The sequence below is a fragment of the Lycium barbarum genome, chromosome 8 (assembly GCF_019175385.1).
Source record: "Lycium barbarum isolate Lr01 chromosome 8, ASM1917538v2, whole genome shotgun sequence".
Classification (NCBI taxonomy): domain Eukaryota; kingdom Viridiplantae; phylum Streptophyta; class Magnoliopsida; order Solanales; family Solanaceae; genus Lycium; species Lycium barbarum.
This window is the reverse complement of record NC_083344.1, coordinates 89,845,889-89,917,977: the sequence shown is the minus strand read 5'-3', so window position 1 is coordinate 89,917,977 and position 72,089 is coordinate 89,845,889. Positions and strand designations below refer to the sequence as shown.

The 72,089-nt window shown below is 36.2% G+C and overlaps 1 protein-coding gene, 1 long non-coding RNA gene and 1 other non-coding gene across 3 annotated transcripts; 2 read left to right on the top strand and 1 right to left on the bottom strand.

The window, feature by feature from the left end:
- The first annotated feature begins 16,081 nt into the window (after positions 1-16,081).
- LOC132605130 (uncharacterized) lies at positions 16,082-37,365 on the top strand. Its single transcript, XR_009569051.1, has 3 exons — positions 16,082-16,772; positions 35,477-35,546; positions 36,857-37,365. It is a non-coding gene; the product is annotated as an uncharacterized LOC132605130 (long non-coding RNA).
- LOC132608453 (small nucleolar RNA R71) lies at positions 23,865-23,970 on the top strand. The gene has a single exon (XR_009570372.1). It is a non-coding gene; the product is annotated as a small nucleolar RNA R71 (small nucleolar RNA).
- A 4,690-nt stretch (positions 37,366-42,055) lies between the features above and the next one.
- Positions 42,056-51,196, bottom strand: LOC132606283 (uncharacterized). Its single transcript, XM_060319719.1, has 7 exons — positions 51,136-51,196; positions 48,155-48,224; positions 47,074-47,177; positions 46,553-46,881; positions 45,601-45,680; positions 45,426-45,484; positions 42,056-42,725 (listed from the first exon to the last, which is right to left on the bottom strand). The coding sequence occupies exons 4-7, from the start codon at positions 46,862-46,864 to the stop codon at positions 42,421-42,423; spliced, it is 756 nt and encodes a 251-aa protein (XP_060175702.1). The 5' UTR covers positions 46,865-46,881; positions 47,074-47,177; positions 48,155-48,224; positions 51,136-51,196; the 3' UTR covers positions 42,056-42,420.
- Positions 51,197-72,089: the final 20,893 nt, after the last annotated feature.

Sequence of the window (72,089 nt, the reverse complement as noted above, 5' to 3'; positions counted from 1 at the left end):
TTACTATGTTTTCTGTACTAATCTCCCTATTATGTAAATTATTTTATTATGCTTAAGTAATTACTTCCTTATCATCATGAATTTGTTATTCTTAGTATATGATTATTCTCTTAACTTCTTAATAACCTTGATGGATTAACCTGTAAATTCCTAGGTTTTAAAGAGGCCGTTTTAATGTCCAAATGATAAAGGACGATGTTGGCCGTGGTTACCGGGGTGTGGTTAAAGAAGACTGTTATTAAGAACAAAGGTTAAGAGAAAGAGATGAACAGTATAACAAGATTCGTGATTGGACAAAGTCCAGATTAAGATTAAAAAATAATAATAATAATAAAAAATAAAAAATTACTGTTCATTTTACTTTTCATTTTTTACTGTTCATTAAAAAAAACACGAAAATTTTGACGAAAATTTTGGGAGATAGACAGAAAATTAATTATAACTACATGATAAGAAGAAATATAGGAGTGAGGAAGTACCGAGTAGGATTGCCCAAAATGAACAGTAAAAAATGAACAGCAAAATAAACAGTAATTTTTATTTTATTTTATTTTATTTATTTATTTATTATTATTATTATTGTTATTATTATTGTTTTTTTTTTTTTTTAATCTTAATCTAGACTTTGTCCAGCCACGAATCTCGTTATACTGTTCATCTGTTTCTCTTAACATTTGTTCTTAATAACAATCTTCTTTAACCACACCCCGGTAACCACGACCAACATCGTTCTTTATCATTTGTACATTAAAACGGCCTCTTTAAAACCTAGGAATTTACAGGTTAATCTATAGAGGTTATTAAGAAGTTAAGAGAATAACCATATACTAAGATTAACAAATTCATGATGATAAGGAAGTAATTACTTAAACAAAATAAAATAATTTACATAATAGGGAGATTAGTACAGAAAACATAGTAAATAAACTTACATGGTTTGAAGAAGGAGAGAGGTTTCTCTTTCGGGGAACCCCAAAAAACTACTTCACACTAGGGGGTAGTTATTAAAAACTTAATACTAATTTGCAATAAGAGTTTATATTACACAGGTTTTTGACTGGGCAAGGGATTGGAGCATTTGATGAAAGAAAAGGGGAATATGGAAGTTTTCTAAAGAGAGGTGCTCTTGTTGGTGATGTCTTTGCTTCTCCACAAATGCTGCTATTTATAGGCGTCTGGCGGACTTTAACTTCGGATTTCAAAATGTTGAAGAATCTTTTGAGTTCAGCCGGGTGCTCTTTGGGCCCCATCGTCGCGTGAACGTTTTCAAAAGAAAACTTTATTTACTTGTCTGTTAGCTGATTTGTCCATTTACTGTGGCTGCTTTATTAAAGCTACTTTCAATAAAGCTCTCTTTTTCTGCAAATGTCATCTAGTCGTTGCTTTTGTTCAACGAATCTTTCAGTCTTTTGTCTTATCATAACTATTTCCTCCACTACTTCTGTCTGATTACTTTGATTTTCACACACACACACACACACACATAGTTTTTTTATGTGTCTAAATTATGTAGTGCAATAGAATCAAAACTCATTCCCGAATCGTCGTCGTTTGGGTCTTGTGAATCTTGAAATGCACTATTCTGAAAATTTACCATATCTCCTTTTTCTGAACTATGGACTGGTGACATTCTTGGACTTGGAGATAATTCTGGACTAGGGTTCTTGATTATATGCTTGTCTTGTTTTGCTTTTGTTTGGAAAAATCTTTCCAAAGTCTCTTTGACTATACTTTCTATGTTGTCATTTTTTTTTCTTTTTTGCAAGTATGCTTTTCTTGGTAGAGGTAGCTCCTTGCGTCAGTGTCTTGGGTAGTCTTCATCTTGTCTGGAGAGATGAACATCCCTCATGTTCACTTTTTGGCAAAGTGACAACCATCATTTGATGAATCTTTACCGGCTACCGTTTGAACCGGACTAGCTGTATCTTTATCCGATACAGTGGATCTATTTGCATTCATTGGGGAATGCACACCCGTCTCATCCATTTTTGCCTGAGATGGAGAACTCTGGGATTGTATTAATTCGAACTTAACTGCTTGTAGTCTTTGTTCTAACAGTCTTGCTTGTTCCAAGAGTTTCATTTTTTCTTGGATGAGTGTCTCTTTCTGCTGGTTAAGTCTTCTGACGGTCTCAGTCATAGTAGAGCAGTGATCGCAAAAAATCATCTTGTCTGTGTCTTTTTGTATATTGTACTGAGGGGTTCTATCTGGATTTTGTCTGTAAAATACTAACACAGTGCATTTAGAGTGGCTACAAAATGACTAGCGTCTTTTTTGTTATGCGATATCCATAAATTGTCTACTAAACATGTCTGTTGTTTGTCTATTACATATTCTGGTAATACCTTAAAAGTTAAATTAGATGGTGGGAAAAATACTAAATTATTGATTCCAAAATGTATTCTTTCTATGGCGTTTTTGTCTAATGCAGATGTAGGTCTAAAATGAAGATTACCTAGTACCTTTTGTCTGTAAGTGATGCCTTTTCCCTTGTCTGCTGTCTGAGAACTTGATGGTCTCATGCTGTTCAAATAGAAAATCAGTTAGATGTGATTTTTAATCTACTTAATTGGTCTGCTAGATTATTATCTTTTCCTTTTATATGTTCGAATGTTAAATTATAAATTGAAATAGTATCCATAAAGTTTAACCATTTTCGTCTACTCCTACTTTTATCATTAATTTTTTGATAGAATATGACTATAGCTTCACAGTCTGTTCTTACCAATATTTCTGGTTTATTTAGTATATATAGTCTAAAACTATTTAAGCCATATATTACAGCTAAAATTTCGGTGTCTATACTACTCATATTTCCTTTTTCTCGATACTTACCGCTTTGATAAGCACATATCTTTTCTTCACTTTCATTACTGTATTTATTGAGTTTTGCTTTTAGTACTTCTCCCCATCCTTCAAAACTACCGTCTGTTTCTATAATTAAATAGTCTGTTTCTAGAGGCATGTTTAAATCGGTAATGTTTTTTATTTTTTCTTTAATTTTTTGTACTAATCTAATGTCTTCAGTATTAAAGTGTTTTTGACCATTAGATCCAGTCTTTGAATACAATGGTCCTGCTATTTTTCCTAAATCTTTTATAAAATTTCTAGCATAATTGACTATTCCTAAAAAAATTTGTAATTCCTTAACATTGTCTAACTTATCTGGCATTTCTAAAGCTTTTTTGGCTATATGAGGTTGTAACTTTATTTTACCCTTTCCTAGTATTACTCCTAAAAAATTTATATAATTTTTACATAATCCCATTTTTTTCTTACTAATTATTATTCCATTTTCCACAAATAGTCTAAATACCGTTTGTAAGTGTCCTAATTGTTCTTTAATATATCTACTAAATACTAGTATATCATCTACATATACTAATACAAACCTTTTGTATTCTCCAAATATACTATCCATTTTTCTTTGGAAAAATTGATGGAGCTATCTTTAATCCAAATGGCATTACTAACCATTCAAAATGTCCTTCAGGACAGGTGAATGCAATCCATTCTATGCTTTCTTCATGCATTCATACCTGCCAATATCCTGATTTACAATCAAATTTACTAAATATTTTCTTTCCTTGTATTCTATTTATTAACTCTGTTTTGTCTAGTAACTTATATCCATCTGTCCTAGTATTATCATTAAGTGTTTTATAGTTTATTACCATTCTCGCTTTTCCTCTTACTATTTCGCTATGATTTCTTACCATAAATGCTGCAGATCTATGTTTAGAAGTAGATCTCCTTATTACTCCTAAATCCAATAGTTCTTTTATTTGTACCTTAAAATCTTCTACATCTTGATTTGTTGCTTCAATAGAAGCCGTTTTAATTATATAGTCTGGATTTATTATATCTAATTTACATACAATCCTATTATTTTTCCAATGTTTTAATGGGTTTTCTATTATAATTTCTATTTCATCTAGTATTTTTATTATATTATCTAGGTCTTTTTGATTCTTTATTAGTCCTATTCTTTCTATTCCTGTTTTAATATTATGTAACTCTGTTTCTATGTCTATTAAAGTATAATTTTTTTCTAACGAATCCTCTTCTCTTAGAATTTCTGCTTCTTCTAGAGTTAAATTTTTTATTTCTGGCTTATCTTTACAACATGTATTATTTTCTTGACACTCTTTACAACAACTATCTTTTTTCTTTTGCAGGTTGATTCGGTCTGTGGTAAGGATCTTCTTATGACGGATCCTAGTTTCAGTCTTAAGAACTTGTACTGGTGTATGAGTAATGTTTTAAAAGAAAATTACTCCATCTCTTGTAATCATACAACTGCCATTATTATGTAACATAAAGTCTAATCCTATGACAAAATCTACATTTATGTTAAGGTCTCTTACCCATATCTTGTCCATTTTATAGCTTGGTTTGTAAAATTCTGAACATGTATTTATAAAGCTGATATAGGCCTTATGAACATAATGTCTATATATGTTATGTGTTCCATCCATTTGCATGACTGCAACTGGTTTTTCTAGAATCTTTATTAAATTAGGTGGAACTATTCTCTTGTTTATTATGCACTTTGTGCACCCTGAATCTACTAATGCTAATGTTTCTATCTCATAGTCATCTATTTTAATTCTTGCAAGTATTTTTATTGTTCCTAATTTTTTATCTTCATTACATACTAATGCTTCGTGGTCTTCTATATTCATTAATTCTGCTTGAGAATTTTCTGGTATTGTTCTTAATGGTCTCATTATTGGTTGTACATTTGATAATCTTATTTCTTCATCTTCACTATCTACTTCTTTTTTTTTTTTTTTTTCTAGTTTACATAATCTAGTTTCTAATTCATTTATTCTTGTTTCTAATGTTATCATTCTTAGATTAATAGTAGGGTCTTCAATTTTCTTATGAGTGTCCTCTTTATTTATTTTTGTTTTAAATTCTTTTTCTATACACATTGTACATCCTTCTATATAACAATTTTTACATTTAGCTCTTTTATCTATACTAGGATACCATTTACAAAAGAAACATGCATTACTATCCAATCTCTTATTTCGTTCGAACTCTTGGTTACAGTCTTCCGCTATATTTGCTAAATTATCCATTGCTTCTAAGTCTAGATTTTCTAATCCTATTTCATTGATTAATTCTTCTGCTTCTGAGTCTGACGAGTCTGTTTTAATTTTTTCTTCAGTGGCTATACTTACTATAGAATATATACTTTCTGTATCTGACATATATTCGTCTACATTTATTAATGTTTCTTGAAAATCTTCAATTAGCTGAGAATTTCTTGTCTTATTATTTATTCTCTTTGGACATGTATTTGCTAAGTATTCTATACTTCCACAAGTAAAGAATTCTAGTTTATTTTTATAATTCCTTTCTGTTTGGTATTTTCTTACATGCCTATTTCTGTCTAAATAAGGTTTTCTAGCTGCTGATTTTCTAAGATAATATTTCTTTCTATTATATTGAGGATAATTTCCAGTATAATGTGTTCTATATTTTTTATGCCTTGTCTTTTTATAATTGTCTTTATCAAAGCTTTGTGTGGTGTAAACCACGCTTTTGCAAAAGTTCATTTCATTTTGTTTTAGCTGTTTTTGTATCTATATATGGGTACATTTTTCTTGTAGTATATCCATTATATGTTGTATTCTATGTCCTATGGATCATCTTAGATTAGGATTCTGCACAACCCCGTCTCTCTTATTCCATCTATCTTCTATTTCTCTTCCTAAAGCTCCTGGTAGTTTATTAAATAATTTTTTACCTAATTCTTGATAAAACGCATTTCCACTAATAGTACAGTAGTAAAAATAATCGTTTAAGAATTTCTTTATATGAAACCAACTACTTATGCTTAGTTGTTCTAACTTTATTATCGCATTTCTTTGTAGTACTAATAATCCACTATTTGGGTCTTCCCCTGTAATTAAAGTATGTATCTTATTAGTGAAATTATATGGGTTTGCTCCCATGGATACTAAGTGTTGAAATTCCATTGGAAAATTTTCCTTATAAGCTTCCCATAAAGCTTTGGCTGATTCTCCTAAAAAAGTTTCTAAATATTTATACATTGTTTCTGCGTCTGTATCATTATATGTTTTTATATAGTCTGCTACTACTATTCCTTTCCAAAGATCTATTACTGAATTCCATCTTTACGGATCATGTGCTGCTATATTTAATATTTTACCTTTATTGCCTCCTTCTTGAAGAATAATAGGTTCTTCTATAGGCATTCTTTTCCCTGATGGTTTAACATTGTCTAAGGGTTCTCATGCTGTTCTAAAAACTCTTCTTCTTGGTACATTTCCTGTACTAGTATCTACAGTGTATTGTTCTCCCACCGTTGTTCTTTGAAATGGACTAGAACTAGACGCACTAGATTCCATTAATTCTTTTTGACTTATTATCGAGTCTATCTCTATTTCTTCATCACTATATTGCATATCTTCTAATATTTTATCGAATTCGTCTGATTTCTTTTGGTATATATGTTCTACTCTATATCCCTAATTATTAGTTCGGGCTTCACATAATTTAAAATGACTTATGGTTTCTTCTATTGTTAGTTCTCCTAACTTACACCCTTTACATTTAAAAAGAATATTTTTGTTTTCTTTTTGGAGTCTTTTTGCTTCTTCTATAGCTATGTCTACCGCAAATTCATCTTGTATTAGTTCTATATTCATAAAATTTGATTCTGTAATTTCATTTTCGTCTAAAGTGCTTTCTTCTTCTATGTCTTTTTGTGGTGTATAATTATAATTAGTAAAACGTATAGATGTATCTTCCTTAGAATTAGCGTACATTAGGTGAGATTCTGGCTGTAGAGTCTTTTTTCTATTAAAATCTTCTAGATTCCATTCCATCCTTGCATATTCTTCAGGATTTATTTTTATGGGTTTTATTAATCTTATTCCTCTATTTCCCATTACTTCTACTACATCTTCTATCTTAATTTTAAATTTTGTATTACCATTATTAGTCATTTTTCCTAGAAATCCTACGCATATTAATAAATTATTACCGTCACACATCTCTTCATATCCCTTGGTCTGTATTCCTATTTTTATGTGCTTTCCAAATTCTACTAAATTCATTATAAAGTCTCGGCTAATATAAAAGATTCCTCCATTATTTGTCATCTCTACTTCCGTTAGTCTTATTATTGATTTTTTCATGTCTGACCATCTATCATCATAAATCACTATTAGAACTTTAGTCCCTAAGTTCTTTCTAGTTAATCCTTTTAATCCTACTACTATTAATCCCATATGCATTAAACTTCTTCTAGGATTTTTTATTTGTCTTACAGCCGCTGGGTCTATTAAACTTATTGTAGTACCTTTAGTTCCTATGGCTGATAATTGTTCTTCTCTATAATGTCTATATAATTGTGCTGTACTTGAGAACTGTCCTTTATTGTATAAACTTTTAGGATTTAATAGTTTTAATTGGTTTTGTTGAAAAATTTGTATATCTCTATCTACGTCTATTACCTCAGTTAGTTGTTGATTGTCTTCTTCTGGTCTTCTCCTATTTAGAATTCTTGATAAAATATTATTACCTATTCTATTGTCTGAAAAACTTACTCTGGGTCTCTCTTGTCCTTGCTTTTCTGGTCCTCCTTCGTTTCTTGGTCTAGCTGAAAGAAAGTCCATTTTTGTGGTTTTCTAATTATTTTAACTTTTTCTTTCTGAGGTGTTATTTCAAGCTTCTTCAATTGTTCTATTAATTCTTCAACTTCTTTATTTTTAGGTGTCTCTTTATTTTTCTCTTTTTGTTGTTCACTCAACAACCGAACGCGCTCACTTATTAATTCTAACCTTGGTACTATTATTTCTATTTTCTTTATTATTTCTAATATTAATGAAATTATAGTAATATTTTGTTGCAGTGCTATTTGATCCGATTTGGCGTTAGGTATATAATCTTTATAGTCTGCTGGTAAAGGTATAGACTTTTCTATTAATTTTGAGGCTTCTTCTTGAACTAATGTTGGTCTACTTATGAAAGAGTGATTTCTTTTAGTTCTGCTACTGTCTTTTTTAATTCTTTAATGTCACTAGTTAAAACTTCTACCTGTTGCGTTATTTTAGAGACTATTTGGGTTGTTTTTAGTTCTATCTCTTTTGGTTTTTCTGTAATAACTTTAACTAACTTTTCTATTTCTGTCTTTGTAGGTAATTTTTCTAGATTAAATTTGTTAACTAGAGTCTGAACTTTCTTTTCTAATTCTAATTCTTGTGTTTTTAAGTAATCAAGATTTTGTTCTAATTTTTCGAAAGTTTTCTTTTGCTTAGTCTGGGATGCTTCTACCACCTCTAATATTCTAGTGATATCTTTATTATTATCTTGTATTTTTTCACTAAAATTTATGACTAAATCTACTAATGTATTCAACTGTTTGTCTTCACTATGTAGTATATGTTCTCCGTTACTGAAATTGCACTTTATAATACTCTGGTCTTTTAATGCTCTATATTTCTTTTCTGGGTATATTCTTAAGTCTAAGTGATAGCATCCATGGTGGCATACCTCCATCAAAGGTTGACGAGCTTCAATGAAAAATCAAGAAGTTGTTTATCGTAGAAGAAGAGCCCAAGAATAATGACAAAGAATGTACTAAGTGCTACACATATTTCATGATCCAAGTCCAAACCCAAAATGAGGAAAATTAGGCCCACATGGAACCCCAAAGGAGGCCCAATGAGCTTAAAATTTATCCCAAAGTGGGCTGCTTCTCACGCCCAAATAATGGGCTGAAAAGTGATTCCTTGGTCATCGCATTCTGGCCGTGGGATTTGGTGCCAGGATTTGGCACTTCTTTCCTTACTTTGGTTAGGAAATTCTTGGAAAGGTTTTACTTATTGTCCTAGTTTAATCCTAGTTAGATTTTATTATTTATTATTTCCATAAGAATTCGAATCCCATTCTATTTGGGATAGGTTTCCCTTTATATAGGGTTGGATTTTGTTATTTTCATTAGACAAATATTATTATTATTGAGAGTTTCTCTATTTTACACCTTTGTGTGGCTACTTTGGATTTATCTTGCAACCTTATAAGAATGATTTTTTTTAAGAGGTAAGATTAATTCGTACTTGATATCTTTGGTTCTTATTCGTAAATTAAAGAAGGTAATTAGTCTTATACTAATTATTGTCTCTAATTTCTTCGAAATAGGGGTCTAGATCACCTTTTGATATAAGTTCTTGAATTGACTCTATTAGTATTTTTAATTAGTATTAATCCGCTAATTTTGAATACTAAGACCAATTAGGGTTCTTATCACTTAATCTTGAAATTTGGGGATTTTATTCTTGAATTTCGCCTATCTTTATATTCTTGTCTTTAATCTTCATATTTTCGCTTCCGCATTATAATCTTGTTTTGTTCAAGTAACCCGATTCTTATCAAGTGGTATCAGAGCGGTTCAATCAAGGTTCCGTTCTTGATAATCTGGGGAGTTTCGTTAAAAAAAAAATCTTGTTTTTATTATAGTATCTTAAAAGGTAAGCTCCATAGCAAAAAAAAAAAAAAAAAAAAGGGAGAAAATTCGTGTTTGCAAATTAAGCTACTTTCAGAAACTCCGTGTTTTATTATGTTCTTGGTTTCCAACATCAAGAAGGAAAATCAAGAAGAGGGGAAATTTGGAGGTCTTCTTTTTACACAAATTGGTCTTTTTTCTTGTCTCATCAATCCCAATTGGTCTGGGAGTTGGTAAATTCTTTTTCTTTCTACATCTTATTTCTAAAAGATTGCTACTAGTAGGGTTTATATATAAATCCAAAAGGATCCAGCCAAAGGTAGTAATTTGAGTGGAAAAAGGCAAGAGAGTGTGAGATCAGTAGAGAGAAAAAAAGAGCCAAATTGATAGATACTGTTTTCTTTGATATTTTCTTGAGATGTCTCAAACAGGTAAGGAATTTGAAGCTGGAACTCAAAACGACACCAACTTAGCTGAAGTACTTCGTATGATGACCACACCATTGGAGGGTATGAATGTCACTATAGCTGATTTAACGAGGAAAAATACTTTTCATACAAGGTGTGGGATAAAGGGTAGAATTTGCTCTATGATTATTGATAGTGCAAGTGGTGCTAACGTGGTGAGTTCATACGTGGTGGAGAAGTTGAAACTTACATGCATCAAACACACTACTCCTTATAAGCGACAATGGTTGAATGATTTTGGTGAGCTTAAAGTGACAAAGCAATGTATGGTTTCTTTCGTCATTGGAAATTATTCCGATAATGTTCTTTGTGATGTAATTCCAATGCAAGATTCTCGTATCAAGCTTGGATGTCCATGGCTATTTAATAGGAATGCAATTCATGATAGGAGAAAGAATAGAGTTTCTCTTGAGCTAAATAGAAGAAAATATATTCTTGTACCTTTAACTCCATCCCAAGTTTATGAAGATCAGAAACGTGTGAGCGAAGCAATGAATTTTTTTGAGAGAGAAAAGAATGAGAGAAATAAGGGAGTGCATGTTGACATCTCCAGAGAGGAAAAAGGAGAGGTTGTGTTATGTGAAGAGAGTGGGATGTCAAGTGAGAAAAAAAGTGCGCTTGAGAGAAAAGAAAAGAGAGATGAAAATGAAATAGAAAAGGAGAGGGATAGTCGTGAGGTTGAGAGAGAAAAACAAGAGAGTTTGAGTGAGGTTATTTCTTATTCTAACTCTAACATTCCTACTTCTTCTCCTAGTTTTGACTCTCTTGTAGGTACTCATGGGAAAGACTGCATTGTAGAACCATCATTGGATGAAATTAATTCTAAAGTGATAGAAACTACACATCTCATAGGGCGAGTGCATGTTGATGAGAAGGATAAAGTTGTGAATCTAACACCAATGAACAAGGAAAAACGAGGTGATATTAATCCTTTGCTACATAGGACCAAGTACGGTATGTATAATTGGTTTATTCACATTCTTGGAATTCCTAGAACACCTAAGCTATTTTTGGAGGTAATGAACTACACTCTTAATTCTTATTTTGGTGACTTTATTAATTTTGAGGATGATGCTATTTTTCTATATAATGAGTCATTTGCTATAACCTCTAAGTTCAAGCGTAAGAGTAATTTGTTCCATTTTTAAATTGAGCATGACATTGTTGATTGTGGATTCCCACTTGTTGAAAAGAGGCATGATGTTTGTGGGAGGAGACTTGTGAATGAGTTTTCATGTGATAACTTGTTGGAATATGATTCTTTCCGTGTGATGAGACATAATTTTTCAAGTATTGATGATTGTGTGCTTAAAAAGGTGTTTGCTACCACCGACGAGGAGATACATGATTGTTATGATACTAGTATTCAAATACTTTTTGTTGAACGTATCCATGATTCCTTGTTTGAGAATTTGAGCAATTACATAGAATTCAATCAGATCGAAAATATTATTTGTGATGATCCCCATAATGAGCTCAAATTTAATGGAGGTTTTGTTTTGAATTTTAATGGTTCTTCTAACTTTCTTGAAAACTCTAGTGCTTGTGTGAATAGCTTTTATGTGGGAAAATTTGTGGGAAGCGTAATTAAGGATGCTTGGATATATCATAAAAGTGTTCAATTTGGAGAATGTTTTAGAGATTTTATGTCGTCTTTATCATGCCCACTGAAATACTTTATTGATAGAAATACACTGGAGAGACACATATCATTCTTTATGGCATCAAGGCGAGAATATTGTTGTGCTTATATATGTAGGAAAAGTTTCTATTGGGATGATGATGTCTACATGATTTACAAGGGTGTATTTATACATGCTAGGCTTAATTGGGTTAAGTGGACACATGATCACTATCTTGTTTTGTTCCTACCATTGTTGCTGTCGATTAATAGATGTTGTTTACTACTACGTATCTTCTTGATTTTGCGAGATTCAAATTCGAGGACGAATTGCTTTCAAGAAGAGGGGAATGATAGCATCCACGGTGGCATACCTCCATCAAAGATTGACGAGCTTCAATGAAAAATCAGGAAGTTGTTTATCGTAGAAGAAGAGCCCAAGAATAATGACAAAGAATGTACTAAGTGCTACACATATTTCATGATCCAAGTCCAAACCCAAAAGGAGGAAAATTAAGCTCACATGGAACCCCAAAGGAGGCCCAATGAGCTTAAAATTTTGCCCAAAGTGGGCTGCTTCTCACGCCCAAATAATGGGCTGAAAAGTGATTCCTTGGTCATCGCATTCTGGCCGTGGGATTTGGTGCCAAGATTTGGCACTTCTTTCCTTACTTTGGTTAGGAAATTCTTGGAAAGGTTTTACTTATTGTCCTAGTTTAATCCTAGTTAGGTTTTATTATTTATTATTTCCATAAGAGTATAATTCGAATCCCATTCTATTTGGGATAGGTTTCCCTTTATATAGGGTTGGATTTTGTTATTTTCATTAGACAAATATTATTATTATTGAGAGTTTCTCTATTTTACACCTTTGTGTGGCTACTTTGGATTTATCTTGCAACCTTATAAGAACGATTCTTTTTAAGAGGTAAGATTAATTCGTACTTGATATCTTTGGTTCTTATTCGTAAATTAAAGAAGGTAATTAGTCTTATACTAATTATTGTCTCTAATTTCTTCGAAATAGGGGTCTAGATCACCTTTTGATATAAGTTCTTGAATTGACTCTATTAGTATATTAATTAGTCTTAATCCGCTAATTTTGAATACTAAGACCAATTAGGGTTCTTATCATTTAATCTTGAAGTTTGGGGATTTTATTCTTGAATTTCGCCTATCTTTATATTCTTGTCTTTAATCTTCATATTTTCGCTTCCGCATTATAATCTTGTTTTGTTCAAGTAACCCGATTCTTATCACTAAGTATTCTAGATTTTTTAATGTATCTATTTTTCTAGGCTTATTTATTACCCTATCGGAATTTTTATTCTACAAACTTTTTTCTGGTGCTCTATACTAGTTGTAAGTCTTTCTATATCTTCTCTTATACTGTGTAATTCCCACGTTATAGCAGAAATTGTTTCTTCGTTAATCTGACTTTGTAAGAGTCTATTGTTTATTAGTGATGATAATGTTTCTGAATTTATTATCTCTAAATACGCATTTAAAGCTTTTTCTACTTGTCTATATTCTCGTCTTTTCTCTATATCTCTAGATAAATACCAATGATTAATAGATATTTGTCTAACAAAGGGTAGTGTTCTCATACAATTAATATGGTCTAAATCGCTTTTGGTTCTTTGAGGTCTTTCTAGATTTTATATATCCTAGTAACTTATATTCTAATCCTGATATTATATCTATTAATTCTTGTAGTCTTAACTGGTTTTCTTTAGTATTACTTAGTTTGATATATTCCTGATATAGTTGTTCTAGCTCTTGTTTTACCTTTAAATAATTATCTTGCATTACCCTAAGGGGATAAATTTTACTTTTTACTTTAGATGTCTAATACGATCTTCAGCTCTAACTATCTCGTCGTTGATGAAAAATAATTACCAATTAAGATTATTTCTTAAACTTAGTATTGTTATATTATTATGTAAGTCTCGGCGATGAACTATGTCTATGTATCTACTGTATTCAGTTAAAAACTTTCTTGTTTGTCTAAGATTTGCAAGTCTTCTTTGGGTGAAATATATCATACGATAATTATAACTTATATATTGAGTAAAACTATGTTGTCTCATATAATCTTGTCTTTAAACAGGTATAATAGTTAGTCTTTTTAGTCTAGCAGAAAATGGTTTATAAAATGTTGTCTAAAATATAGGTTTAGGTCCAAAAATCTTCTTGCTCTGATACCAATATTAAAGGGGTAGTAAATTTTTCAATAAGTTCTTTCAATAAGAAAAGTTCAAAGGACAATATATATATATACATTTTTTTTTGTAAAATTTTCTCAAATTTAATCCGCTATCACATCTAGTTCTCGACTATGCAACTCACACACCACCAGCTTTAGGCTCTTGGCCTTTACTTTACACATATACCACCCCCAGCTTAGGCGATTTGCCTCTTTTCTCTAGTAGTGTCAAGGAGGGAACGGGTGCAAAGATGGAATGAATTCACGAAGTGGGGAAAAGGTTTGTTACAGCTAATCAAGAGAAAAAGTCAAAGGCTCAACGTGGGAACTAGTGATATTCATATAGAACGGGTTTTGGGATTTTTAAGGTTCACGTGACTATTTAGAAGGAAAGCCTATGATCACTTCACAACCAACTATCCTAAGCAATATAGCACGACCTACCAGGCAAGTTCTGGATCCACATATGCTAACAATGAACACAAGAAGTTCTCACACTCACAATGGCATAAGGATTTGAACACTCAATTCATACACACTCTAATATCTATGATGTCCCAAAAAGAACTATACATGTCAATTCATTATAACCTGAGATACTCAATAAACTTTCGGAGGGGTCAATTTCAAATCAATCCATTTTCAAGTTCACAAATATCCTTTTTCATTCAAAATTCATGCCATAAGTTCAAAATGCAACAACCATGAAAGTCACAATTACTTTAAATAAGATTTAACAAATATATATACTACAAGGTACATCAGGTTACCCCACCCCCAACAAAAAGAGGATGCATTGTCCCCAATGCATCAAAAATCATACCATCACCCCATGATGGAGGGGCCGACCTGAAATGCTCTAATCCTGCTGTTGCTGCTGAGGTGTCTCATCCACAGCAGTGCGAATAGGAGCCCTCTCTACTGCTGGCTCAGTGGACTGAAGAGGTGGAGCTGACTGGCTCTGTGGCTGGATCGCTAGAATCAGCGGATGTGGAGAATGAAGTCCTCTCTGCAGACTGAGAGGAGAGTAAGGTGGGTGATTTTGCTTGGGGAGTGGTGGTCGTTGTGACTACCGCTTGACGTTCAGAGTCAGAGGGTTCATCCCTAAGAGTAAGGGTTGTTTGACCCCGACCTCAGCCTTTTCTGGGACCACCACCCTGCTTGACTGGATTCTTTGGAGGCATACCTGAGAAAAGAACACCCTTCTTTGTTAAGACAACCATAGAAATATAGCAGAATCAGACAAAAGTGCAAGACATGCGATAATGTTAAAGCTGCCAGCGGTCCGTCGGTTTGCTACAAGAGTCGTCGAACAGATCGACGGAGCGTCGAAGTGGTCGTCGAATTGATCGACGAGCCGTCGATCTCTTGTTAGCCACTAGAAATTTCGACTGAAAGACAGTTGGAAAGACGCCCCGTCGATTGATTCGACGGGCCGTCGATTGATTCGACGGGCCGTCGATCTCGTCGTCAATCTCACGTTAGCCACTGGAATTTTTGACTGAAAGACGGTGGGAAAGACGCCCCGTCGATCGATTCAATGGGCCGTCGAATCCATCGTCGATGTTGTTTTGGTTAAGAATTCTGAGAAGGCTCATTCGACGTTGAGTAGGACGGTCCGTCGATTGAATCGACGGGCCGTCGAATTGAGCGTCGAATGCTTTCGCATGCTAAAACTACAGATTCCATATACTTCTTTGGCCAAGGTGGAAATCGTCACGTATTTTGGGGTTACCCAGACTTCACCCCATGTTGGCTTGGGTTAGACTAGGGAAAACACTTGGCGGGCAAAACAACTCTATGGTCGTAATTCCCTCCAAGCCATCGTGACACACAATGCCATACTTTTGCATTTCATTGAATAGGTGGTGGGCAAAACAACAACAATCTCCTGAATGAGGTGTGTTTGTCGTAATGCCCTCCGACTCGGCTAAAGATCAATGACCCAACAACCACAAACAAACCAACAAACCACCCCCAACAAAAATATGAGCATCCCAGGCGAAATAATAAAAAAAAATTGAGCAATTGGAAGGCAAGCAAAAATAATCAAAACAAGCCATGGAATGCAAAAACAATCAAAACAAAGGAGCACACAATCCACTAATTCACATACCTTAAAATGGAAAGAATATGATTTCAGCCCTTAAGGAAGGAAAAACACCCGAAGAATCACACACACAGAGGGACAGAGTAGTAGGGCGGGGGGGGGGGGGGGGGGGGGGGGGGGAGTGGCGGTTGTGGGATGGTGAAGGAAGGGGGAAGTGGGTAAGGGTTATGACAGGTGTAAACACCTAATTTTTGACCACTTTAGTGTTTAAATATAAAAAAATAAAAAAAAATAAAAAATGTATTCTTCTAATATAAATTTTAATAAATAAGCTACAGATTTTAGTATAGTTATTAGCTACTGTATTAGCTATTTAACATTTTTTTTATATTTGTTAAAACTTGTTAATTCTAGACCAAAATAAGTATATATATATATATATATATATATATAAAACTAACTAAAAATAACCTGCAAAGCCCCTTCCCCATTTCCCTACTACACGACACACACATGCACACCCACATTTAAAATTCACAGCCGCCTTAAACCCCTCAACCATTCCCCTTTATCCCAACTCCCTATCCCTCACGTTCCTTTTAATTAGGCAGCAATATACACGGCACTACTTCCATTCACCTATATAAATTAACCATACACACAGTAAAAGGAGGAGAGGAACACATATCAGAAAGGGTAGAAAAAAAAGCAACGGAGTAGAGAAAAAACACATCAGAGAAGCAGTAAGCAAAGAAAAAAAAATACCGAGAGATAAAGAATAGCAGTATTTGAAAAGGTTTTTGGTTTGAAAATTAAGTTGGAGTTGGAGGTTTCCGTTCGCGGTTTCGAGTTTGTGGACTTGAAGTTAGTCGTTATTAACTGGGAAATCGGTCGAATACTGTAGCTTCATATTATTATTTTTCAGCGAGATATTTACGCAAAAGGTAACACTCAATCTTCATTGTATAATTTAATATCACAATTATATGAGGCCTGATTTCAATGTTACGAAGTTTGCTCGGATTGTGTATCTATCTAACTTGTTCTCGTTCTTTGACATCATAATATGAATCATGTTTAGATTTTTGCACCGTTAAAATAATTTAAAGTAAATCTCGTATATTTCATTAAGTTTTGGTTATCCGCTTTTATTTTGTTTGTTTAAACTTCGTCAAGATTACTTGTTAAGTATTCTGTTGTAATGCGTCATTACATTACATGTGGTTTCTGATGGTTTAATTCTAGTGTCCCTAACATGATAAACATTTTAATTTATCCTGAGACACCTGCCCCATATCAGCCGTAAAAACCTAAAAAAAAAAAAAAAAAAAAAAAAAAAAAAAAACCTATAGCAGCTAGGAAAGACACATCCAGCACATTCATGAACTAAGTGATTTTCCTTCATCCATTCACGTTTCTTTCTTTTGTACACAATACATAATTTATCTTTGCATTCTATTTCATTAAAATAGACAGAAAACATGCATATACAAGCCATTAGAACCACTGGAAATATTTTTGCACTACAAAAGAGCCCTCCTTTCTTTCAAATCTCTATTTTTATCCGTATTGTCGCCATGATGCTTGATATTAGCCTAGATAATGCTTTGATAAATTATGAATATATTGTTTTTGTGTTTTATTTGTTTAGTTGTTTATGTAAACGTATTGATCTATATCTTTAATGTTGCTGATGATTACATTAGGTGTTTTAATATTTATTATGTTGCATGCCTTGTACGTTGAACATGCAAAAGAGGTTTCAATGATTAAATTTTCACTTTTGACTTAAATGGATCATTAAAGTAATGGGTTGTAGGCTGATTTTGTAAGTAAATTGATTTGGGTCTGGACAAGAGTTTAGGCTCACTATTTGATTCGATAAAGAAAAAAAAAATCAACCGTAAGGGAGCGGGATGGGTTGCAAATTTATTCAAAGCCCATTATCAAAGAGTGAAAAGGGACAAAATAATTGTCTTGGCTTAATTACACCTTTTGACATAAGATTTTAAATAAAAATAATCATCATGGTTTAAGCAAGACGAATAGGCTCAAAATTCTAGGTGCGATACGCAAGTTAAGGTCGCATTTACGCGTATTGACCGGTGTATGTCAAGGCTGAGGTCGCAACTATGCGTCTTAGTTAAGACTAATAAAAGTTCAACAATATAATGAGCGAATCATAGGCATAGCTAAATAAATACATTTTATCCAAAATAATTTAAGCCGAACACAAGTTGATAAAGCGACCGTGCTAGAACCACGAGACTTGCGGAATGCCTAATACCTTCTCCCCGGTCAATAGAATTCCTTACCCGATCTTTTGTTTCGCAGACCTATAAATAGAGTCATTTCCTTTTGATTAGGGATTCAATAAGGTGACTTGGAACACCAAAACTCAATTCCAAGTGACGACTCTGTAATAAATAGATAATCCCTTTTCAAAACGTCACTTTAATTGGAAAAACCCTTTTAAATAAAAACAAATCAAATATTTTTATTTTTCGTAAAAAAAAAAAGGGTGTGACAACAGGGGGAGAGGTGGAGAGAGAGAGAGAGAGAGAGAGAGAGAGAGAGAGAGAGAGAGAGCAAGACGTTATAGAAAATGAGAATCAGTGAAAACAATGTGGGTTATAAACCCATTGATCTTGAACCGTCGCGTTAAAAGGACGGAGCGTCGATTAGTTCGACGCTTCGTCGAGTGAAAACCCCCTCTTTATATATATATATGAAAAAGAGAGAAGAACGCCCGTCGAACTGACCGTCGATCAGTTCGACGGAGTGTCAAACCTGTCGTTGAATTTCCATTATTTCCAGTGACCAATCTTTCATGTGATCCACTGGACGGTGCATTCAACGGATCGTCAATCAGATCAACGTTCCGTCGAATGTGTCGTGTAACTGCTTTCCTGGCAATTTCTGGGTTCAACACTTAGGTTCCTCAACACATCAACAAACATTAAAACAACACAACACAAAAATCAACGGAATGAAAAAAAAAACATATTTCGAAAATACACATGGGTTGCCTCCCAAGAAGCGCACAATTTAACGTCGCGGCATGATGTAATACCACTTTTGATGCTAAGGTCCGGTGCCATGTTTCAACCGGTGAGCATCAACAATCTTGTCTCCATCAACCATCCAATGGTAGTGTTTTACCCGATGGCCATTCACCCTGAAAGTACGCGTCCCATCGTCGGACTTTAACTCCATTGACCCATTGGGTGACACACTCACCAAAGTAAAAGGGCTGGACCACTTGGATTTCAACTTGCTCGGAAAGAGCTTCAACCTTGAATTGAACAGTAACACTGAATCACCTGGTTGAAAATCTCTCTTCAGAAGTTGGACATCATGATAGTGCTTCATCCTTTCTTTATACAAACTCGCACTCTCATAGGAATGATACCGAAACTCATCCATTTCATTCATTTGAAACAACCGCAGCTTGGTTGCTTCATCCCAATTCATGTTTGATTTTTTTTAATGCCCACAAAGATTTGTGTTCAAGTTCAACAGGTAGATGACAAGCTTTACCGAACAACAACCGATAAGGAGAAGTACCAATGGGTATCTTGAACGTTGTTCTATAAGCCCAAAGAGCATCATCAAGCTTAGATGACCAATCAGTTATGTTTGCATTAACCGTCTTGGCTAAGATACTCTTTATCTCCCGATTGGAGACTTCGACTTGCCCACTAGTTTGGGGGTGGTAAGGAGTTGCCACCCTGTCCTGCACTCCATATTTCTCCAAGAGATTAGCGAAGTGCTTGTTGCAAAAGTGAGTGCCACCATCACTAATGATTGCCCTTGGAGTGCCAAACCTTGTGAATATGTTTCTTTTGAGAAATTTGGTGACACTCTTGTCATCATTGTTGGGCAATGCTACAGCTTTAACCCACTTGGACACATAGTAAAATCGCAACAAGGATGTATCTCATACCACAAGAACTCACAAATAGGCCCATAAAGTCGATGCCCTACACATCAAATAGCTCAACAGCCATGACAAAATTCATTGGCATTTTGTGCCTCCTCCCAATTGACCCTTAGCGTTGACATTGGTCACAAGATTTCACCATCAAATTTGCATCATGATAAAGGGTAGGCCAATAATAGCCACATTCAAGCACTTTAGCTGTTGTGCGGTTCCCACTGTGATGACCCCCCACGGGAGAGTCGTGGCAAGCTTTCAAGATTTTCATGGCCTCGGATTCGGCCACATATCGCCGAATGATGTTGTCGGCACAAGTGAGGAATAAATAGGGCTCATCCCAATAGTATTAACGACTATCTCTCAAACATTTCTTCTTTTGATAAGACTTGATGTCGTCGGGGATAAGACCCATCACCAAGAAGTTGGTGATATCTGCATACCAAGGGGAAACCTCACAAGATACAGCCAAGAGCCTCTCATGGGGGAAAACATCATTTAACTCAAGATTTCCACTCGGTCTCCCAGCTTCCTCAAGTCTAGATAGATGATCCGCAACTTGGTTTTCACAACCTTTTCGATCTTTGACCTCAAAGTCAAACTCTTGCAACAACAATGGCCAACGAATCAACCGTGGCTTTGCATCTTTCTTTGTCATCAAATATCTCAAGGCTGAATGATCCGTATGAACAACCACTTTGGATCCAAGTAGATAGGCCCGAAACTTCTCAAACGCGTAGACAATGGCTAGAAGCTCTTGCTCGGTGACGGTATAATTCATTTGAGCTCCATTGAGGGTCTTGCTAGCATAATAAATTGGGTGCATGATTTTGTTGTGCCTTTGCCCAACCACCGCACCAATAGCAAATCCGCTCGCATCACACATGAGCTCAAATGGCATTGACCAATCTGGAGATACAATAATTGGAGTAGAGGTGAGCATTTCCTTCACCTCATTAAATACCTTAAGGCACTTCTCATCAAATGCAAACTTAGCTTCTTTTTCAAGAAGCTTACACATCGGGTTGGCGATCTTGGAGAAATCTTTGATGAACCGCCGATAGAAGCCGGCATGTCCCAAGAAGCTACGAACCCCTTTGACAGAGATTGGTGGAGGAAGCTTGGCTATAACATCAAATTTTGCTTGGTCTACCTCAATACCCTTTTCGAAAATCCTATGGCCAAGGACAATCCCTTCCTTCACCATGAAATGACATTTCTCCCAATTAAGTACAAGGTTGGTTTCTTCACACCGCTTCAATACCTTACCAAGATTGGCAAGACATTCATCAAAAGAGTCACCAACAACCGAAAAGTCATCCATGAAGACTTCCGAGAAATCTTCCACCATATCCAAGAAAATAGACATCATAAACCGTTGGAAAGTAGTTGGGGCATTGCACAAGCCAAAAGGCATGCGGCTGAAAGCAAAAGTGCCATAAGGACAAGTGAAAGTGGTTTTCTCCTGGTCCTCTAATGCAATGTTAATTTGGTTGTACCCTGAGTAGCCATCCAAAAAGCAATAATAAGCTCTTCCGGCTAGCCGATCAAGCATTTGATCAATAAAAGGCATAGGGAAGTGGTCTTTACAAGTCGCAGTGTTTAGGTTTCGATAGTCCATACACACTCTCTATCCGGTAACTGTCCTTGTAGGAATCAACTCATTCTTGGAGTTAGGGACAACAGTGATGCCCCCTTCTTTGGCACACATTGCACCGGACTAACCCATGGACTATTTGCAATTGGGTACACAACACCCGCATCAAACCATTTGATTATCTCTTTCTTGACCACTTCTTGCATATGATGGTTTAGCCTTCTTTGATGCTCTACACTTGATGAACTATCATCCTCAAGTTCTATTCTATGTTCACAAATACCGGAGGGAATCCCCCTAATATCCACAATAGTCCACCCAATAGATCTTCGATAAGCCCGCAACACTTCAAGCACCTTTTGAGTTTGTTCCTAATATAACAAAGATGAGAGAATAACCGGTAAAGTATTATCTGGGCCAAGAAAAGCATACTTCAAATGAGAGGGAAGTAGCTTCAGCTCAAGTTTTGGAGGCTCAATAATCGAAGGCTTAGCCGGAGGAGTGGTTCTTTTATTAAGATCAAGAGATAATTTCTTCGGCTCATAAGAGTACGAACCCCGGCCAATAAGAGAATTAACTGTTTCAATATACCCCTTCATGTCATCCGCCCCGAAGTTCACCAAAATAGCCGAAAGTGTTTCGTCAAAGTGCTCATCCTCTAACTTATGATCCACCGCTTCGTCTACCACATTGAAAGAATCAATGACCGAAATGCTCTCATAAGCACTAGGCAATTTTAACCCCTTGCTAGCTTGGAAAGTTACCTCTTCATCATTGACCCGGAATTTTATTTCATTCTTTTCCGAGTCCATTAGAGCTCTCCCGGTGGAAAGAAATGGCCTTCCCAAGATAATTGAGATTTCTTTGTCAACCGCACAATCAAGGATGACAAAATCTGCCGATAATGAGACTTTCCCCACTTTAACAAAGATGTCATCAACAACCCCTACCGGTCTTTTGATGGTTCTATCGGCCATTTGGAGATGCATGCTCGTTGGTCTAGGTGTTCCCAAACCGACTTGCTTATAGATGGCTAGTGGCATCAAATTACTACTTGCCCCATTGTCACATAAGGCACGAGCAAAATCATGATGACCAATGGTGCAAGGGATAGTGAAAGCCCTGGGATCTCCCTTCTTCTCAACCTTTGATGACAAAATAATAGCGCTCACATGGTGGGTGACTCCCACCGTATCATGCTTGATTGGTCTTTTCTTCGTTAACAAATCTTTCAAGTATTTAGCAAATCCCGGCATTTCTTGGAATGCATCAAGAAATGGGATATTCATTGAAAACCCTTTCAATTGGTCGTAGAAGCGTTGGCACTTGGCATCCTCCGTTATTTTCATCAATATTTGTAGGAACGGGGGAGGAGATTTATATGTTTCAGTCAAGGGTTTAATTGCCCCCGTGACCTTGCTCTTCTGGGTGCTACCACCGTTAGCTTTTTCAACACTTGGCTCCTCGTCACCCTTGAGAACAATAGGGTGTGCTTCCTTCTCTTTCTCAAAAATAATAGGCACTTCAATTGGTGCCTCCATTTCTTCTTCAACTTCTTCCTCAATAACCTCATCAACAATCGGCTCGACAATGAGAGGTTCAACCACTCTCTGGTTCACCGCATTAAGGATTTTTCCACTTTTAGTAGAAATAGATTTGCATGAGGCAATGTGATCACCTTCACTACCCCTTGGGTTTGGAATTGTGTCGCTAGGAAGGCCCCCTCTTTGTGGTGGATGTTGCTCACGAGAAAGACCTCGCATTTGTGACTCAAGTTTATGAATCGAAGCGGTGTGAGAGCCTACCACTTCGGTCAAATTTTCCATCTTCTTGTCACTTTTATGCTGGTTGTCCAATATATTTTCAAGCATAGATTCCATTCGAGAGGTCCCTTGATCATTGGAAGGAGCCTCTCGCCAATTTTGAGATTTAGAAGTACGGCCCTTTGGTGGAGCATAGGCATTGGAATTCCGATTACCATAATTGTTGTTGTTATAATCCCTCTTGTCCGAACCACTATATTCATTTCGGCCATATTGATTGCTTTGTTGTTGGGGTCTCCATTGCTTTTGATAACCCCCTTGAGAGTGATCGATATAATTAGCATCCTCACGTTGTGGCTGCCCCTCTAAATAAGCTTCCTCCAAGACTTGGTACATTCCGGGAGCATGAGATGGCATCTCTTCGACAACATTCATACTTTTATCTTCTTTCTTTGTAAGCCTCTTTGACAAAAAATCCACGGTGGTTTGCAATTGAGCAAAAACATGATCTCGCTCATGGTTTTCTTTGGCCACCGCGGCAGCAGAGGGACTACCATGTGACAGGATTTCACTATCACTTGAGTGCCAAGCTTTATTGTGGGTGGTGAGCTTATCGAGCAACCTGGTGATGCTGACAAATGATTTGTCCATGAAGCATCCCCCAGCTGCAGTGTTGACAGCAATTTGATTCATTGTATCTAACCCCTTGTAGAACTGCTCGGTGAGAATAGCATCCGGAAACCCATGAGGTGGAGATTGAGCTAGATAGTACTTGAAACGCTCCCATGCCGAATATAATTGTTCCCCCAGAAGTTGTTTGAACTCAAAGATCTTATCCCGAAGCTCAGCCTTTTTGCTTGGTGGGAACCACTTCTTCAAAAATGTATTGGCTAACTCGCTCCAGGTATGGATAGAATTGCTGAGGAGCTTTTCATACCATTCCCTTGCTTGGCCAGCCAAGGAATATTTAAAGACTCGTAACCGAAGTGCATCAGCAGAAACAACACCTTGGGATTGTTGAGCACACACATGCAAGAAGTTCTTCAAATGTCGGAGTGAATAATCCTCCGAAGAATTTCGGAAATAACCTTCAAGTTTCAGCAGCTGATAGATAGAACTATCAATTTTGAAAGTAGCATTTCCAATTCGAGGAGGAACCACAACAGAAGCATAATCAGCTTCATTAATGAATTCCGCAAATATATTCTCATCCTCATCCTATTCTGGTGCAAGTGGGTTCACTTGGAGTCCACCTTGGTTTCCTTGATTCTGATTCTGTCTTCCTACCATGTTCACCTGGTTCACCACAACAGCAAACAAGGTGTGATGGAATAGAAAAAGTTTTAAAGAAGAGTACACAACAATCTGTAATTTCTAAACCGTATTCCCCGGCAACAGCGCCAAAATTTGATACGCTCCAATTACACCTATTAATGGCGTAAAGCGGACGTTGTCAATTATAGTAACCCAAACAAGGTTGGGGTCGAATCTCACAGGGAATATGGAGAGAAAAGGGTAATAATTGTATGCGATACTAGTCTTTAAAGGCTTTAATCCTATTCCGAATAGTTTGAAAAGAGATTTGGTTTGTATTCGCTATTTTGAAGTGTTTGGAATTTGTTTGGATTTGGAGAACCAAAGTTGTGTCCCCGCTGTTACGCCCTATTTTGAACGGGTCCAAGATAGTTTGCAACTTCCCGGTTCTTCTAACTGGTTTAAAAAGGGTTAGAGTCGCCACCTTATTTTTAAGGAAAAACAGGAAACATGTATGTATTTGTGTGTCCACTCCATTTTTAGTCCACGAAACATATGAGATTCTAGATAAGGGTTTTATTTACCCCCATTAGGAAGGTATTAAGCATTCCACAGAGCCTGCCCGAAGACAGTCCTTAAACATAGTTTAACTGAACACTAGAGGGTGATTATCTATCCTTTTATCATTATTATTACCTGTTTTCAAAATGTTGTGACTTCATGAAAAGCTATACTAGGTGATAATATACTAAGTATATACAGTGTATAAAAATGTATTCATATCAAGTATCAAGTGTTTATAAAGAATGTATATTAAAAAAGAATATATAAAAGAGAATGTACCTCGTAAGTATAAAAGTGTATAAGGATTCGATGGAGTCTTCGGGTTCCTTCCGAGTGTCGTCTTCGGGATGTGTCTCCGGGTACCTGTATAAACACTTAGTAAACGTGTTAGTAAGAGAATAAATAACTATCGAATGAATTAAAGAGATAATGAATAAACTTAACATAAAAACCCGTCTTTTATACAGGGGAGGCCTTCGAAATCGACGGAAATTTCTTCATCGGCCAAAAGTGTAGTATTTTTAATAAAGTGCAAGATGAAAGAAAAAGTATTAGTTAAATTTTTTTTGAAAAAGTCAAAAAGTAAGGTATGTGACATAAAGTCTTTAAAAAGTTATTTGCTACAGATTCTTTGAAAAAGTAATGTGACCAAAGTCCTTGAAAAAGTAGTTTGACAAAATGTTATTGAAAAGATGATTTGACATAAAGTTTTTTTTTTAAAAAGTGATTTGACAAAAGAATGATGTAACTTGATTTGCCCCTAGGATTAGTGTAGTATATGTAATGTAACAAATGTATAGGTGAATGATGTATGTAAAAAGAACATAAGAATACAAATGAAAATATAAGTAAATATAAATATGATGTATAGCCAATGTAGAGTAAATGTAAATAGCAAAATATATAGAACAAATAGGCATGTAGTGTGATGGTATTGACAAAAGTGTAAAGAAAATACTTCAAAATGTATACATGTATTGAAAATAAATAAAGTTGTAGAGACAATATAGCAGAAGATAATGCATAAAAAATGTAGAAACAATAAGTGCATTCCTTTTAATGAAAAGTTTCTCTCTTCTTTTCTTAGTAGTTAAGTAATGTAAATATGTACATGTATATGTATATAACGTATTTGTATAAAAAATATATAAAAGAATAGATAGATGTAAGATAATATGAAGGAAAAGTGTGGAGAGTGTAAGGAAAATGTATGTAACATGTAAAGAAAAATGTAGAGAGAATACAAAAATATAGAAACAATATATGAAGAAATTTAAAGACATAATGTATATAAATAAATGTAAAAATAATATAGATAAATAAATATAAAGGCAATGTATATAAAAAAAATATATAAAGACGATGCAAGTAAATAAATGTAAAGACAATATATATGAATAATTAAAGAAGCAATGTATGAATGAAATATAAAGACAATTAAAAAAAATATAGAAAGAGGAAGAAAGTGCTAGCCTTGCTAGTCTTCCTATAGAAAGAAAATCTAGAGAGTGTAGAGAGAAGAAAAATGTGTGTGAGGTAGTGTACAAGTGATGAGAAAAATGAGAGGGGAAGTCCTCCAAATGTAAACCACTTTTTATCCAAATCCATGTGCCAAAACCATGGGCTTCACAAAACCATGGCTTCTCAAAACCATGTGCTAAATCTTATCTGTGTTTAAAATTAGTTCTTCCGACTTCCATGTAATAATAGACTGTAACTAAAAAGAATAAAGTATAAAAATATATTTAAGGTAATTTCGTGAATAAAGTAAAAAATGTGATTTGAATTAAGGAGACTTGCTAATTAATTGAAGTAAAATTGTATTAGCATGTTATTTATATACAAACGACTGTAACAAAATAATTATTTAAAATGAAAATAAATTGATAAAAATTCCTATTATTTAAAAATAAGGACAATCATCAATAAATTATATTAAAGTTAAAAAATGTATAAAAACAGTATATTGTGCTATTTAATGACTAGGAAGCCTAAAGAAGTTAATTTTTAAATACAGAGGGCCAAAATTGGGTGTCAACAGCTTGCCCCTCTTCGACCGGAGATGATGAAAGAGTTTTCGGACAAAGACGGTGACGTGTAGCCAATTTTGGCTCGGCAAAGGATTGTTAAAATGATATGTACAAAGAACGTAGCCAGACGTTAGCAGAGCTTTGACAATACTCTCCTTTTGTCAGCGGGGTTGTGATGAAAAGAAAAATGATAAAAAGGGAAGGATTGTTCAGGGCCGAAAAACATTCACGTACCCATGTCATCGCTTCTAAAATTGCCCCAGTGTCTAGCTAGAGACGCTGGAAAGGTGCAAGATTGTATACTTGATGGGGTAAGAATGATTCTCGCCTCGATGTGACCGAACTCTGCATAGAGTTTCCTACATATCTAGTCCATCACGAGAATCAGGTCAATGTAGTTCGAAAGGTGGTAACTAATGGATGTTGTGGAAAATTTTGATCGTCTAATCAAAATTTTGCCCCAGTGTTGTTAGAATGGTCCTAGCAAGTGTAGGACGAAGAACGGTCGTGCTCGAATTCGAGCTACCTACATATCCCTGAGATGGGAGTCAAACCGATTGTAGTTCGGGAAAATGATTTATTGCTATAGGGGCAACCGAACTCTGAGCCATGGATTGAAATGGACTACAGAGTTGTGTGTCGGATCCTGATGAAACTTCGGGTTGTGTGCCGAAGCTTTAAATGGAGAGGGGCCCTGGAGAGTGTATAAGGACCTTGATGGACACTCCGGCTTGTGTGCTGGAGCCTTGGAATGAAATGATATCTCGTGTTGTGTGCCGAGATCCTGATGCATTCTCTGGTTTGCGTGCCAAAGCTTTGAATGGAACACCCGCATTAGAAGGTGGGCACCTGAACTGAAATTAAAATACCCGCATTGGAAGGTGGGCGCCTGACTGAAATTAAAATAGCCGCATTAGAAGGTGGGCGCCTAACATGAATTAAAATAGTCGCATTATGAGGTGGGCGCCTGAGTGAAATGAAAATACCCCGCATTAGAAGGTGGGTGCCTAACATAAATTAAAATGCCCGCATTATGAGATGGGCGCCTGACTGAAATGAAAATACCCGCATTAGAAGGTGGGCTCCTATAAAATGTACTTGAAATGAAATACTCGCATTAGAAGGTGGGCGCCTGACTGAAATTAAAATACCCACATTAGAAGGTGAGCGCGTGACTGAAATTAAAATACCCGCATTAGAAGGTGAGTGCCTGAACTGGAATTAAAATACCCGCATTAGAAGGTGGGCGCCTGACTGAAATTAAAATACTCCCATTAGAAGGTGGGCGCCTGACTGAAATTAAAATACCCGTATTAGAAGGTGGGTGCCTGACTGAAATTAAAATACCCGTATTAGAAGGTGGGTGCCTGACTGAAATTAAAATACCCGCATTAGAAGGTGGCTGCCTGACTAAAATTAAAATACCCGCATTAGAAGGTGAGCGCCTGAACTGAAATTAAAATACTCGCATTAGAAGGTGGGTGCCTGACTAAAATTAAAATACCCGCATTAGAAGGTGGGTGCCTGAACTGGAATTAAAATACCGGCATTAGAAGGTGGGCGCCTGTAAAAAAAAAAATTTGGATGTATTTTTTCATTGTTTTTGTTTTAAAGAATATTTGAAAATGAAGAAGTGAAGAGAATCACGTCTTGACTTCAGTTGGTACCAACAATTAGTTTTGTGCATAAGAATTCCATCAATTTCTTCCCAGCTAACTGAGATTGACTTCGGGATAATTCCTATAGCTTCAAGTGGTACCTCAGACATACCTAAGTATCGATAAGATTTGTTTGTCTTGCTTCAAGCAAAGGTTTTGAACTATACCTATCCTCATGTTTCAAGTGCCCTCACCAGAAAGAAAGTCCCTTTTTCACACATATTCAGTATTTTTGAACATTGGAACTTCTAGAGAAGTACACTCATACTCAGAAAGATGTTCAATGCAAGCAATTGTGATACCATAAGCTTGGCCGTCATGTAAGTATCCACTAATGTGAGAACCCTTGGCATAGGATCACGTAAGTCTTGTTATGGGTTTGTAATGTAGGCTTGGGAAAAGGGTAGGATATCATTTGGGTAATGAGTAACGAATCCTTCACTGAGCATTGCACTATGTCCGTGCTTGGTATTTGTGTGCTCTGACGCTGATCTGCTTCGTTTTGTTGTCCCTTTCTTTTGTACTTGTGCGACTTCTTTTGTAAGTTGGAGCTTTTGTTTTTAGAGTTCGGGGTTGTATGCCCGAGATTCTGTGGGGATTAAGAGAATTGACCTGGGTTGTATGCCAGAGTGTGAAAAATAAAAGGAATAGCGGATTGTATGTCCGAGATCCCGAATGACTGATTTTTTGTGGGCTCCTTCTTGCTTTGGAGGTCGTTCTTCGTCTTTGTTTTTCTAGGACTGTTTATTCTTTTTTTTTTCTTTGGAAGCTTCAGCTTGGATCTCTATCCACGATTGAATGTTTCTAGTGCGCTCAAGGAGGTCAGGCCAAGAGAGGAATAGTGCATGTATGCACTCAGAAATGGTATAGGCTTATGATGTGGTTGTCAAAGAAAAGGCTTTAGGCTCAAAGGGGGAATGCTAGGGATAATGTTATTTGGTAGGGTAGAAAGGCTCAAACGGGTCAAAGAAGGCCTACGATCCTGTCCTATATCAAGTGTTACTCATAATTTCGCCTCAACAGACATTCACGCCAAGTTCTAGATCACAATGCAATGCAATTGAACGCTGTCTAAAGCTCACCACACAGTGCACATGAAATAATGAGGTTGGTTTTGTTCATGTCTTATAAGCATGCAAGAGAATTTTTGAAGTGTCACTTAAGGTGTGAATGAGAGGTACCAAAAGAATCTATGGTTTACCACGAAGTTGGTCTTCTTCATCATATCGATTGTTAATTGTTTATTTCTTATGCACATTCCTAACTGTGTTGGTACCAACCAAGCCAAAGATATGAATCTAAAAAATATTTTTTTGTATTTTTTGAATAAGGGGTACCGAACCCAAGAAGGGTTGCCTACGTATCTCATCTTTGATGAGAATCAGGTGCGCGTAGTTCGTTCAGAGAGGTAAGAACAAAGATTTTTTTTTATTTTCGAATAATTTTCAGACTTTTTATTTTTTTACTTTTTTGAATAATGAATATCGAACCCAAAAGGGCTGCCTACGTATCTCATCAAAGAAGAGAATCAAGTGTGCGTAGTTCTTGCAGATAAGATATAAGAAGAGGTGCCGATTGAAGGCAGAGTTTTGCAAGTACTCCGACAGACGGCAGAAGGGTGTGTTGTGAGCACGGGGCTTTGAAAATTATGCAGGAAGGGACCAATCATAGGCTCAGAGCTTGGACAATACTATGGCCAGGCGGCTGAGAAGAAGGATGTCAATCGTAGATGGAGCCTTGACATTACTCCAGTACACTGACAAAATTGTTATGGAGGAGAAGGTCGGACGTTGGCAAATCTTTGACACTACTCTGCATCCATTGGCATGGTTGGCTATGAGGAAATGTCAACGTCAGCGGAGTTTTAAAAATAATCTGCGTCCATTGGCAAGGTTATAAGAGGGGATGCTGACCTTTACGGAGTTTCTAAAAATACTCCGCGCCCATCGGTAAGATTGCAATGATTGGGTACCAAACTATTTGCGGAGCTTTAACATTACTCCTTATCAGTTGGCACGATTATTGTATAGTTGAGGGGGGAAGAATTTACATGTGTTGAACCCTTGGGGTTGAAAAATAAACTCCGACAAGCCAAAGTTCCATGGCCTGCTATGCTTAGGAGAAGAAGAAAAGCTTATATCCCATATTTTGGGACCAAAGCCAGGTGACGGTTGGGGTAAGCCTGGTATTGGCGCTGTTGGATTTTGGATCAAAATGATGGTTGCAAAGATTAGAAATGGGTATGAAAAATAATGTGGATGTGAGGGTGGTCTTAAAGACCAAAAAATGGGTGTGAGGGTTTGGAAAGGTTCCAAGCTCAACACAAGTCAACCAAAATTGTCCGATAAAGCAGACGAGGCGGAAAAAGATATGTCTAGTATATATGTATGTCTAGCATATATGTACAACTAAAGAATGTCTAATATATATGTATAACTAAAGAATGTCTAATAAATACAGTGTGTGAAACAAATAAAGAATATGTAAGATGCAAAAAGCAAGTAGCAAATAAAGAATGAAATTAATCCGGCTAGAGCAGTGATCAAAATTATACATACAACGGCCTAAGAATTCTAAGAGTAGATTCACCTAAGCTGATAAAGAATATTCGGAAAACTGCGAGATGGCAAGTAGTAAAACTAGCCCACCAATCTCTGAAACTAAGGAATTTGAAGAAGGTTCAGAGGAGCGCAAAAGCACAATTCGCGTGCACAATGTGTGTATGTGTATGGTCAAAGACGCAATTGAAAGTGCGATGACAGTATAAAGAAAACAGTAACATGTAGTGTCTTCAATCAAATAAGGAACACAAGTTTGGCTTTGGCTCGTGTCCTTTCAAAGATAATATTGTAGCAGTTCACGATATATACATAACAAGTAATAATAATAAAAACAAACAAATAATCACATATCCCTCAAGTGCTCACTTAAACTAAGTCTGTTAAGGTCAAAACCTAGGTAATCCCCAGCAGAGTCGCCATTCTGTTACGCCCTATTTTGAACGGGTCCAAGATAGTTTGCAACTTCCCGGTTCTTCTAACTGGTTTAAAAAGGGTTAGAGTCGCCACCTTATTTTTAAGGAAAAACAGGAAACCTGTATGTATTTGTGTGTCCACTCCATTTTTAGTCCACGAAACATATGAGATTCTAGATAAGGGTTTTATTTACCCCATGAGGAAGGTATTAAGCATTCCACAGAGCCTGCCCGAAGACAGTCCTTAAACTTAGTTTAACTGAACACTAGAGGGTGATTATCTATCCTTTTATCATTATTATTACCTGTTTTCAAAATGTTGTGACTTCATGAAAAGTTATACTAGGTGATAATATACTAAGTATATACAGTGTATAAAAATGTATTCATATCAAGTATCAAGTGTTTATAAAGAATGTATATTAAAAAAGAATATATAAAAGAGAATGTACCTCGTAAGTATAAAAGTGTATAAGGATTCGATGGAGTCTTCGGGTTCCTTCCGAGTGTCGTCTTCGGGATGTGTCTCCGGGTACCTGTATAAACACTTAGTAAACGTGTTAGTAAGAGAATAAATAACTATCGAATGAATTAAAGAGATAATGAATAAACTTAACATAAAAACCCGTCTTTTATACAGGGGAGGCCTTCGAAATCGACGGAAATTTCTTCATCGGCCAAAAGTGTAGTATTTTTAATAAAGTGCAAGATGAAAGAAAAAGTATTAGTTAAATGTTTTTTGAAAAAGTCAAAAAGTAAGGTATGTGACATAAAGTCTTTAAAAAGTTATTTGCTACAGATTCTTTGAAAAAGTAATGTGACCAAAGTCCTTGAAAAAGTAGTTTGACAAAAAGTTATTGAAAAGATGATTTGACATAAAGTTTTTTTTTTAAAAAGTGATTTGACAAAAGAATGATGAAACTTGATTTGCCCCTAGGATTAGTGTAGTATATGTAATGTAACAAATGTATAGGTGAATGATGTATGTAAAAAGAACATAAGAATACAAATGAAAATATAAGTAAATATAAATATGATGTATAGCCAATGTAGAGTAAATGTAAATAGCAAAATATATAGAAAAAATAGGCATGTAGTGTGATGGTATTGACAAAAGTGTAAAGAAAATACTTCAAAATGTATACATGTATTGAAAATAAATAAAGTTGTAGAGACAATATAGCAGAAGATAATGCATAAAAAATGTAGAAACAATAAGTGCATTCCTTTTAATGAAAAGTTTCTCTCTTCTTTTCTTAGTAGTTAAGTAATGTAAATATGTACATGTATATGTATATAACGTATTTGTATAAAAAATATATAAAAGAATAGATAGATGTAAGATAATATGAAGGAAAAGTGTGGAGAGTGTAAGGAAAATGTATGTAACATGTAAAGAAAAATGTAGAGAGAATACAAAAATATAGAAACAATATATGAAGAAATTTAAAGACATAATGTATATAAATAAATGTAAAAATAATATAGATAAATAAATATAAAGGCAATGTATATAAAAAAAAATATATAAAGACGATGCAAGTAAATAAATGTAAAGACAATATATATGAATAATTAAAGAAGCAATGTATGAATGAAATATAAAGACAATTAAAAAAAATATAGAAAGAGGAAGAAAGTGCTAGCCTTGCTAGTCTTCCTATAGAAAGAAAATCTAGAGAGTGTAGAGAGAAGAAAAATGTGTGTGAGGTAGTGTACAAGTGATGAGAAAAATGAGAGGGGAAGTCCTCCAAATGTAAACCACTTTTTATCCAAATCCATGTGCCAAAACCATGGGCTTCACAAAACCATGGCTTCTCAAAACCATGTGCTAAATTTTATCTGTGTTTAAAATTAGTTCTTCCGACTTCCATGTAATAATAGACTGTAACTAAAAAGAATAAAGTATAAAAATATATTTAAGGTAATTTCGTGAATAAAGTAAAAAATGTGATTTGAATTAAGGAGACTTGCTAATTAATTGAAGTAAAATTGTATTAGCATGTTATTTATATACAAACGACTGTAACAAAATAATTATTTAAAATGAAAATAAATTGATAAAAATTCCTATTATTTAAAAATAAGGACAATCATCAATAAATTATATTAAAGTTAAAAAATGTATAAAAACAGTATATTGTGCTATTTAATGACTAGGAAGCCTAAAGAAGTTAATTTTTAAATACAGAGGGCCAAAATTGAGTGTCAACACCCGCGATGATTAGATGTTATGTTATGGGTGTCAATATGATATATTTCTAATGGGTCGGGGTTATGTATGCACTTAATCTCTAATGCACTTTCTAATATTTTCCAATAGTTATAAAGTATTTCTTTTCATGATTTTCCCAAATGCAGAAAAGTTGTAAATAAGATTGATTAAATATGCCAAGTAGAACTCATCTTATCCCTAAGCGATTTCATTAAACGAGGGTTAGCGCCCCGAGTCCTTGTTATATTATTTCAAATCACACCCTAGTTCATCTTTCCAAATAAACTAGGGTTTGTGCATGAACAAGTGTTTGCAACCACTAATGAACAATGAATACGAGAAATAATAAAACACATCACAACCCATTATATATATATATATATATATATATATATATATATATATATATATATATATATATATATACAATGTTAGACACCCATTACATAACACCCATCATTTGGGTCCACAACTTTGATTAAAGAAACTACTCACACATTATGGTCTCAAAAGTAGTAAGCAATAAATGAGACATAAAGCTTACAAAGTGTGATAAAGATGATGGAAAATGGAATCTTGTTGTCTTCACTAAGCTCCAAAAGGGGAGTATTCAATGCTCACCCACCAATGGAACTTTGTTCACATGGTTACAATTAAAATTGGCTACAAAAAAAAAAAAACCTAAAATGTTCTTTAAATAGGCTAAAAAAAACGCACAACAGCGACTGACAAAATTGCTCCCGATAGCAAGATCGACGGACCGTCGATCGTTTGACGATCCGTCGATTTCTCCGTCCTTTGCACCTTCAGCAATGTGTTCCATTCGACGGTGCCGTCGACCAGTTCGACGCTCCGTCGAGTATTCTGTCTTTCTTTCTTCTTGTTGACAAATCCTGATTGACGACACAAATGACGAAGCGTCGATCAGTTCGACGCTTCATCGATGTCTCCGTCCTTTGTCGTCTTCAACTTTGTCATCACTGGAAAATAGAGCTTATCGACGCTTCAAAGGACGGTTCGTCGGCTGATCGACGGAACGTCGATTCTTCATTTCTGGCCAATTTTTCCTTTGTTCTTTGCTCTTTGCTTTTGGGCCATTGTTTTTCTAAAACACAACAAAACATATTAACGAGAACCAAACTTACTTGAAAACAACCAAAATTCATGGTAAAAAGGCGTCGAATGTGCCACAAATCCGCGACACATCAATTACCATTTAGCTTGTGTGTACAGATTTGGAGTATTTGGCCAGTGCATTGCTTTGGATTTCACTTCATTACATTTTATTATGCATTATTATATGGTTCGTTTAGTTCTGATTTTGGTATGGTTTGTTGAAACGGTTGTTGTGGTATGGATATGATCATTGATTGAATGAAATTGTGGATTAGTGACTCTACCTAGGGTCGGAACTTGGACTTGTGATTATCGGGTGAGATTATTGAGACTGGACAGACTTGTGGTTTAGAAGCTTCATCTTAGCCTGTGATTTAGTTATGGGATATTATGTGACTTGGATTTGAGTATTATGTGCCTATCTGTTTATCTTGTTGATTTTATGCTTATATAAGTGAACTAATCTTAGTAAGCCTATGATGCTTATCGGTACATAGTGTTTGTACTGATACTACCTTGCTGCACCCTTTTTGAGCGCAGATTATGTTCCAGAGATTTCACCCAGACCGCATCTCTAGCTTGAAGCTAGTTTGCTTGATCAGATCTGAGGGTAAGTGTTACACCTCATAAATTTCTGTGTTGATTGCGTCATAAGCAAACTAACGTACGCCTGGAGAGGATATGAGACCCCTATAAGATTAAGGAAGACTTTTAACAAGTTTTAAACAAGTATTTAAAAGTTTTGAGATCAAGCGAATCGAATAAATTAAGAGAAGAAATTAAGTTTGTCGAAACTTTGGAAAAAATTGGCAGCATTCTGGACAGGATTTTTGGTCCAACTTGTGGGACGTATATCTCCTATAATATGAGGATTTATGGAATGCATAACCTATGTAAATTGAATTTTAGAGAGTTTTCTTTCCAATGCAACTAACAGATCGTAAATCCGAGAAGTACGGTGTATTTCACGACTCGTAGAAAATTACACGATTTCTAAGTACGGACCGTGAAATTGAGGCAGTGGATGTTGTTGTCACTTTATAAATCAGATGGCTCGACCTTTTTTTCATTTTACTTCATAACAACTGAACCCCAAACCCTATCAAGTGCTCTCAAACCCTTTCATATCATCCCAAAGCCACATAAGTAAAGATCAAGCCCAATAATCATAAACTAGTTCACTAGTGAAGTTGTTCTTCCTTGATGATAAGTTGTAGGTTGCTTAGCTCTGAAGTAGTTGGTTTGGATTGAAGTTTCTTGAACTCTAAGGATCGGAAGGTAGATGTTGGACAGATAAGTAGACGACAAGTTATGTTAAGGCTATTCCTTTTCTTCATTTTGGCATGACCTTTATGATATGAACAAAATAAGCAAGTGAACGAATTTCAAAACAATCCTACTCCTAGGTGTACTAAAGACACTTGCATCCTTGATTTCATATGTATATCTTGGTATATTCCATGTCCATGGCTTTTCAGAGATACCGTATATTGGTATTAGTAGTCTCACAATGTTACTTGGAGGTGTTACAACCCTATGTAATAAATGTACTTTCTGACACCGAGCCACGCTATAGTTGGCCGGGTAGGCACCTATCGTGCAACCACTGATCAGCTGGGTATTCACACTGAGTCATATTGTGGCCGGGTAGTTCCAAACCGAGTCCTATTAAGGCCGGGTAGCGTATATTGACGACATAGCCCCACTGAGTGGCTTATATATAGTATATAGATATGATTCTTATTTAAAGGAAGCATGCTTAGTTTATGCCCTCAGAGGCATTTAGATGTACAGGTTGATTCTCGTATATCTCATGTTACTTCCATGTCTCTTTTATAGTGTTCTCATGCCTTACAGACTCGGTACATTATTCATACTGACGCCCCTATTGCCTGGGGGGACTGCGTTTCATGCCCGCAGGTCTTGGGATGTAGGTTGGTGACCCATCTAGTAGGTTATCAGCTCAGCGGCCAGTGTTGTTGCACTCCACTTGTTTCGGAGCTGCCTTGTGAGCCAGCATGATTATACATCTATATGCATATGTATGGGTATGGCGGGGCCCTGTCCCGACCACGATATGTCATGTACTCCAGTAGAGGCTTGTAGACAGTTATGTACAGTCAGACATTGCATAGTTTTGTTGATTTATATGTTGTAGCACAGATGCATATGATAGTCGTGTTGGCTCGTTCATTATGATAGTATGTTTACAAAGTTGAGAGTCTTTATAGACTATTTTATTCAGTCATGTTCTCCTATGAGTCAGTGAGCTATCACATGATGGCCCTAACGGCCTACCTATATTTATTTTTATGTTACAGACGTATGCCAGGTGGTACTTGGCTAGTATGGTCAGGTGCCCGTCATGGCCCTCCAGTTTGGGTCGTGACAGTGAGCTTCTATCCATGCCATGCCGCCTGAAGATCTTTCTTTCCAGATGTCTACTTTCATTCCAGACATTATTTATTATTATATTTGACAGATATTTAATTCTTTAGACATTGTTGGTTAGAGTCCTTGTACGATGACTTTCAGATTTTGAGAATTTAATAGTTAGACTTTCGCACTTATATAATTTATAATTTATGACTTGGTTAGACTATTTATTTATTCACTTATTTATTAATTGTTAGAGTATAAATAATTAATGAAGTTGAAATTGGCTAGTGATTAATGGGTTAATGGGTAAAGGTTCGCCTTCTAGTGATAATAAGGTAGGTGCCCGCACAATCGGTAATTAGGGTCGTGACAACTCAAATGGTTGTATGAGAGATGGTTTGCAATAGGATATAAGCAAGTTGCATTAGCCTTCTTTGAAATGACATAGTCTTTGTGCCATATAGGAGCTTTTGAAGCTCTAAATGGTTTTGTGACAACATCATTAGGAATTGTGAAATCTGCATCATCTGCAACCATAGGATGTGACTCAAGTTCAAAAACATTTGCAGCATTCTCAATATCCGTATCATTCTCATTTGTGGCAGGTGCTTTTGTGGTAGTATCAATAGAGGAGGCTTGAGGAGCATTATCACAACCATCAATCTGAGTGATAGGAACATCTGGTGCATTTGGTACAGGATTTTCAAGTGGTGCTTGAGGCAAAGGTTGAGGAGTTGGCTGCTCACAATCTACTAGTGATGGTTCTGTGGAAATAAACATTTCTACTGAATCATCATTGATTCCTTTGAAAGGAAAAGTAGTTCCATGAAGGTGACATCCCTGCTAATAAAGAAAGTTTTTGATTGTATATCAAGTACTCTATAGCCTTTCTGAGATTCTGAATATCCCATGAAGACTGCTTTGTTGGCTCTTGGAGCAAATTTGTCTTGTCTTGGCAAGACAGATGCAAAACACAAGCACCCAAATACTCTTGAGTGATCAACCTTAGGTTTCTTGCCGTACAACATCTCAAAAGGTGACTTACCACTCAGTACACCAGAAGGAAGCTTGTTAATTAGATAAACTGTTGTTTTAACACAATCCCCCCAAAATCTTATAGGAATTGAATCTTGAAACCTCAATGCTCTAGCAGTGTCTAAAATATGTCTATGTTTTCTCTCTACAGTGCCATTTTGCTGAGGTGTATAAGGACAAGAAGTTTGGTGAACAATTCCAAGAGAAGAAAATAGACTTTTACATTTAGAGCTCGTAAATTCAGTTCCATTGTCAGATCTCAATATTTGCACTTTAATACCAAACTAAGTACAAACCATATTCAAAAAGTCCTTTAGTACAGTTAGAACCTCAGTTTTATGCTGAATCAAACATATCCAGGTGTATCTACTGTAATCATCAACTATTGTAACAAAATAATGCTTCTTGTCATATGTGGGAGTTCTATATAGACCCCAGACATCTAGATGAACTAAATGGAAAACATGGTTTGACTTATTGATACTGTTAGGAAATGTCAACCTACTTTGTTTAGCCATGGGACATACTTGGCAATACTGATATGGTGAAGTCTTCAAACTGTCCTTGATAGTTGATATATGTTGCATTACTTTGAGTGAGGGGTGACCAAGTCTGAGATGCCAAAGTTCAAACAGACTTGAACCTTTTATTAATGCATTCACTGCTGCTCTTATTCCATCTCTCAACAAGTACAGATCATTAGATTGTCGACCAATCCCAATCACTTTGCTAGTGCAAAGATCCTGCAACACACAAAAATTAGGGAGAAAACTGACACTCCAATTTAGTTCCCTAGTGAGTTTGGCAACTGATAGAAGGTTGAACTTGAAGTCAGGCACATGAAACACATTTTTAACTTTTATGTCACCTAGAACAATTGAATTTCCTACACTTATAATTTGTGCTTTATTTCCTGCTGGTAATTGAACTGAACTGGCACTTGAATTTTTCAAATGCTTTATCTCCTCAAGTAATTCTTTACATGAAGCTATATGGTGGGTTGCTCCTAAGTCTACTATCCAATCATGAAAATTTGGATCATTAGACACTAAGGAAACATTACCTGCCATATTAGCTTTGCATTCACTCAAATCAGTATTGTGCATCAAGTGTTTCATCTAATTTTGCTCCTCTTCAGTTAGGAAATATCCTTGTCCTCCAGCTGTTGTTGCTGTTGCAGCATTGTTGGCATATGGTCTGAAGTTACTTGTTTCTCATTGATGTGCACCTCTTGGCCTATAACCTCCTTGTGACATTTGATTTTGACCCTGATCATAACCACCTTGACCAGTCTGGTTACCAGACTGATTCAACTTCTTTTTACTCTTAAAATCTGCAGGGTAACCTACCAACATGTAGCAATCTACTGTTTTATGCCCTTTGTAACCACACACCTCACAAGGTGGACCTTGAACTGGTCCTGTTGGTTTTCTTCCTCTGAAATTTTGTCCTCTCCCAGCTAGCATGGTAAGAACTTCTTTGTTTGTATCAATTACACCTAATTGTCTTTGACTCTCCTCTTGTACAACAGTTGCATAGGCTTGATTTACCCTAGGTACTTCAGATTTAAGCAATATATCACTTCTCACATGACTAAAAGACTCATTCAATCCCATTAAAAACATTAACAATCTCTGTTGGAATGTTCTACATAAGGTTTAGCCTCTTCACATCCACACAAGGGTGAGGGAATCAACACATCAAATTCATCCCACAAATTTTTCATCTTAGTATAATAGTCAGTAACAGAATTTGTACCTTGTCTTAGGCATGCTACTTCAGTCCATATCTAATAAATTCTGGTTAGGTTTGATTTATTGAAGTGTTCCTTAAAATCATCCCAAACATGCTTTGCACTTGGAGCATAGAATATAGTAGTGACTAGTCCTGGTGCGACTGTGCTGCTAATCCATGACAAAACTACAGCATCTCACCTTTCCCATTGAGTTGCTAATTCCCCTTTGTATGAACTTTTCAAGCAAGTTCCATCGACAAAACAGTATTTGTTCTTCACCATCAAGGCCAACCTCATCGATCTACTCCATATCCCATAGTTTTCAGGACCTGTTAGCTTTATTTCAATTAATGCAACACCAGGTGTATCTGATTGTTGCAAATACAATGGATGACTGTGTTCGAGTGTTTCTACTGTAAGATTTGCCATTTTTAAGCTTCGATTTGAAGAAGAAATCATAAATATCAATTTTGAAGAAAAAACTGTAAATTACTGTGAAATTTCACTTTCTCGAAAAATTGTTTAGAAATTGATGCGGTCCAGATCTTCTCGTTCTGATACCATGTTAGATTTGATGTAGCTAATCTGATCTGATGAAGCTTAGCTTCATTGTTAAGAATCTAGGTCACCTAGTTCATGTAATTTGAGACAGAATTGGAGAAGAAGAGAGAAGATATTTTCATTGATTAAAAAGAACACAATGCCAACTAATGTGTCTTTATACAATTTCTGGTGTGATGTGCACATGTACTCTAACAAACTAACTACCTCATCATTAACTACTAACCTCGGCTAACTAACTTCAATAAAAATGATTAGAAATTAATCGGGATGCCTCGTCTATTTTTGTATCGTTTATCTAACCCCTCACTACGCTATACTAATATTATTAACAATTGCAGGTACTTGATGTAGCAGCTCGAAGAGCCGATAGTCCTACATACCTATAGGGAGACAAATACACTAGCAGATGAATTAGCAAGTTTTGGATGCACTAAGTGAATGGATAATGCCACAATTTTTATCACCCTCCAATTTTTGTAGATGAAATGTTCCAACATGATCAACGACAGCAGCCTTTGAGTCGATGCATCGCCAAATCCCACAAGCATTCACCTTTCACTTTTTGTATGAACCCTTTGAAGGGTCAACTAGTCTCTATTAGTAATAGGCCTATCCTCCCTTTTGTCACTAGGATCCCCTAGTTATGATGTCTTAGATAATCAGTATCTCTCGTTGGACTTACCTACTTCAATTCACTGTCCGGTTAACTTTTAACTTATTATAATATAGTAACTTTTAGCTTATTATAATATAATATCTTTCTTCTGGACATATATATATATATATATATATATATATATATATATATATATATATATATATATATATATATATATATATAAAAGAGGATAAATAGTAGATTACTAGTATATAGCAGGTAGGAAAAATACATAATTTACCTCCTAAACTTATCCCAAAAAATTATTTACACATCTAAATTTTACTAATGTTATTTTACCCTCATCTTATTTGAAGTGAAACCATTACCTCCTTAAGTTATAAGGTAGCAGAGAGGGAAAAATACATTGACTAGATCTACTAAATGTCATTTTCTAATTGGACTATCAAATAATGGCATTTAAATTTTTTGATGTGATCTTTTCTTCTAGGAAACACCTAGGATTGCATTCTTGAAAAAATCAAAAGAAAATGCACTAAACTCTAATCAGACGACCCCTTGAATCTTTTGGAAAATGTCAAATTGGTTCCATGTTTGAGGGTGTTCTACTAGTAATAATAAGAAAATGAAAGTTGAATGCTCAATCTACTCTGCATATTCTCTCCCAACTCCTCACCCCAAAAAATCGTAATAATAAGAAAATGACGTAGATTTGATGGTGCACGGTAATGAATCATATCCAATATATGAACAAAATATATTGTAACCATACCATGACAATTCAAGATGTTAAAAGAATTTGAGGACCTAAATTCACATTTATTGATATTGTCTCTCAAGTTTGTTGCAGCTCTACAAAATCTCCTGATAATTGGAAGTTTTCTTTAAGAACTTCTACACAGCACCACCAGCCCTTTTCAATTTTTTTTTTCTTTTTTTTGTAAAACCATACACTGAAGATACTCGACTTTGCCTCAATGAAATGAAAATTAGTAAAGATTGTCAAGCTAGTCATTATGCTGGACAGACACGATTGCCTGTCAGAATGGCAAGGAAAACTACAATCCTACCATTGCTGATTTCTGAACGATCCTTCACGATCAAACTCCATTTCTTCTGATTGCTCTTATGACAGAAAATCGGATATTTTGATCACAATATAGGCATCTCCAAAGTTTGTAAAACATCTTTGAACTCGAACTCTCTCGTTTCTCTGTTGAAGCGCTCCACTAGTTTGTACCTGACATCATTCAAGTAAAAGGATTGTACAGTGTCCAAAAGCCATTTTGCCTCCGAGTCAGTGAGCTTGCTAGTAAAGACAATGTCCCCTCGAACAAGAACGAGATCCTTGCTTTCAGCAAATTCAGTGTAGTAAGTAATTGTGAAGTATGGAGCAGCTTGAGTTCCTCTTGCCTTGTAATCTTCTAGACCTGTGATTAGTATGTGTGGCGCCTGCACTGCATGAAGGTTCAAATGAATAGTAATGAAACGACTGCAGGTGATAAAGGGCATTTTCTTGTAATAAAAAGGCAACTATCTTGATGTTTACACAGTACTAAAACTGATTTCCCACAGGACAATGGCCACTAAATTATAAGCATGAAGAAATTTGATTTACACAGATTGAGTTTTTGGCCAAAAACATCCTTTAACTATACCCAAAACTTATTGTACATCCTTCAACTAGCATAGTACACAAAAACCATCCTTGAAGTATTCAAAGCTTAGCAAGTTTCATCCTCCCGTGCAATTCTATTAAAAAAACTAACAGACACCACCCCGTGTGCATGTCCCATGACTTCAAGCACTCAGAATCAGTATTTCAGATCAGCCATCAGTCATTTTTCCCTGCTCTACTAAAATACTACAGAAAATATTTTCTGGGTTGAGCTTGATCGAGTGCCGATTACAGGAACAAAAATAATGGACGAGGATGGCTCTTCTTATGTGTAGTGGTCGGGCTCTGAGTATACTTGATCCACTTGGAAATTAAAGGTGGCGTTGTCTGGAAAAAATGAGACAGGTGAGAAAGGTTTAAGCAATTTTTTTATGGTCGCTGGTAATTGCATATCTTCAATAGTAATGTAAGAAGAAATTTTTGTTGGGTCTTGTGAAAATGGAGAGAGTGAACCGTAAGAGCAGATTCATATCATATGCATGAAAGGAAAATAGTCTCAAAAGAGTGTTTTGGTGCTAAACTTTAACAGTCCCAAATCAAAAAGCATAAAAAATGCAAGAACAAGAAATAGATGAAGGGGATCTTTGGATTGCATTTGTAAGAAAGTCAAGCAAATAATGAAAAATGGAGTATGTAACAGCAAAAGAATAGCTCAATCATGAGCTTTAGATTGTCCAAAGCAACTTGTCTTACAATTTTTGCTAAGCTAGAGTATCCTAAATTCGTTACTGGAACGGAACTTTGAGAAAATAGAAAATTTGACGAGGATAAATGGGACAAATTGTGGCAAAGTTCTTAACCCAAGAAAGGCTCTGGCTTTCAGAATAAAAGATAATCGAACAAGTGGACTGATTTTGGGATTCTTAGAGTCATGTGATTTACACATCTGTGGCGGGGTCTGTTTGTTTGTATAACAGAGTTTCATGGAAGGATGAAACTTGCTAGATTGAATGGTTTTTGTTCACCATGCTATCTGAAGGATGTACATTACTTTTTGGGTATGGCCACGTACAGGTTAAGTTGGTGAGAGCAAATATTCTGTGAAATTATTCTTGTCACAACTACTTTTTGCTTCAGTTTTGGAATGGGGAGGCGAGGTGGGAGGGGTAGATCTACAAGCGCAGCTTAAATGTCCAAAGGAATGCTAGATAACAAACCAAATACATAAACAACTAGAGCCATTTATGTACAGCTGGCATAAAGGTTAGAAAACTAGGTGCAGTCCTACGCACTACAATAGCACATCTTTTCTTTTTTCCTTTCTAAAGTATATTACCTATAAATGATATTGTCTAATTTGATTACTTGAAACTACAACAACAACATACCCAGAAAGCACAGGGTATTTTACATTTAAATAAGCCTCAGAAAAGACAAGGGATTCCCTACATGGGTCAACCAGCCAAGGAATAGATAACAGAAACATGAAGAGAAGTTTCTTTTCAACAGAATGTAGACAGGACAAGTGATCAAAATCAGTAACAAGAAAATAAAAGCAAACTAGGGATGACAATTAGAAGTAATCAACTTGACTGAGACTTATCAAAAGAAACACATTGACTTGAGAATCGAAGATTATAAGACAGGTGAATTATTGAAACTTTGATCTCTATTTAAGTTATTGTCCAAAGGCCAATAATGTGCTCACTTCAAATAGGATAATATGTTGATCCCGGGCATATCAAGGCACGAATTCGACCAGTAACTTCTCTCTCTCATTTATTTGGAGATAACGATAGTGTTCAGGTTGGCTTGCGCATATCTCAACTATGTCATGAATACTTGGTAACTCTGTCCACCAAGACTAAGGAAGATGAGAAGAAATCACCATAACTTTTTCACCTCAACTGACATTCCAACCTTCGTTTTCCATGGTCATTTCAACTTCCTTCACCAAATAGACCACGCTGGTGATGCTTGACCGTTGACTTTTAAACTATGTTGCTACGACTCTTCAAAAACGTTGCCGCACCCATGTCGGATCCTCCAAAAATACACTACTTTTGGAGGATCCTACACACACCTGGTGGCATTTTTGGAGAGCCCAAGCAACATAGCTTTTAGATGTAAAAAAAGGATAGGAGGTCAGAGTTGAAGGAGAAAAAAAGATTTTTCAAGTGATATTGGCCTCGACCCTCTACATAATGGCGACAAGTCTACAGTTGCGGACTCCTTCATCAGATAATACGGAGAGGATAGACCATAAAAGTATTATATGTTCCTTACGTACCTGACTATGAATAGTAATATTATAATCTCATAACAAGCTCATCCTACAATAAACCTAAAAAAGATGGAAAGCAGTTTGCCTTTCTGAGAAAAAATAAAGCTATTGGCAGTGATAACATCGGAACTAGAGAAAGATGAACTCTTAGAAATAGTTTTTTTGATAAAGACTCTTACATATAGTGTCATCATGGTTATAGGTTTTCAATGCAAATCAATTGTTAAAGGATAAACAGAGCAAAACGAGTCTGACCTTGCACAAACATTGTTGTGTAACCACTTCCCTTCCATAGTGGAATCACAAAATACCGGCTACACAGGAAAACAGAAGCAGGATGTCAAAGATAACAAAGGAATAGTGCATGTTAAACAAAGCAACTAATTAGAGTCCGAGAAAACAAATGAATAAGATGAAGAAGCACATTTACCAACTTGAAGCTCTTTGCTCCAAGAGCTTATATAACTTAGCTTTCATTGATGCTGCGATGTGACCTCTTCCCAAGTGATACTGAGATGGCATAATCATGCAACAAAAGGGAATAAGAGGGAGACAGAACAGGATCATTCAAGCAATAACTAAAACTTTAGGAAAGCAAAAGTTGCAGAATCAAAGAGCAAGTTGTGGCATATACTGTAGACCATGATCAGATGTACAAAATATACAACTTAATAAATAAGCCGATGTACCGGTACATGGCTGGTCCTAGCTAAAATTACTTGAATGGATTAGGTAAACACACATAAAAGTAGTCATTTTCTCTAAACTTCACAGAAAATTTTCCAAGTCTGACAAGCATTTCAGGAGGCAAATCCTTTTGTGGGAGAGCAGCTTCCAAAAGAAAAGATGAGAAGGTAATCCATGACTCAAGTATAATGTATATCTGGAGCATTACATTTTAAAATCCACAGGCTTAAAAACACTAAGTTCCACAAGAAAATCTGTTAAGGGGGTAGATTCAGACCAAAGATCAAAAGAATTTATGGGGTCCTCTAATCCTTCCAGCAAATCCTCATCCCATTTGCAGCAAAATGATATCAATAGTAGTCATCTACAGAATTAATGCAATCACAAAACATGCATGTGTAGATAAGTCCAGAAAACCAGACAGCCTATATTTTTGGCTACATGAATTACTTTTACAAGCTCATCATAAAGATCAGATAAACCTTAGATGACTTCAATTTCTAGTGGAGTAAGTGAAACCACCTAACCTGCTCATTTCTTTGACAAAAGCTTGGTCTATGTGTCAATTGTTCATCATAGTGAGTGACTAATGTAATTTACAAATGTCCAGAATAGAACTCAAGGCTGAAACTATCTCAAGAAAGCCAACAATACATTTGAAAACTATCAAAATAAAAACAAGGTTGAAATATTACATCATCCCAAATGTCGGCTAGCTCTTCAGCTGATTTGTTCTTTGCCCTCTCCATGTCAATAATAGAGTCCAAGGGCTTTTGCTTCAATGGGTTGAAGCCAGAGGCAAATTTTGATGTCCTAATGGAACCAAGCGAACGCCATTTCAAGAAATCACTAGGAATAACATTTCGTGGTGACTTGTCAACAATCTGTTGCAGGATTGAGCTGTATGGTTGTTTTGAAACCATAGAGAAAGAAGAACCATTTCTACAGCAAGCAATGACAGAAGAGTGTATTCTCTTTGATACACTACTTGACAAATGGCGCATCATGATTATCTGCAATAACACTGAAAATCTCAGACATCAACATCTCATCTAATGCATAGACAAAACCTAGAGATAGAACATGTACGTTGAGTCATTGACACAATCATTCACAAATAGACTACACATATGAACATGAAACCTCATGACATCTAGTGTGCCTTAGTAAATCAAACAGGGAGTGGTAAATATAATGGCAACTAGGGAGTAACAACCTGAAGATCCTAGGTCTGAATCGCAACTACGACACTTAGTGTGACCCCATATGCTCCAACTTCTATGGGCAAGTTCACCTGTGCTTGTAGGCTGTACAAACTGTCTGGTGGATAAATCGAGGTGCGTTCAAGAAGGCACAAAAGAAAAATAATAATGAAGATTAAGGAACATTAAATATGTCAATGTGACATCGGGAATTATTCAGTCAGCAGAAAAGAAGCCAGCAGTAAGCAAAAATGCAAAATACATGGTCAATTTGGTGCTTTTCTAAAGCTGATATAGGTCAGGCAGTAGATAATGGAAGCCAAAACCTAGCAATCAGGAGCAACATAGATTCTACTCCCTATGTTTCAATTTGTTTTTCTTACTTTCCTTTTTAGTCTGTTCCAAAAAGTAGGTCACTTTCTATATTTAGTAACTCTTTACACCCAACATTCTACATGGTATATTTAAGACCACAAGATTCAAACGGCATTTTAGTACATTACACACATCTTTAGTTCAAGACCACAAGATTCAAAGTCTTCTTTATTTTCTTGAACTTCGTGCCGAGTCAAACTAAGACAAACAAATTGAAACAGAGGGAGAAATATTTTGCTATAACAGAAAAGTGGAAGTGCCAAGATCCTTTAAGTCTTCGAATTTTCTCCCATATGATATTTTTATTGGTTGAAAAAAATTTTACATCACCCAATCCTTATGGTACTTATTTGAAGTTAGTTCATAGAATTTATAGACCCCAATTGTTAGGTTACCTATACATTTATTTTTCAGTAGAAATTAAACTAGATGGGAACAAAAATCTAAAATTAAACAAGGGGACTTAGTATAGGCAAAATATTACATTTTTAAGGGATAATTGGAAGCTGAAACCTAAGAATCATCAATTACAATTACATTCAGGCAGTTAGACAGACCAAATAATAATAAAAGAAGTCAAGGAAAACAAGAAAGAAAAGGAACCAAATTCACATAAGCTATTGACACCAGCGGATGAAACATTTGCCCAATCAAATGAGAAGAAAGAATATGAGAAATGAAAGAATAAAGAGAAGAACCCATATACAATAGAAGGCGCACCTGATTAAGCCGCTGAGTGGGACAGATTTGAGTCGCTGGAGAAGAGAGAAGAGATCAGAGTCCGGAGTTGCTGCAATAGGAAACAGTCATAAAGAAAGCCGAGTCCGCAACTTAATTGACCCACAAAGTGGGATTTTGATCCAAAATATCCACTAAAAAAAAAAGTTACAATACTACCTTTTGCGCAGGAAATTCCTGCGCAATAGGTATTATTATTTAGCCGCCCACGTTTTTTAAATGTTCACTTTTAGCTCACGTTTTTACTATTTAATATGAATTTTGGACGAGGTAAAGACTCATCCATTTCATAAGTTCAAGTCATCTTTTTTCAAGTTATTGAAAAAAAAAATTCAACTCCAAAGTTCATAAAAAAAATGGCCACTCCTCCTTCAACTTTTAAGGTTTCTTTATTTTGGGATGGAGAGATTCTTCATGATAATAATACTGTTCGTTATAGTATTAAACCACAATACCATGTTAAGTTTCCAACTACCTTGGATTACGAAACATTACTCAATGCCATACACAAAAGAATGAAAAGTAATCGTGACAATGGATTATCTGTAATAGGCAGATATCCAATATCCATTGCATCGCAGGGTTTAGTGCTTTATGGGGAGTGGAATATCATTGATGATGAGTCCTTGAGGGAATATTTGAGGGCGCCGGAAGAATATAGGGGGTTAATCACCCTCAATGTTCTTGAAATGTATGTTGAAAAGAAACCTCACAGTCGTAGTGAAGTCTTGGCCAGGACTCGTCAGGAAGTCCCTCAAGTCCAACCTCTCATGGTAACACTTATACGGACTTGAGTTCTTATGGAGACATTTAGAGTAGTCAAGTGCCTGTCGCGCCCCATTTTCCTCGCGGAAGACGGGTCAAGACAGGTGACAACTCTTTTAATGGGTTTAAAAGAGAAGAGTCCCACCTAACGAATTGAGGTGCGTTAGGGCACTATTTACTACTACTAATGCAAATAACTCTGTTTAAAACTAGTCTGCGTAACCAAAAATCAGGTAAGGGTTCAAATTACCTCAAAAGGAAGGTGTGAACCACCTTTCGAGGTGCACAACTGTGGGTCCCTTCCGGATTTATAACTATGTGGGATTAAGCATTTTATAAGCATGAAAACATTTATTAAATTAATTTAAAAGTACCAGGTGATTAAACTTGCAAGAGTTATTTATTACTATATTTTTAAAAATCCAGGAAATAAATAAACTAAAAGAACTTGTGAAAATCAGTTATGAATCTGAATTTAACGAGTCTAAAGAAATTAGGTGATTAGGATTTAGGCATGACAAACTGTTTATTACTTATGAAGAAGGTCATCTGAAATAAACAAGAGATTTAAATGTGACAACTTATTAACTAAATTAAACAACAACGATTAGGTTACAACGAATTCATTCATTAGCTACAAGTTAACATGATAAGAAGAAAATAGCAACTGCACGAACTATTAAAGACAAAGCAAATAAAAGACAAAAGGAGTAACAGATTTGTAATCAAAAGGAAATTCTATCACATTAATAAGCATAAAACTTAATTTCACAATGAACTTATTTTATTACAACTTGAAGGACATATAAATCCTACAAAAATGCAAATTCTAACTAACCGAGAGAATGAAAACAAAGTGAGAAAAATTAATACTATTAGTATAGGTCTTAAACTTGCATAGTTGATTTAAAAGTAAAATACATCAGAAATCTCAAGATAAAAGAACGTTATGTTTTGTTAAAAGCTAAAAATGTTTATTACTTTAGAAGGATGACGACACGACATTATAAATCGTGTGTCCTTAACCTTAGTAACAATTCGATTGGAGGTTGGTCTTAAGTTAGAATATATACTCCCTCTGTTTCAATTTATGTGAACCCATTTGACTGGGCACGACATTTAAGAAAGAGTGAAGACTTTTGAAATTTGTGGTTCAAAATAAGTCTTGAATATTTGTGTGACTGTAAATCATTTCATAAAGTGAATTTGTTTCCAAATTAGGAAAGAGGCCATTCATTTTGGCACGGATTAAAAAGGAAATAGGTTCACATAAATTGAAACAGAGGGAGTATATAATAGTAATTTTTGTTTGAACAAGTGAAAGATTTGAATTTTGAACATAAGCACATAAGTATATAAATACATATAGTGTACATAATCCTTTCAAATTCTTTGGTTGGTGTTACTTTCGGGGAACGGGTCGGCTAAATTTGAAAACAACTTAGGATTAGACCTAGTAATCGTTTCTACTTCCCGCTAACTATTTGTTAAGAGAAGTATTTTGATGTAGTTTACGATTTAAACAAGCCCACTGTCCAGTTAAATTATAAAGGGTAATCGGACAGTGGTTTCTACTAACGACGAAAAGAAAGAGGTTGTTAATTGATATAAAATCAGAAATAAATAGTGTAAAAGAAGAAGAAGGAAATTTTAAACACATAGCTCATAATTCCCCGCCCTTTCACAGCCCCTTTTCATCAAATATTGTTAGATTTTATTACGTCATTACATGCCAATTGAATGAATATAAATACAAAGAATAAATCCTACTCTAAAGACTGTCTTGCCAGCTAGGAATAACGTTCACTAGCAACATGCTTCTACATTTTTTATACTTTTTAATGCTAACTTGTGTTTCCTTAAAGAACATGATAACTAGGTGATAATTCATATATGAAAGACATAAATTGAAAGAAAACAGTTGGATGATGCAATAAGAAATCTTGCCAAATATTAACCCCACCAAATAGCTAGTTTATTATTAATTTCCTATAGGTATAATCTATGATTAATAACTATAAAAAGCAGGAAGATGACATGAACGGAGAGTAATCTGGAAAGAAGAGTTAGAGATCATACCTAATAGCTTCTAACAAAATGCTTAAAGCATTCGAGCAATCCCATTATTCACAGCTATAAAAATCTACACTACAAAGAGCTCCAAATTGAATTAAAAGTTACATGGATAAGAGACTAACCAGTTAAGAAGAAGTAGATCAAACAACCAATATCCAACAGTAGATATCCGAGACTCGGCAAACTTATAGCCGGCAAAGAACAAGAATTAAACAATGAAGTAGTTTGCTTTTGTGAAAAATAAATACTATTAGAGAATAGCGTGGTTGAAAAAGTGAGGTAAATTCTATCTCTCCCCAAGTCAACAACTATTTATACTAAAATCTTCAAAACCAGAAGAAATTTGGTCCCAAATCTTTGTCTATTAATTTGTAAGAGTGATTTGGGCATCAAATAACAGGAAAGGAGCCGTTGAGAAAAGAAAGAAAAAAATTATTTGCAAATCCAAATTCACAGAAATATGGCAAATAAAAAAAAGAAAAAAGGAACCAAGAAATATCTTTACCTATTTTGCGATATCTTGAATTTGGACAGATTCTTCAAAGAGGTTCATACCCAAATCTTTGCAATCTCCTTTCAAATATGGTCGCAGGCAAAAGGATTCTTATTTTTCGTATTTTAGGGAGGGGGGGGGGGGGGGGGGGGAGATGTGATTTTCGAGAGGAAGGAAACAAATTACACAAAATGAAGAAAGAAAAAATAAACAAAAATTTGAACAACTAAACAAAAGATATGGTCGGTGAAATTGCCGTGAATGTCGACGGTAAGGAAAAGGATCCTAAATGGGATTTGGTTATTTGAGAGTGTACTTGGTTTAGCGGGTCTCTTGCCGCGTTTTAAAAGGCGGCCGTTTTACATAAGCCTCGACGAGCCACGGGGCGTAAGCCTCATTGGTATTTTATTTTTAGTATTTTTTAAAATAATATAATTATAATAAATATTTTTAAATAGATAAAATTATATATATATATATATATATACATATATATATATATATATGTGTGTGTGAGCGCGCGCTTGATCCTCACAAAAAAAATGATCAAACAATCCATTATACACCGCTTATAACTTGTAATTATATATAACATAATTTTACAAGTATAAACAATACAATGAAATAAAAGCTATTATGAAATGCAAAATAATTCTAACATTTTAACTTTCAAACACGGAAAAAAGCACAGTTTCTTAAAACACTATTACTATCATACTATTCATTTTATCTCCCTATAAGCAAATAATCAATAAAATTTATCAATATTACAATTAAAACATAACTTCTTCATGAACAAAAAATAAAATTATATGATAATTCTGATACATAGGACTTATGACCAATGACAAGTGAAAATGTACAATTCCGCTATGTGTTTTTTTTAAAAAAATTAAGTCATATTCACCCTCACGACGTTGTCAAATAGTAAATATCCAATACTACGACTTGTTATATGAGTTACACTCAATCTTCTATTTCTATAGATGAAAAACTATTAAGTATCATTATTTTGTTAAACAATTATGAGGGTGAATGATTTTAATTAAGGAATTTAAAATATAATTTGTGTAAGAACTGTTAGGCGAACCCTGGGCGTTGGGCGTTAGGCGTGTTTAGGGCGTACGGTTGGGCGCTTAGGGCGTAAGCCTCATATGAACTAAGCCCCGCACGTTAGCCCCAGGGCGTTTTGCCACTGCCCTGCCCCGAGGCGAGCCCCGGGACGAGTCCTGACACTGCCTTTTAAAACAATGGTCTCTTGGACTAATTAAATAAGATAAGTTGAATCAATTAGGACTTCTATGTTACTCAAATACGTGTTTGATTTGGCTGCTTCATTAACTAATAAAAAACAAACACCACACTAATAATTAATAATATGTTAATATTGGGAGACAAAAATAATATAATAATATTAACTATATATGAAATCATGAGTAAACCCAAAAGTTACTAAGTTTACAAATAATAATAATAATAATAGTGTGATATAAAATGATATCATTTAAGTATAATATGAGTCGTAAATGCTATGTAAAACTGTGAGAAGTAAAAATGTTATTTTAAAAATAATTATTGTAGGATATTAAATATAATATTAGAGAAAATCGTCAAATGCCCTCTCAACGTTTAGTCGGATTAATTATGACGCACCCAACCTATACGGGTGACCTATTACCCCCTGACTATTTTTTAAACGGAATTATTATTCTCCTGAAACGCTACCACCAGATCTATATTGGAGTGGTGAAATACATGCGCCTTACACGTGTATTTTACCAGTTAAATATATATATATATTTTTCATCTTCTTTTTGTTTCTTTTCCTAATCTATCTTTTTCCACCATTCACCACACCAAAAATTACCATTAATAGACTTGGCCAAAAAAATTAACTTTTCTATTTATCTTGAGCAGTAAACAACCTTTGATTTTTTATTTCCCTTTATCTTCACCAATGATCTCTTTCGGCTGTTCCAACTTCTTCGATCTTTCAATTTTGCCATGCTTTATAGTCCAAAAAATCAATTCGAAGGGAAAATTGAAAGATCGAAGTTGAGCATAGCAAAATTGGGTTTTGAATTTATTTGTAGTGGAATGAAAATTGGGTTTCCATTCAGTTTTGAAATTTGCGTTTTCAAAATTGGATTTTGAAAGATCAAAGATCGAAGTTGATTTTTTGGACTATAGAGCATGGCCAATGCTCAAAAATCACCTCTTCTTTCAGTTTTTCTTGATTTGGGTTTTGAATTAGTTTGTAATGGAATGAAATTACTAATTGGGTCTCTTGATATTTCATTTTCTCATCTTGTTTTTTCTAAAAAATGATTTGTGATTAATGAAAATTAGTTTGAAAGTTGTGAAACTCGACGGAGAACGAAAGACCAAAAAAAAAAAAAGTCGCCGGAAATTGCATACTTCCGGTTCCGCTGAGGGGAAGTGTATGTAACAAAGAAGAAGAAAGGGATAAAAGATAAAGAAAAAGGAGAAAAATAATAAGAAATATTTTTATTTGCTTCTCACTCTCTGTGCCACGTCACCATCTAGGGTGAAATTAATTCACTTTAAAATTGTCCGGGGGTAATAGGTCGGCCGTAAAGGTTGGGTGCGTTATAATTAAACCGGCCAAACATTGAGGGGCATTTGATGATTTTCTCTATAATATTAGTTATGAGATATTATAATTAAAATGAAGAAATTGATTTGAAATTAAGCAAGAAATAATTAATAATAACAAGACTCAAATAATAATAAAGATAATATTTATATGATATAAAAAAATGGTTCTTAGCTATAAAATTTGATAAATACACTTGTAAAGCTATGAGGTATTATTTCACATATAAATATAACAAAAACAATAATAATAAATTAAGTATAATATTAAAATGATAAAATGATTATATAAAAGGTGAAATAGCTTGTGATCACGTAAACAATATTTAACGTAAAATAGTATTTTATTAAAATAGGAGGGTATAGGAAGGTCAAAATTGGGTGTTAACAGTGCCACTGGAAACACTAAGCCAACAATTTAATCAAAATTAAGGTGAAAATTGGTAAATATCCATTTTTTAATTATTATTTTGTGCAGTAGCACATGTTTATTTTATTATACGTACGGTAATAGTAATGGTTTTTTGTATCTTTTTAGGGGTTATACACTTGATATGATTAATATTGGGCAATCCTCTCAGTTCAGTGCAGTTGATTATTATCGGTAGGTATACTTTTTATTAATTAAATAATATAAGTGTTTTGATGTTTAGTATTTACAATACTTGAACTGCCTCTGACGTGAAAATTATTCACAAAACTCGCCAGTGGTACCAAACGTTGATTTCGGTGCAGTTGATCTTTCTTCAAACCCTGACACCTATTTTTTGTGCAGGAAGAGGCCTTTACTAGATGGTGATGATTATCCAAATCATATAGAAACATCATCGAGTGATAGCGATGATATCCCGAATGCATAGGTATCCGATGATGATGACGTAAATATATTCGATAATGAGATTGATGTTCATCCTCATAGGCATGAACAACAGTTAGTAGAAATGATGCAAAGTCGGCCACACCAGCAAGAACAGCCTGGCAGGAAGCCCAATTCACCAGCACGTATAGATGGCAGAAAGCTCAATTCAGTGGCATTCTGACATGATTCCATATCTTGACAATCTTCAAGGTCGTGCTGATGCCTTTGTATTCACCAGAGAACACTACAAGAAAAAATATATTTGGCAACAAAATTATTTTTGTTGCCATAGATTGATTATTATTGCAAAAAGTACTTTTGGCAACAATAATTTCTTTTTTGTTGCATAGACTTTTCCCAACGGCTATTATTGCAACAACGTGCAACAACTTTTTTTTATTTGCCAAAAGTACTTTTTGCAACAATAATCAATACTATGACAACAAAATTAAATTCTTTAGCAACAAAAAAAATTCTTTGCCAACAATAAAATTAAGTTGTTGCCAATTATTAAATTTTTTGTTGTCATTCTATGCTTTCTTGTAGTAGAAGATGATCCAATTCGCCAAAAAATGTTGAAAGAACCAGTCGATCTTCTAAATGATGAAGTTCACCTTGCAAAAGGCATAATGTTCGAATCCAAAAAGGTATTGCAAAGGGCTGTCAAAATTTATAGCTTCAAGGAAATGAGGGAATTTAGGGTTGATGATTCAACCCGAAAGATATGGAGACTGGTTTGCAGACGACAGTATCAAGGTTGTCAATGGATGCTTCAGGGTATTGTTACTCATGATAGTATGTGGATTATCACAAAATTCCACCCACGTCACACTTGTGATATGGAAGAGAATAGAGCAGATCATTTTAATTTAGATACAAATATGATTGCTCAAGTGTTACTTGTTGACGTTGCCGAAACCCCAAGATAACCTATTCGACCAAGTTAATTATAATTTTGACATCAATTGATTTATCATTGCTAAATGTTGTTTATTTAAACTTGTCCAGGATCCCCATCAAAGATTACATTAGAAACTTTGAGAGAGTATATCTTAAAACGATAAGCAAGAGAAAGGGATATCTCCGGCGTAGGCGCGCTTTTGAGATGATTTATAGTACATAGGAGTGCTCTTTCCAGCAGTTTCCAAGGTATATGGCAGCTCTACAAAAATTCAATCCTGGTATTGTTGTAGAGTGGAAGCTCGACACCTAACCTTGTGTGGCCGGTAATATTTTCAATTTTGTGTTTTGGACATTCTAACCATGCATTGATGGTTTTACTCATTGCCGGCCAGTCATATCCATAGATGGAACATATGTGTATGGGATATACGACGTCAAGCTACTGTTTGCAGTAGGAATGGATGCCAATAGGTTGATATTCCCTCTTGCTTTCGCCATAGCAGCTAACGAGAGCAACGAGACATGGGGGATGTTTTTTACACATTTGACGCGATATGTTATTAAGGATCGTATGGGCATATGCGTGCTATCTGATCGACATCACGACATATTGACAATATGTTTCATTTGGCGGGGTGAAGCCTCCTTTTGCTTACCATCACTTTTGTTTAAGACACATAAAGGCAAATTTTCAAACGGCCTTTAAAAACAGCACACTAAACAAATTGATGTGGGCGGTTGCAATAGAGCATAGAGAAAAAAAGTTTCTTGTGCGGATGGAGATGATCAAGGCAGTGAAGCTGGAAGAATATGATTGGTTGAAGGCAATCGACGTTGACAAATGGACATTACATGCGGATGAAGGCAGGAGATAGGGGATGCTAACAACAAACAGCTCGGAGTCATTCAATGGTTTGCTAAAATCTGCACGGGGGCTGCCCGTTACTGCAATGGCGAGAATGACGTACAAGCAAGTTGTGGAGCGGTTTGTGGCTAGAACAAGACAGGCCAAAGCCATATTAGCAGATAGTGGGAAATAAATGCTAAATCCTGCAAAAATGTTCGAGCATCATAGGAAAAAATGTGAGCTACACAAGATGGTGGAGTATAGCTATGCTGAACATGTGTTTTAAGTCAGGACAGGTTATTACCAAGGTCGGGGAGGCAACATTCATACCGTTTATGAGATGACGAGAACGTGTAGTTGTGTTAAGTGGCAATCATACCACATGCCGTGTTCTCATGCCATCAAATGTTTCGAGGCAATTAGAAAAAGGGTATCAAATCATATGGCATCAAAATACAGCGTCAAAAGTTATCTTAAATCATATTCCGATAGTTTCTACCCACTTGGTGATCAGGCTTATTAACCAAACGAGTCATTTTCAATGATTGCTAACAAGGAGTATATCCGTAAATTGCGTGTTAACGCACGAACTCGGATTCCCAATCAAATGGATGTTCCGGATAGGACATACTCTCGAAGATGCTAGATGTGTAAGGAGTTTGGCGATGATAAACGTTTGTATAACCTACGGGGCCGTGGTGGTGCAAGTACCTCTGGTGACGGAAAAATCTCTCGTAGTGGAAGAGCCTCTCGCGGTTGAAGAACCTCATGATTTTATGAATGTATTTTAATTATTCTTGATGTATTCTAATTGTCTTGAATTATGAATCTTAAGTATTTTCTTCTTGTAATGAATGATGTATTATTATTTTTTAATGAAGCATCTTGAATTAGGCATTTTTAAAATGTGAGTATTTTTAACGGAATGAGTTATATAAAAGCTCTTAACCAAAAGAGTTATATATAAGTGTGTCATATTTTGCGCATTTAAATGTTGCGCAATATAAGTGTGTCATATAAAGTGGTAAAAAACGAGCATAGTGTTGTCAAATCAAGGATGACATTCCGAAAACTCATATTTTGCGCAATTAAATGTTGTGCAATATAAGTGTGTCATATAAAGCGGTCAAAAGTGAGCATAGTGTTGTCAAATCAAGGATGTCATTCCGAAAACTCATATTTTGAGCATTTAAATGTTGCGCAATATAAGTGTGTCATATAAAGCGGTCAAAAGCGAGCATGATTGTTGTCAAATCAAGGATGTCATTCCGAAAACTCATATTTTGCGCATTTAAATGTTGCGCAATATAAGTGTGTTATATAAAGCGGTCAAAATCGAGCATAGTGTTGTCAAATCAAGGATGTCATTCCGAACATAGTGTTGTCAAATCAAGGATGTCATTTCGAAAACTCATATTTTGCGCATTTAAATGTTACCTAATATAAGTGTGTCATATAAAGCGGTCCAAAGCGAGCATAGTGTTGTCAAATCAAGGAGTAGTATATAACATGAATGACAAACGACTAGCATTCACATTAAAACGAGTTATTATGTCAATTTGGAATCAATTTTCTGATATTGGTTCTATTACATGTTTTACCCCAGCAAACATATTCGAAGCAATGGGTAGGACATGGGAACTAGATCAAGATGATTTTAAATACTCAAATAACCCGAATCACAGATACAATCAAGAATATACAATAATACTGTTACGCCTCTCGTTTTCATCGTAGGAGAACCTATGGTTTCCTAGTCGGCTATGCCTTTGGAATAGAGACCCGAGCCCGAGTTTGGAGGTAGAAAATGTCTTGCCCCATGTACAAGGGTACCAGCAGGTATTCTTGGAAATTTGCAGGATTAGAAGCTGAACGGATCGAATCGATGCGATCTTAGCTGAACTTGAGAAAATCTGCAAACACCAGTCATCGTTGACGGGTCGTCGACATAGTTGATAGACCGTCGTTGTGAGGCGTCGACAGGGTTCTGCAGCCTTGAATCTGCAGGCGCAGGTCGACGGAGCAAGTCAACGGACCGTCGACAAGTCGACGGTTCGTCGACCCGCTCGTCGACCCGTACCGCTGGGGACTTTTTATTTCTAAGTATAAATATATGACCCAAGACTTTATTTCTCATTTTTCTCCATGCCAGATCAGAGAAACCCTAGTATTTTCTCTCCCAACATTTTCCATCGTTATTAGTGGAGATTTGGTAAGATCTGAGCCCCGTGAACCTGTGCTTGTGAAGAAGAAGGTTGTTTCTAGGGTTTCTTCAAGGTTGTGAAGCTTAGGGAGTTGGAGTTGAAGTTTATCTTTGGAATCTTAGACCCTTCAAGGTATGCAAATGATTTAGACCCTTGTATTTAAGTTATTTATCAAGGATTTTAGTGGTTTTAAGCAAATAGAGGGTATTTGTGGAAGTGGTAAGTTGATGAAGGTTAAGATAGTGATTTGGAGTTACTTTAAGAGATGATTGGGAATGAATTTAAGTATATTTTGATATATATCAATGTTGGATCTAATGTGAAGTTGAAGAGTTATGAGCTTACAAGGAAAGTATTGTCTATAATTCGTGAGCTCTATATGTATATAAAGATGGTTACTAAGTGAAGTAAATAGACTAATTAAGGCCTACGTTATCTTGATTGTAGAATTACGAGCTCGAAGATTAGAAGTTGGACGATTGGATACAGTTCGAGGTATGTTAAGGCTATCTTTTCTTTCTTTTGGCATGAGCCTATGATATGAGCCAATAAGCGAGTAAGCGAATTTCCATATCACTCTACTCTTAGAAGCATTAGGAGTGCCTCAGTCTTTGATGTTCATGTACCCCGAATATAAGTGTTTCTTCTGTTCATGGGTCCAGTTCTATGTATACAGTTTATTCATGCATTACATTCATTATATATCTATGTACAGTGACCCGTGTCCAGAAGGCGTTATATACGCGAATATTAGATATATGCGGGTTATGAGAAGAGGGATAGGCGTTATATATATACACAATACCACCTGATCAGCTGGTGTACTATGATGATATAAGGATCAGGCTGCACGTACCACAACAATGTATATGATGATGGCCGCAGAGAGGCCAATATAATATGATGGGATGCCATAGAGGCTTGACAGGCGTTATATACGCACATATATACGTATGACCTACATTGATAGTGATGAGCATGCAGATTAGACGCCCACAGAGGCATTGTCAGTTATACAGATTTAATGCAGATACATGCATATACTAGTTCATACAAGTACATGCTGATAGTCATTTCAGCTTATGAGTTAAGATCTTATTCATGATTCTTATATGTATATATATATATATGTTGTTCTTATGCCTTACATACTCAGTACATTATCCGTACTGACTCCCCGTTACTCAGGGGGCTGCGTTCATGCCCGCAGTTACAGGTAGACAGGCAGGTGGTCCAGCTTAGTAGGACTTTTATCCAGCAATGATCAGTGCACTCCATTTGATCCGGAGTTGTAGTTTATTTTGGTATGCCATTCTTTTGACATGTATATAGATGGGTATGATGGGGCCCTGTCCCGTCCTTCTATAGCTTTTATTAGAATAGAGGTCCGTAGACAGTCGTATGTATTAGTCAGATGATGTAGCCTTGTTGGCTTCTATTCTTTTGCGTACAGTATATGTAGCAGCCTAGCTGGCTTGCACTTTTTTTCAGCATGTTTATGTATATATGGAGATTGTTCAGAGTTGATGATGCCGCCTAATTATGAGATCAGTTTAAGTCATTTTATGGGCCCTTGATGTTCAGTAAGATTTAGATATGAGTTTAGGGGTGTTTGGCCGCTAGAGGTCAGGCGCTCGTCACGACTCATCGGTTTGGGTGGTGACATAAGTGGTATCAGAGCAGTTCTGTCCTTGGGTTATCTATAGACCGTGTCTAATAGAGTCTTGTTTATGAGCGTGTTGTGCACCACACTTATAAACAGGAGGCTACAGGACAATTAGGAAATTGTCATTCTTTCTCCTTCTTAGATTGTGCGATAGTGCCCTGTGTTAATCGTTCGTTTTCTGATGAATTGTTTTGATTTCAACGATGCCCCGCAAGAAAGCTACAGCTACCTAGAAGGGCAAGAGAGCGGCTGGTGAGGCCACTAGCCGTACTCGGCAGGTCACAAGGGCCCAGGATGAGATTCAGAGTAAGGGGCCGTCCGAGACATCGCATACCCCGCTTCCAGCACATGCCTCAATTCCTCAGCCAGATGTACTGGGCCAGGACGTGCGGGATGCTGTGCAGTTATTGACCAGATCAGTAGCCGCCCAGGCTCAGCGGCAAGGAGTTGGTGTTGACCAGGCAGACAAGGTTGGTAGTTCGAGGGTTAAGACCTTCCTGGGGTTAGGTCCTCCAGAGTTTTCGATGATAAAGCAAAATATGGACCCCCAGGGATTTCATTGATGTCATGCAGAGGACCTTGAGGGTTATGCACACGGATGAGGTCGAGTCCATAGAGTTGGCTGCGTATAGGCTTCATGATATTGCAGTACAGTGGTATCAGGCATGGGAGTTATCTAGGGGAGAGAATGCCCCTCCATCTATTTGGCGAGAGTTTTTAGATGCCTTTATTCACCATTATTTACCACCAGAGGTTCGACGAGTCCGAGCAGATAGATTTCTGCGTATTGAGCAGGGCAGCATAAACGTCTAGGAGTATTGTGTATATTTTGATTCTATGGCTAGATACGCCCCCGCCATGGTGTCTGAGATGGAGGAAAGTGTTCATCGTTTTGTGGCGGGTTTAGGGCCGCATTTGATAGATGCTTGTACGACTGCTGCATTACAGCCAGGTATGGATATCTCCCGTATACAGGCGTATGCATAGAATTTGGAGGACAGCAAGCGTCAGTGAAGGACAGACCATGACCGGGGCCATGGCAAGAGGGCAAGTTATTTAGATATCGGGGGTGAGTCTAGGGGAGGATAGAGACAGCAGTATCCCCGATATCCATTCCATTTAGCAGGGAGTGCATCTCCGCGGTTTTCAGGTTTGAGGTTCGATTGGTCTTCTTATTTCGGAATGGGCAAGAGTTCCAGGGTATCAGGCTCTTCGTACCAACCAGAGTCAGGCCAGGCGAGGCCACCCTTGCCGCGGTGTGCTCAGTGTGGTAGGCTACACGCTGGGCAGTGTCGATTGGGGTTAGATGGTTGCTATGCTTGTGGTCAATCAGGCCACAGGATGAGGGAGTGCCCGATGAGGGTTGGTACATGTATGGTTCCGCCTACAGGGTTTGTGGCTGGCTCTTCTTCTATAGTGCGCCCTTCAGGGAAAGCTTTTCAAACACCAGCAGGGCGAGGTAGAGGGAGGAGTGGAGCATCCAGCTCGAGCGGTCCTCAGCACTGCGTATATGCACTAGCCGGTAGACAGGATCGTGAGACGTCTCTTGATGTTGTTACAGGTATATTATCAGTTTCCTCCCATGATGTTTATGCGCTGATTGATCCAGGTTCCACCCTATCATATGTTACACCATTTGTTGCTGGCAAGTTTGGGATAGTGCCTGAGTCGATTAGACCGTTTCAGGTGTCTATCATACTTGGGGATCCGGTTATAGCCAGGCGAGTATACCGGGGCTGTGTTGTTATAGTTTGTAATCGTCATACCCTGGCGGACCTGATTGAGTTAGTGTGTTGTTATAGTTTGTAATCGTCATACCCTAGCGGACCTGATTGAGTTTGATATGATTGATTTTGATGTTATTATGGGGATGGATTGGCTGGCTTCTTGTTATGCTAATGTTGATTGCAGAACAAAGATAGTTCGATTTTAGTTTCCCAATGAGCCAGTTTTTGAGTGGAAGGGTAATGCCGTTTCTCCGAAGGGTAGGTTTATTTCCTACCTTAAGGCAGAGAAGATGATCAGAAAAGGGTATATTTTTCACCTAGTTTGAGTTCAAGATGTGCAAGCAGAGCCGCCGACTCTTCAGTCTGTCCTTGTGGTTAATGAGTTCCAAGAAGTGTTTCCAGATGAGCTTCCAGGCATTCCTCCAGAGAGAGATTGATTTTATTATTGATTTATTGCCAGATACTCAACTGATATCTATTCCTTCATTTAGGATGGCACCGACGGAGTTGAAAGAATTGAAGGAGCAATTGCGGGATTTACTCAAAAAAGGCTTTATCAGGCCTAGTACATCACCGTGGGGAGCACCGGTGTTATTCTTAAGAAAGATGGATGGCTCTTTGCGAATGTGTATTAATTATAGGCAATTGAATAAAGTGACCGTAAAGAATAAGTATCCGCTCCCGAGGATCACCAGTTGCAAGGCGCTAAATATTTCTCGAAGATAGACTTGAGATCAGGATACCACCAGGTTAGGGTGAAGGAAGAGGACATTCCGAAGACGACATTCCGGACTAGATATGACCACTATGAGTTTCGTGTTATTTCGTTCGGGCTAACTAATGCCCCAGCCGTATTCATGGATTTGATGAATCGTGTATTCAGGCCTTTCCTAGATTTGTTCGTGATTGTGTTTATAGATGATATTCTGGTTTTTTCACCATCGGAGGCTGAACATGCAGAGCATCTACGAGTTGTGCTTGGAATTCTTCGAGGTAGAGAGTGGTATGCCAAGTTTTCCAAGTGTGAGTTCTGGTTGAATTCTGTGGCTTTTCTGGGTCACATTATTTCAGAGGAAAGCATTAGAGTGGATGCCCAAAAGATTGGGGCTGTGAAGGATTGGCCAAGGCCCACGACACCAACGGAGATACGTAGTTTCTTGGGCTCGGCAGGTTATTATAGAAGGTTTGTAGAAGGATTTTCCTCTCTTTCAGCCCCATTGACTAAGTTGACTCAGAAATCAGCTAAGTTCCAATGGACAGATCCTTGCTTCAGACGTTGAAGGATAAATTGACTTCAGCACCTGTTTTGACTCTTCCAAAAGGAACAAATGGCTATGTGGTATATTGTGATGCTTCAGGCATTGGACTGGGCTGTGTGTTAATGCAGCATGCTAAGGTTTTCGCTTATGCTTCTAGACAGCTGAAGAAGCACGAGAAGAATTACCCAACCCATAGAATTACCCAACCCATGATCTTGAGCTAGCGACAGTGATTCCTGTTTTGAAAATATAGAGGCATTACTTGTATGGTGTTCATATTGATATCTATACTGATCATAAGAGCCTCCAGTATATCTTAAAGTAAGACTTGAACTTACGTCAGAGGCGATGGCTAGAGTTGCTGAAAGACTATGATGTGGATATTTTGTACCATCCCAGGAAAGCTAACGTAGTAGCCGATGCTCTCAGTCGTAAATCTATGGGTAGCTTGTCACATGTGCCGCCAGAGAGAAGAGAAATGGTCCGTGAAGTTCATCGATTAGCTAACCTCAGAGTTCGATTGATAGATTCAGGTGATGTAGGAGTTACTGTTTAAGACACAGCAATGTCCTCTTTGGTAGCAGAAATAAAGGAACGTTAGTACGAAGACCCTATTCTAGTTCATTACTGAGATACAGCACCTCAGAAAGAAAAAACACCCTTTGTGATTACAGGTGATGGAGTACTCAGGTATCGAGGTAGATTACGTGTTCCTAATGTTCCAGGACTCCGCCAGCAGGTTATGGGGGAGGCACATTATTCTCGCTATTCTATTTATCCAGGCTCAACAAAAATGTACCGTGACCTCAAGGAAGTTTACTGGTGGGATGGTATGAAAAGAGATATAGCTGAATTTGTTGCCCAGTGTCCAAATTGTCAACAGGTCAAGATAGAGCACCAGAAGCCCAGAGGTCTATTGCAGGCTATGGAGATTCCGTCATGAAAGTGGGAGGTAGTTAATATGGATTTCATTACAGGTTCACTCCGTACCCCGCAGAAGTATGATTCCATATGGGTTGTAGTTGATAGGCTCACAAAGTCAGCCCACTTTCTGCCTGTCAGAACTTTTTATGCAGCCGAGGATTATGCGAAGCTTTATCTTAAGGAGATTGTACGACTTCATGGCGTTCCTACAACCATTATTTCAGATAGGGGAGCATAGTTCACAGCTAAATTTTGGAAGTCTTTTCAGCATGGATTGGGGACTCAGGTGAGTCTTAGTACTGCATTTCACTCGCAGACAGATGGACAGGCGGAGCGTACTATATAGACACTTAAGGATATGTTGAGGGCTTGTGTGATTGACTTTCAAGGTAGTTGGGATGATCATTTGTCTCTTATTGAGTTTGCATATAACAATAGTTAAAACATTCCAGTACTTAGATGGCTTCGTATGAGGCCTTATATGGGCGGAGATGTAGGTCGCCCATAGGATGATTTGATGTCGGGGAGAATTAGTTAGTAGGCCCAGACTTAATTCAGCAAGCAGTTGATAAGGTGAAAATGATCCGAGAAATATTGCTAACAGCTCAGAGTCGACAAAAATCCTATGCGGATAATCGACGATGCAAGTTAGGGTTTGGGATGGGCGATTGGGTTTTCCTAAAAGTTTCGCCTATGAAGGGAGTGATGAGGTTCGGAAAGAAGGGTAAGTTGAGCCCTCGATATATTGGGCCATATCAGATTATTTGTACTGTGGGTAAGGTGGCATATGAGCTAGAATTGCCTTCTAAGTTGGAGTTTGTACATTCGGTATTTCATGTGTCTATGCTTCGTAAATGCATAAGAGATCCTTCAAGAGTTGTAACAGTAGATGATATCCAGGTGACTGAGCAGTTGTCATACGAAGAGGTTCCAGTGGCTATATTGGACAGACAAATTCGTCGATTGTGAACCAAGGATGTAGCATCCGTTAAAGTCTGGTGGAGGAACAAGGATGTTGAGGAAGTGACTTGGAAAGCGGAAGAAGCAATGAAGATTAAGTACCCGCATTTATTTCCAGTAGTATAGAAGGTTCAGTCAGAGGCATCATCTCCCCTAGGTATTATTTCATTTTTGGTTATCGTGCTTGGTGGTGTGAGGCCATAGTATTGTATGTTGCAATATGTGGCCTTGTGTGGCAGTATTTTGGGTTGTCGTGTGCAGGTTGGGTCATATAAGTACAGAGGAAACTTTGCCGAAATTTCTATAGCTCATGATTTGTTCAAACATTCGAGGACGAATGTTCCTAAGGGAGGGGAGAATGTTACGCCTCTCATTTTCGTCGTAGGAGAACCTATGGTTTCCCAATCAGGTATGCCTTTGGAATAGAGACCAGAGCCCGAGTTTGGAGGTAGAAAGTGTCTTGCCCCGTGTACAAGGGTACTAGCAGGTATTCCTGGCAATTTGCAGGATTAGAAGTTTAACGGATCGAATCGACACGATCTAAGCTGAACCTGAGAAAATCTGCAGATACTAGTCATCGTTGACGGGTCATCGACATGGTCGATGGACCATCGTTGTGTGGCGTCGACAGGTTTCCGTAGCCTAGAATCTGCAGGCGCAGGTCGACGGACCGTCGACACGTTGACAGGTCGTCGACCCGCTCGTCGAACCGTACCGATAGGGACTTTTTATTTCTAAGCATAAATATATGACCCACGACTTTATTTCTCATTTTACTCCATTCCAGATCAGAGAAACTCTAGTGTTTTCTCTCCCAACATTTTCCATCATTATTAGTGGAGATTTGGTAAGATTCGAGCCCCGTGAACCCGTGCTTGTGAAGAAGAATATTGTTTCTAGGGTTTCTTTAAGGTTGTGAAGCTTAGGGAGTTAGAGTTGAAGTTGATATTTGGAATCTTAGACCCCTCAAGGTATACAAATGATTTCTACCCTTGTATTTAAGTTATTTATCAAGGATTTTAGTGGTTTTAAGCAAAGAGAGGGTATTTGTGGAAGTGGTAAGTTTATGAATGTTAAGATAGTGATTTGGGGTTACTTTAAGAGATGATTGGGAATGGATTTAAGTATATTTTGATATGTATCAATGTTGGATCTAATGTGAAGTTGAAGAGTTATGAGCTTACAAGGAAAATATTGTCTATAATTCGTGAGCTCTATATGTATATAAAGATGGTTAGTAAGTGAAGTAAATAGACTAATTAAGGCCTACGTTATCTTGATTGTAGACTTACGAGCTCGAGGATTAGAAGTTGGACTATTGGATACAGTTCGAGGTATGTTAAGGCTATCTTTCTTTTGGCATGAGCTTATGATATGAGCTAATAAGCGAGTAAGTGAGTTTCCATATCACTCTACTCCTAGAAGCATTAGGAGTGCCTCAGTCTTTGATGTTCATGTACCCCGAATATGAGTGTTTCTTCTGTTTATGGGTCCAGTTCTATGTATACAGTTTATTCATGCATTACATTCATTATATATCTATGTACAGTGACCCGTGTCCAGAAGGCGTTATATACGCGAATATTAGATATATGTAGGGTACGAGAAGAGGGATAGGCGTTATATATATACGCAATACCACCTGATCAGCTGGTGTACTATGATGATATAAGGATCGGGCTGCACGTACCACAGCAATGTATATGATGATGGCCGCAGAGAGGCCAATATAATATGATGGGATGCCATAGAGGCTTGACAGGCGTTATATACGCACATATATACGTATGACCTACATTGATAGTCATGAGCATGCAGATTACGCGCCCACAGAGGCATTGTCAGTTATACAGATTTAATGCAGATACATGCATATACTAGTTCATACAAGTACATGCTGATAGTCATTTCAGCTTATGAGTTCAGATCTTATTCATGAGTCTTATATATATATATATATATATATATATATATATATATATATATATATATATATGTTGTTCTTATGCCTTACATACTCAGTACATTATCCGTACTGACTCCCCGTTACTCGGGGGGCTGCGTTCATGCCCGCAGGTACAGGTAGACAGGTAGGTAGTCCAGCTTAGTAGGACTATTATCCAGCAATGATCAGTGCACTCCGTTTGATCCGGAGTTGTAGTTTATTTTGGTATGCTATTCTTTTGAGATTTATATAGATGGGTGTGACGGGGCCCTGTCCCGTCCTTCTATAGCTTTTATTATAATAGAGGTCTGTAGACAGTCGTATGTATTAGTTAGATGATGTAGCCTTGCCGGCTTCTATTCTTTTGCGTATAGTATATGTAGCAGCGCAGCTGGCTTGCACTCTTCTTCAACATGTTTATGTATATATGCAGATTGTTCAAAATTGATGATGTCACCTAATTATGAGATCCGTTTAAGTCATTTTATGGGCCCTTGATGTTCAGTAAGATTCAGATATGAGTTTAGGGGTGTTTGGTCGCTAGAGGTTAGACGCTCGTCACGACTCATCAGTTTGGGTCATGACAAATACAATGAAAGTTGAGTGGAATTGGCATGTTAGGGTGGCTGAAATGCTAGAACAAAACTTGAGGCCACTCGGACTCAAACGTCCGAAAATTCGTGCTACGTCAATGCCTCGTGGTACACCACAAGAGTTCAATTTTCTCTTAACCGTTTTCGCGAAGAGAATAATCAGATGAAAATACGTTTGTTACGGTTCACTTTTACGCGGGTGCATAAAAGCTACTAAGAGGTTGTGGACTCTATTTGGATTTTACATTTTTAGATTACCCACTTAGTTTTATAATGGAAATTAGGAAAATCGGGTAAAAAGAGTTTATCAAAACAAGAGAAAAATCTTTTTAAACCAGAGTTCGAGGTAAGGGTTCTGGTGATCCCCTAGGGAAGGTTTTAAGCACCCTAGTATTAAGGATCCGTAGAATACGGTTGACCTACGAGCTTCAATGTGTGATTAATGTATTTATTTTCTTAAAATATTTCTTTCTTGCAAAATTCGTCATGCTAATCATCAATTTCCTTTTTGGCAAAAATATCTATTTTGGGAGAAGATTTGGTTAAAAAATGTTTATAAGGGTTCGAATAACTTCATTTCCGGACCAAAACACACTCGGAATTTCTCCCAAGTAGAGTTGCTACTAGTTTGGTCCTATTGATGTGAGTTTGGTTCTTATAAGTTTTTATTACTAATATAAGAAAATAAGTGGAGTATATCTCCTTTATAATAATAATACTTATAGGTATATAAAAAGAATTTATTGTGTCTATCTTTTAGTCCATTGAAGCTCATAATCAACAATATTCTAATATCGAAGCCATCTTTATCTCAAATATTGGTCCAAGTGTATTTTCCCCTTCTGTTTTTTTAAGCCTTAAGTTTTGGGCTTTAGCCCCAAAATGCCAGAAAATCCTTAAGTCTTTTGAAAGGAATTTTAAGTCCAAATTCAGCTTATAAGAAGTCCATTTCTAACTTGAAAAAAATCTAAGTTTACCTTAAGTTACCCCAAAATTAGTCCAAGTCCTCTTATGGAGCCAAAATATTTTTAGTCTGATTTGCTCAAGTCTTTATAAAGAACAGTCCATTTTTCTTTTGGTTTGAAAGAGTCCCAAGTGGTCTTAAGGCCCAAAATAATTTCTTCTCTGCCCGTTATATTTCCAGATTTCGCAAAGGGGGCATAAGGCCCAAAATTATGACTCGGTTTGATCCCTAAAATCCATTTAAACACCATATTATCAATTTAGTTTCACACTTGAAAATATTTGTAACAAAGTCAAATTTTACCGATTTCATGCTTGTATTTAAGGATTAACCGAGTTTGGAAAATCATTTGTGGAAATTATCTAGCAACTCTGTGTATTTCCTAAGTTCTACCATGCATGGATTCAATATGTACAAGTGTACATTTTACAAATATGTACAAGCATACAAAATATACGTGAAGTAAAAGAAAGGTTAGGCTGGTGGGCCTACCTAAGCCCACCAGTTAACTATTTTCACCCATGGTTGGGCCTTCAAATGTCTCCATTTCAAGTGGACTTGATCAAAAGAAAGGGTTAGGCCTCAGGCCCAACAAGTTTTAACTGGGAGAATTTGGCCCAAGTGGCCTCGGTATTTTTCACATGCAACACAAATGGGGCTTCAAATATTTCCATCATCACACAGACTTGATCAAGATGAAAGGTTGGGCCTCAGGCCCAACAGGTTTAATAGAAGAAGACGGCCCAAGTGGCCACAATGTTTTTTCACATGCAAACAAGGAAGGGGAAAAGAACAATACCGGTTAGAAGGTATCTAATACTTATCACTAACTTAAATAAAATTTGGATTCAAACATACACAAAACATACATATTCGTGCATACATAGTATATTCATTCATGAAGTATAATAAAGGGACTAAAGGCCCTAGACAGATAATGAGAAGAGAGAAATGTAGGCAGGCCCAATTTGAAAAGGAAAACAACAAGAAAATAAATCCCAAATGCTGACAGATTCATAACAGGTAAAGGAAAGGCCCAACACAAAACAAATAGGGAAAACCAAGCCCAACTCAATGTTGCTAAAATGCACAGGATAGAAGTTCTGAGCCTACATGAGTGATATAACTTAAGTATACTTGATATAAAAATCCATATATACCAGAGGTATACAGAGACTGTATATATCTGAGATACTTAAGTATATCTTCTGTATACCATAACTCAAACAAGACATAAGTCAATTTCAACTTGGAGGATGCTACATCTAGTTCTACTTTAGGTTTTGTACACACATAACATACTCAAGCATTATCACGAGAGCACAGAAACAGGTTCTATTCAAAAGCAATGCAGCTATATAACATTTGAGGAGGCATGGAAAATACTGTATACATGACATTCAAAGAGGTCCAGAGATAAGCAACTCAGCTAACATTTATATTGAACTGATTTCAACATCACCAAGTTAATTCACACAAGGGACATATTTTCAAATAAGATGCAGATATCAAAACAAGATTTCATGTTTCTTAGGTACTTAGTATGGAAAGATATACAGAGACACCTCTCATACTTATGTATGAGCCTCCTTATCTTAAACAACTTACATATTCATAAGAGGACTCATACACAGTCAAGATTTGATGTCATCATGTTTTAAGAGTAAGCAGACACCAACAAAATTCCACTGAAACAGATATGCAGTATTGCAACAAACTATTCAATATGGGAGCATGAATATTTGCATGGTCTCTAAATGCATATAAACAGTAGAAGGGAACTTCTCAGGCTGCATTCAAGTAAGCAAATACCAAACAAGGGAAGAACTGGGTGGTTCAAACTTAAGGACAGTCTTAGCACACTTTCATGGAATGTACAAATAGGCATCATGATCTAACAATAAAACTAAATGTCATTTTTACTACACTCAAACTAGACTTTAAGGCAGACAATGCTATCAGAAGGTTAAGTAGAGCATCCAAAGTAGTATTCAGGTTATGCAGAGACAGGAATATGAAGCAGGCATACAGAAAGTGAACATTGGCATACTAATGGACCATTTGGTCCCATATAATCAACATGAACTCTCAGAACAAGTAGGCATGCTTCCCCATACATATATCACCTTTGGACAGGCCATCAACCAATATTATCTACTCAAACATGACAAATGATACTAAAAGAAAGACTACTTGACCATTATTTACATGAATACATAATCTTAGGAAAAAACACTTAAGGCTATGCTGAAACTGTACTTCAGTTAAAATCACTTAAAGTGAGGCATCTGGTGAACATAAACAGGCTAGGTAAGTTCAAGATGCACGAAGGAAAACACATAACCAATCAACAGACATTAGACATAACAAGAACATGCAGGGGATCCCTAGTCATTCTTCTTATGAAAAACATTACTCCAAGTTCCTTTTATACATACAAGAATCTTATTCAATTAACTTTGAAACTTATTTTAATACTCTACTAGGCCCAAACTTACTATGAATCACTAACAGGCTGAGCATAGTTCAAAACAACTTAGGCAGATCAGAAGAAGAGCATTTAAAACATGCTAGTAGTGAGACTAGGTGAACAAGGGTATGGGGAGCATAGACTGTAGCACTAGGTTTTCCCTTTTTAAGAATCCAATAAACACTTTTAATAGTTATCCCTATATGTGACATTTAAGCCTCAACTAAACCTCTGAAATTTCAAAAACATCCCAACAATACAACTGACTAAGCACAATTTTACAAAGAGATGGCAAATTAGAGTTAAATTAGATTAAAGTGGTCATGCAGATGTACCCCCTATAGTAAGGAAACTGATCATGCTTGCAAAGTGATTATCATGCAGTTTAGACATAAAGGATTGATTCAAGGAAACATACCCAAGCTTGATTAAATAAGTCATGATTCATTATATTATTTATACCTGACTATCATACTCATATAGAGTTATATGTCAATATGCAACCAAAATCTAACTAATAGGACCAATACAAACATTTAAGCATTCAAAACATCATTTTTAGTAGATAATATCCATGGACTGAACCTAATAACAGATTTAATCTAGTTAAGTCTACTCTAACCAAATCATAAGTGACTGAAACCAA

Coding starts and splice junctions, on each gene's coding strand:
- LOC132606283 (XM_060319719.1), bottom strand. CDS start 46,864: ATGATGCGCCATTTGTCAAGTAGTGTATCAAAGAGAATACACTCTTCT. Junction 45,681..46,552: donor TAGCCGACATTTGGGATGAT/GTAATATTTCAA, acceptor ATGCCATCTCAG/TATCACTTGGGAAGAGGTCA. Junction 42,726..45,425: donor CACAACAATGTTTGTGCAAG/GTCAGACTCGTT, acceptor ACCTTCATGCAG/TGCAGGCGCCACACATACTA.